Source organism: Athene noctua, chromosome 1, assembly GCF_965140245.1.
Source record: "Athene noctua chromosome 1, bAthNoc1.hap1.1, whole genome shotgun sequence".
Taxonomy (NCBI): domain Eukaryota; kingdom Metazoa; phylum Chordata; class Aves; order Strigiformes; family Strigidae; genus Athene; species Athene noctua.
Window position 1 is genome coordinate 211,907,258 of NC_134037.1, and position 72,089 is coordinate 211,979,346.

Consider the following 72,089-nt stretch of genomic DNA (forward strand, 5'->3'; position numbering starts at 1 on the left):
AAAAATAAGGAATAATTAACACAGATTAAACAGAAGTACTTGATGCGGTTTGTTATGCAAATTTACCTTTCACATTGCAAGCATTTCTCATTAGGGATGTGTTAAACGGTTCAGAGAAGGTGTTGACAATTTGAACTGATTCTTAGCTACCTGAACCAATTCTGAAATTTTTTAGTTCTCTCTTAAATGGAAAAGATTCAAAATTTCTTAATGTTTAATGCAGACTAGAGAAATAGGCTGATGGGAGCCTCATGAAATTTAAGAAGTGTAAAGTCCTGCATCTGGGGAGGAACAACTCCATGCACCAATACATGCCGGGGACCATCCATCTGGAAATCGACTTTGCAGTAAAGGCCCTGGGGGTCCTGGTGGACATTGAGTTGAACCTAAGCCAGCAATGTGCTATTGCTGCTAAAAAGGCTAATGGTATCCTGGGCTGCATTAGGAGAAGTATTGCCAGCAGGTTGAGGGAGGTGATCCTTCCCCTCTACTCAGCACTGGTGAGGCTGAAGTACTGTGTCCATTTCTGTGCTCCCCAGTACAAGAGAGACATGGACATACTTGAGAGAGACCAACAGAAGTCCACAAGGATGCTGAAGGGACTGGAGCATCTTCTATATGAGGAAAGACTGAGAGATCTGGGACTGTTTAGTATGAAGAAGAGAAGGTTCATGGGGATATTTTTGCAGGGTACTGCTCAGTGTACTGAAACATTCAGATTGATCTAGGCACAGCAGGAGCTGCCTGAGGTAATTTACAGGATAGCCCAAAATTCATATCAAAAAAGTTCCTATGCCAATCAGTTAAAACTTTTATTGTGAAAGTCTGGAGTTCAGTCAATAACCTTGTTTCACATCTATTCACTGTATCAAATAAGTCCATTAGCTCATATATGCAGTTTACTAGCTGAGGATATCCTGGACAACTCAGAGAATTAATGACTTAAGAGCACTGCAAGCTCTTAAAGTCAGGCACAGTCCTGATACCCAACCACACCACCATTATAACCACAGGGCAAACTGGAGCTTCGGTCACATAATTTCAGTTTCATAGCTGTTGCTTCACTATTGCCCTTGGAGGAATTAAATAATTTTTTCCTCTTCTTGCACATATTATCAGAATCTGGTGCAGACTAATTTTATTATTTTATTAAAATTTAATATATTATCAGAAATTTAAAACTTCGAGAATTCTAATCTCCTGTAGAGACTGAGTTGCTAAATAGAATAGCCTGAATACTCTTGATGATTTACAGATTTTTTTTTTCTTAAATGAACTTGCAGTTCTTTACAGAAAATGTTGGTTGAACATTGCATTCTGCCCCCAGTGCAACTTCTATTCATAGAAATAATATTACTGAAATTAGTAAAACTCCACACAAGTAAACAGTATTCAGATAAGCAAGGCTATTGTGATCAAAATTATTGTCCACAAGTGTGTATATATACCTCTGTAGATTGATTTTTTAGTTTTATTTTTTCCATTGTATGCTGTGTATTGTGAACAGATCTGTGAGACTCCCAGGGGATTTTAAAGGAGCTAAAACATGTCAGCAAGATCCCTACCTTTTTTAACTTGAAAACTTTAAGGTTTTGGTGATCTTGAAAGACTTTTTCCTTCTTGGAACACTGAATAATGCATTGCTAATATTAACATTCCCCAGCTGTAATTACAGTTTGTTACTTTTTTCTTTTGAAACACTTTATGTGTTATAACATGTTTATGTGTTATAACATGTTTATGTTTTGTTATACCATGCCATATTTAAGAGGAAATGGCAGCATGTTAGCATGAGCTGAAGGCAAAGGCTTGAAACAGATTATGTGTGGAATGACTTAGGTGACAGAAAATCAAATGGAACTGGAGGATACAGATATATTTTAGGAACTTGATGCTACATGCTATGATCCTCCCTTATTTCCATAATAATAATATCATTTAAAGTCATGACAGTCTGTAAAAGTCAGACTTACAAATTTAAGCCCAGCTTGGTTTCTGAAAAATGAAGCAGGTCTTTCTAAGGTTACCCTGCTTTCACTGTTCCGCTTACTCCATAAGAAGACTCCTTGAGCAAGATTACGATGCATACTATATTTTCATGTAGATAAATAAAGGAATAAGGAGCTACAGATCTCCCACCCTGAGGTATCTGGATCACTGAATGACTTTCTTTTTGACTGCTTGCCTTCCAGATCTATACATCTTGTATTCTCAATTGCATACCAGTCCAATTTAATACCAGATAGAGGGTCATCCAAAATATCACATGTAGGAGCAGTGTAGCAGCATCCTGAAAGGCATAAGCTATAGTTGCAAACTCTTTAGGTTTCCTGTTCTGTAAATATATGTTATGACCAGTCAGATGCTTTGTAATACAGGTAGCCTAAGTATGATGCTGCTGCAGAGAGCATGATGGAGTTTGCTGTAGTTTGACCAGAAGAGATTCTTCTGAAAAACTTTATTGAGTGGTTCTTTGTTTAAAAATGGACAATAGCAAAGTTTGGGTTGACATTCCTCTATCTTTCCAGTCTCCTGGATATTTTGGAAACACGGACTGGAGTACCAAGGGAAAAAAACAAACAAACAAAAACCCCTCTGACCTGTCCAACCTACCAAAACAAACAGAAAAAACCCAACAGTCCACTAAGAAAGGTTTAACTGAGCTGAAGCAATATACAGAGTTGGTAAAGGACAAGTCATGTGGGTTTTTGTCTGGGATTTACACAGGAGACAGGAACTTACCTCCCTATTTAGATCTCGAACTTGTCCAGTATGAAAATGCTTAGCATGTTTTTCAGCCTAGTTAAATTTGACCCATTATGGTTTAGATATTGAAAAGCTGTTATTTCAGTGTCCCTTATAATAAGATTTGTCAACCCTTTCCATTTCACAAAATTAATAAACTCAGTTCACCCTAACTTCAGGTGTCTTCAATAAAGATGTCTGCATGTAAGCTAGGTTTAGTTAAATTCCCTTTACACTGAATGGAGATACATGTAACAAATATAGCTAACAGATGCTAGAGAGCTATTCAATTGACCCATGAGGGTGGTAACATTATGATTAAATGGATCACTCTTGAGATTGTTGACAGTACTGACTATATCTCAATAATGATATATTGACCAAATTGATTAGTCAACAGAGAATTGATTAGTGAACAGAGAGGGACTGGTGGATAGTGTGGGGGTTGGAGGCTGACTAGGGCACAGCAATCATGAAATAATAGAGTTCTCTATTCTTAGAAAGGCCAGGAGAGCTGGCAGAGGAACTGACATCCTGGACTTCCAAAGGGCTGACTTTGACTTGTTTAGGCGACTGCTTGGCAGGATCCCTTGGGAAATGATCCAGAAGGGTATAGGGGTCCAGGAAGGTTGGGCGCTCTTTAAGAAGGAAGTGTTAATGGCTCAGGAGTAGGCAGTCCCCAGGTGCTCTAAGAGAAACTGGTGACAGAGAAGACCACCCTGACTGAACAGGGAGCTTTGGCTGCAACTCAGGGAGAAAAGGAGAGTTTACAGCCTTTGGAAGAAGGGGCTAGCCACTCACAGTGATTACAAAGATGCTGTGAGGCTATGCAGGGCACAAATCAGGAGGTCAAAAGCCCAGCTAGAAATTAATCTGGCTTCAGCAGTAAAGGGCAACAAGAAAAGTTACTATGTCTGTAGCAAAAGAAAGACCAGGGAGAGTCTCCATCCCCTGCTTAGATACAGGAGGAAACATGGCAGTGAGTGATGAGGAGAAGGCTGAGGTGCTTAATGCCTTCTTTGCCTCACTTTTTAATAACAAGACTGGTTGTACTGAGGGAATCCAGCCTCCTCAGCCAGAAGACAGAGACTGGGAGAACAACCCCACACAAACAATCCATGAGGAGAAAGTCAGTGACCTGCTGCATCATACAGACACACACAAGTCTATGGGACCAGATGGGATACACCCGAGGGTGCTGAAGGAGCTGGCTGGGGTGCTCGCCAAGCTGCTTTCCATCATTTACCAGCAGTCCTGGCTGACCGGGGAGGTCTTGACAGATTGGAAATCGGCCAAGGTGACACCCATCTATAAGAAGGGTCGTAAGGATGATCCATGAAACTGTAAGCTTGACTTTGGGGCCTGGGAAGCTGATGGAGCAGCTCATCCTGAGTACCATCACACAACACATGTAGGACAACCAGATGCTCAGGCCCAGTCAGCATGGGTTTATGAAAGGCAGGTCCTGCCTGACAAACCTGATCTCCTTCTGCGACAGGGTGACCTGCATAGTGGATGAGGGAAAGGCTGTGGATGTTGTCTACCTTGACATTAGTAAGACCTTTGACACTGTTTCCCACAGCGTTCTCCAGGTGAAACTGGCTGCTCGTGGCTTGGATGGGCACACGCTTCAGCTGGGTAAAAAACTCTGGATGTCCAGGCCCAGAGAGTTGTGGTGGAGTTAAATCCAGTTGGTGGCCGGTCATGAGTGGTGTCCCCCAGGGCTCGGTTTTGGGGCCACTCCTGTTTAACATCTTTATTGATGATCTAGACGAGGGGATCGAGGGCACCCTCAGTCTGTTTGCAGATGACCCCAAGTTGGGTGGGAGTGTTGATGTGCTCGAGGGCAGGGAGGCTCTGCAGAGAGACCTGGACAGGCTGGAGCCATGGGCTGAGGCCAACTGGAGGAGTTTCCATAAGGCCAAATGCCGGGGGCTGCCCTTGGGCCACAACAACCCCCAGCAGCGCTACAGGTTTGGGGAGGAGTGGCTGGAGAGCTGCCAGTCAGAGAGGGACCTGGGGGGGTTGATTGACAGCGGGCTGAACAGGAGCCAGCAGTGTGCCCAGGTGGCCAAGAAGGCCAATGGCATCCTGGCTTGTGTCAGCAATAGCGTGGCCAGCAGGGACAGGGAAGGGATCTGACCCCTGTCCTCGGCACTGGTGAGGCCGCCCCTCAATTCCTGTGTTCAGTTTTGGGCCCCTCAGTACAAAAAGGACATTGAATGACTCGAGCGTGTCCAGAGAAGGGCAACAAAGCTGGTGCAGGGTCTGGAGCACAGGTCGTACGGGGAGCGGCTGAGGGAACTGGGGGTGTTTAGTCTGGAGAAGAGGAGGCTGAAGGGAGACCTCATCGCCCTCTACAGCTACCTGAAAGGAGGTTGCAGAGAGCTGGGGATGAGGTTGCAGCTGCTTGTCCTTGTGATTTGCACAGACACAAGCCAGCTTTGAGACAGTCATATGACATTGCAGTCTCTCACACTCTTAGAGCTCATAGTCGGTATCTTGGTGTCCTGTTGTGGAGGTTTGAACTCAGGAGGGACCAGAGAGCCCGTGGCTGTCCCTTCACCTCCCCCTCCCCGCTCTGGTCAGACAGGGGAAGGACAAAAGAAGAGAATTTGTCGGTTGAATAAAAAGAAAGAATTTGCTAAATATAACAAGAGCAACAATAGTAAGTTCAAAAAGAAAACGGGTAAAATGCAGCAGTGGCTTACCAAATGCAGCGACCACCCCCTACAGCAACACCACCACCCGAGGAGCAGATGGTGTGCGCTGTGCAGGTGAGAGAGAGCCCAGCCCGAGAGTGCCCCCTCCCCTGGGCATGACATCCCATGGTATGAAATACTCCAATGAAAATTACCTCCATCCTGGTCAAAACCAGGTCACCTGTTTACAATCTCCCTTTATGGAGAGACAAAGTTAGCTCTCACAGCAATTTCAGTTTTTAGGTGTGATGATTGTGTTCTTGAGATGCCCATACATTCACACTGACTTCTTGAAGACAGCTAGAGTCCTAACTAGATTTTTCTGTGTTATAGCCTAAATTCAGATAGGTTAAAATCAAGCCACTAAGAGTATATATGCACATTTTTGCCTTCCAATTAACATATATTGTCTCATTTTAGTGTGTTAATGTATGTGCTACTAGGGTTAATAGACTTGCTCCGATATTACTTAGGGAGACAAAACTTTGAATTGAAAGTTTTTTAGCAGTTTACCATTATTTTCTGGGATTAATCTTCTGTTGCAACAAAACCTATTTTTTTATTATACTTTACAAAACAGTGGTAGATAAAGTTTAAACATGTATACACAGATTACATTTTTACTTTAATTCATTGTAGACAATTGGTTTTGTCCTGGGTGCTAATTTAGATAAAAAAGAATCTAAGTTGCAGGTTTGCTTACAAAAGAAACTTGCAAATATTTTCATGAAGAAAATTACTGAAACAAGCACAACAATTAACTACTCTGGTTACTAGCCAGCACTTGGACTGGCACATACTAGAGTAGATGTGAAATTACTTTACACACTGGCAGAGACTCCATGCAAACTACAGTTGTACAGAACATGATGGGCACATCCTTATGCTGAGGAAGACAGGTGATTTCACCATAAAACACAGAAAAGTAATTTCAGGGCAAAGTAAAAGAGATCAGAAGGGCTGACTTTTTTTTCAGAGAATAAATGAAACATTGTCTTCATTAACTCTGTTAATTTAGTAATTAATTTTGATTAGACTAGGATTTATAAATTAACATATGCATATTAAGTTCAGAATGTATGCATAGAGTTTCTCAGTTCCCTTCTTTACTTTTTTAATACAAAAAAATTTCTATTAATAGCAATTTCTGAAAGGCTCGTGTGATAACCAAGATTGCACACACATTATGTCTGTTTGCTTGTTAATACTGTAATTAAAAATTTGTTATGTGGTAAAAGAAAATGGAGAAATCTAGAATGGAAGGAACCTTTTTTTCTACCCAGGACTATCCTTCAGACAGCAGTTATTGTGATTTTTATTAGTAACTATTTTCAATAGCTTCAAGAATAGTATCTTAGAGGATCTTTTTAAATATCCATGTTGTTTATTAATCTAATTTAAAATAAACAGTAAGTACAACTTGCTGTGGTTATAAACACCATTTTATTATGCTTTTGTTAAATATCTAGCTATCCAGATCAGTCGGCATTTCTTTATGTACTGTAGCTTTAAGCACTCAGTCAATTTCAATTTTTTTTCTCTGAAATAATATTCCATGACTAGAAACAAAATGGCATTTTATCCAAGGCATTTCTACAGTCTTGTTTTATGACCTCTGAATCGTTCTGTCCCACTTTTTCCATCTGTACCATAAAGATAATAAATCTAATATTTCCTTGTTTATTGACATAATACATGAAGAATGACATGGGGGAGAAAGAAGGTTGGACAGCTGAACTAATTAAAGTGCTTCAAATGCTGGCTGAGTGAAATACTACAAATACATGCATCACCATCTGCTTGCTTATTGATCTTACCAGTAGCACCATTATTGTGTTTTCAAAATAATTTGTTAACAAAGGTAATATTCATTTCTGTACTTATTTGCACACATATTTGCCCCTACCATGATACCTTTAAAAAAACATGTTTCTTGTTATCTCAGTATTTCAGAAACTCTGATGTATTGTTATCTTGGAAAAAAAAATCTCTCCCCCTCTTCCAAGTGTCATGTTCCACATTACTAAAAGCTATTCTATTTTTGAAGTATCTATAGAGATTCCTATTTTCCTTATCTCCCAGTCTGTTATTTTAGTCTACTGTATCTTTGTGGATGGCCTTTTTTAACTAGTTCTTGTTTGGTTGGCAGCTTTGCCCTTGGGCAAGAGTTTGATGAGCTAATGAATGGGCATGATGCCATCCAAACAGATGTGATAGCAAATAATCAGCCAACAGGCCCTCTGTATGTATCAAATATGTTTGTAAAGGGCAAGATTATAATCTGGAAATGTTCAAATAGCTGCTTGCACTATGTAGTAGTTGCATGAAGGATCTACCATTGCTGATATAGTTCTCAATTCTACTTAGACACCTTGTTTTCAGAGAAGATAATAGCTGTTGAGTCACAGAGCCAAGTATTTTATACTGTTAAAAAATAAAATTACTACTAGAGCAAAGGGATTACCCTTCTTTTTCTCTGGGTAATAAATTTCATGCAGTGTACCAAATCTGATTTCTAAACTTTAGTTTCCAGTAATAGTGAGTTACATAACAGTTTTAAGCATAAATATTGACTTTAATTTCACATAAGTTTAAGCATCAGAAAAATTAATCATTTTTTAGCTAGTTATACAGAATATATACTCAAAGGGAAAAACAGCTTTCTCCAGATGGCCATTCAACCTAACTATCTTAACTGTCTAATAAGGTTAAGAATACCTTTATTTCTGTAGTATTCTGCCTATTCTAGTCATTGTTGATGTAGTCTTGCATTTGGTTTGCATGACAAGGTTTTGGTAGCAGGGTGGGCTACAGAGGTGGTTTCTGTGAGAAGCTTCCCCCATGTCTGATAAAGCCAATGTCAGCCAGCTCTAAGATGGACCCATCACTAGCCAAGGCCAAGCTCATCAACAACAGTGGTAACATCTCTGTAATAACTTATTTAAAGGGGTAAGAACCCAGACATACGCAATTTCATCCAGAAGAGAGTGAGATTATGTGAGAGAAACATCTCTGCAGACACCCAGGTCATTGAAGAAGGAGGAGTAGGTTCTCCAGGCACTGGAGCAGAGATTCCCCTGCAGCCCATGGTGCAGACCGTGGTGAAGCAGGCTGTGCCTCTACAGCCCATGGAGATTAATGGTGGAGCAGATCTACACTTGCAGCACATGGAGGACCCTACACCAGAGCAGATGGATGTAGCCAAAAGATGCTCTGACTCTGCTGGAAGCCCATGCTGGAGCAGGTTCCTGGCAGGACCTGTGGACATGTGGAGAGAGGAGTCCATGCTGGAACATGTTTGCTGGCAGGACTTGTGACCCTGCGGGAGACCCATGCTGGCGCAATCTGCTCCTGAAGGACTGCACCCCATGGAAAAGACCCATGCTGGAGCAGTTCTTGAAGAATTGTAGACCATTGGAGGGACCCCATGCTGGAGCAGGGGAAGAGTGTAATGAGTCCTCCTCCTGATGAGGAACAAGTGGCAGAGACAATGTGTGATGAACTGACCGCAACCTCCATTCCCCATCCCCCTGCATTTCTGGTGGGGAAGAGGTAGAGAACTCAGGAGTAGAGTTAAATCCGGGAAGAAGGGAGGTGTGGGAGAAAGGTGTTTTAAGTTTTAGTTTTTATTTCTCATTATCCCACTCTTATTTGATTGGTAATAAATTGAGCTAATTTCACCAAGTCGAGTCTGTTTGCTTGTGACAGTAATTGGTGAGTGATCTCCCTGTCCTAATCTCAACCCATGAGCATTTTGTTATATTTTCTCTCCCCTGTCCAACTGAGGAGGGGAGTGATACAGAAGCTTTAGTGAGCACCTGGTGTCCAGCCAAGGTCAACCCACCACAAGCCTTTACAAATGAAATGAGGCAAGTTTTGGGCCACTAGCACTATTATTTAATAAATAAATACATAAATAAGATTGGTTGGAATAACCACATGAAATACTACATGATAAAATATGAAATATCAATAGAATGTAAGTAATATCACTAAATATGAGTACTATTTTCAACAAATGTGCAATTAAAATTTACAGAACAAACAAAAAAGTAGTACTTGAACTACTTCAGATATGAAATAGTTGAAATTTGAAATGGTACCAGTCCTCTCAATTTTTATAGGAACTTACTCTTTCTGATGGCAAGTAAACATAGAAAGATAGACAGATATTTATCTGTATTTATTTGTCCATGTCTATATATAGCCTAACAAGAGGAGTCAAAAAAAGAGTCAACAAGACCATGTTGCTCACAGCCACATCCAGTCTATTTTTTAATAACTCCAAGAATGGAGATTCCATAATCAGTCTGAGAAACCTGTTTGTGAGAGACTGAAATGTCAAATGACTGTCTCAAAGCTTGCTTGTGTCTGTGCAGACATCACGGACAAGCTGCTGCGGCCTTTGGATTAGTCTAAGGAATGTCACCTAAGGAAGCAGGAGAGTATGGAAGGATGCATCCCCCACTCCCTTGCCATTGCATTGTCAAACTCCTTAGACAAGCTTCGAAGGGGAAGACACTGACTGAGTGGAAACCAAATGTTCATCACTGGCCCCATCCTGTAGCCATTTGTGGCTCTATTGTGTAGGCCAGATCTCATGCATGCATTGATAATGAACTGACAAGAGGCAAACATTCCTGCCCAGAAGCTGGATGCAGCAAAAAAATGAGGGACCAGAGGAAAAAAAACCCCTAAAGGTGGGCAGATATGCTGTTCAACAGATATGATGAACTTAAAAAGGCAACAGAAAATTTTGCTCTGTGTGCATCCACCATCGAGCCAGATCCGTGTGCACCCACCACAGAAGAACTGAAAACTGAGGACCAACAGGATGCTGATGGATCCATGGTGGTGACTATTCTTGCAACTCTATTCCACTTGCTTCTTTGATTTCTGTCTTTTCCTTCCATTCTGTCCTATCGTTACCCCTCTTCACTTTTAATAATAAAAAATGTGTACAGAATTTGACCTCATTTGTGACTTAATCTAGCTGTTGGGATCATATCGAAACCTCCTCCAACATTGGATCGGGACACTGTTCCAGTGTTTGACCACTCATATATTAAAAATATGGGTTATTTAATGTTTCCTGTATTTCAATTTGTGCCATTGTCTGTTGTCCTTTCACTAGGCACTACTGAGAAAAACCAGGATACTTCCCCACATTATGCCTTTAGAAACATTGATAACATCCCCCTGAGACTTTTCCAGGCCTAAAGAACCACAGCTGTCTCAGTCTCATATAACAGATGCTTCAATTCCTTCATTGTGTCTGTGGCCCTTCTCTAGACTCACACCAGTCTGTAAATGTCTCTTTTCTACTGCGGAGCCCAGAACTGGACACAAGACACCAAATATGGTCTCACCAGTGGTAAACAGAGGGGATCATCTATCTCCCTTGGCCTGTTGGAGATTCTTTTCCTAATGTAATCTAGGTTGCTGTTGGTCTTCTTTGCCACAAAAATTACATTGCTAGCTGATGTTCAACTTTTTGTCCACCAGGGTCCCCAGGTCATCACTGCAAAGTTTCTTTCTAGGCAGCCAGCTCCAAGCTTATCATGGAACGTAGGGTTATTCCTCTGCAAGGACAGGATTTTTCATTTCCCTTTATTGAAGTTCATTAGATTCCTGTCAGCTCATTTCTCCGACCTTTCAAAGTCTCTCTGAATAGCAGTATAAACATTCTGTGTATCAACACTCCTCCAAACTTTGTATTATATGTAGATGATCCTTTCTGAGAATAAATTCTATGCCATAATCCAAACCATTAGTGAAAATGTTGAACACCATTCGCCCTGGTATTGACCCCTGGCATATAACTCCAGTGACTGGCCTTCAGTTAGATTATCATGTTGCTGATCAAGTCTTTGAATCTGGAAGTTTTCAATCAACTTCCCACTCGTTTAACATTGCACTACTTTGTCAGTGAAGATGCTATGGGAGGAACTGCTGAAAGCTCTAAAATTGAGATAACCAATCAGATAAGTAATATTCAATGTACAGGCACTTCAGAGAGGCACGAAGTCATGTTGATTTCCCAGAAAAAGTGTGAGAGCTTCCCTTAAAATGCTGTCCTTGCAACACATTCTTATTTGTGTGCAGACCAAGGTTGCTTCAGTCCTGGCTGTGTTTTTTAAAATTATTTTCAAGATCTCTTTTGCTCACATAATCCTTCATCATTTGCTTGCCAACTTGGTCCACTGCTTTCTCACTTGACTGTGAATCATCATCTCCCTCCCTTCATGTGTCTTGTTCAAAGCTCTCATCACCAAGTTGAAAAGGTTCATAAAAATCCTTTTTCCCCACTTGTAGACACACAAGTGAACGGAAAAAAGATGGACTCATCATCCAGACCATAGACATCTAAATTTATATTCCTGTATGTACGTTTGTTGTCCAGTCTCTTAGTAAGTATTTATTTTAGAGTAGACTGTGTAGTGTTCCAGTTCCAGCTGTAACTGAATTGACTATCACCATTAATTATAATGAGATTTCAGAGGCCTGGATATGATGTAGAATTCTATATTCAGTGTTCTCTTTAGGTGCTCCCTAAGCATGCAGTGCCATATGGAGTATTCTAAATTATCCCTCTGACCTCCAGCTACCAGACCAGAAGTGTGCTGGTATATTCTGCGTGTTCTGTGTCAAATCTGCTCTGATTTCTCAGATTTCCCAGCGACCTTTGTAGATAGTAGGAACCTGTTTTAAGGTAACTGGTTTGAGCCATTACAGGCCTAAATCCCACTATAAATGTTTTCAAGGGCCTAAGAACTAAATTAGAGCATAGAACTATTATCCTTGCACTGAGAAAGGAATTAAGAGAAATAAATCTTCCTTTATTTTGTTTTATACAGATATTTCTCAGGCAGGTAGAAGCACAGTTCCAAAGCAGACACAGATATGTAATTGCTTACTCAACCAGCTGAGGATCTTGAAAATACATGCATTCTGTAGCATGGACTGAAGACATGGAAAAAACCCATTATTTTAGGTATAAGATCTTGTTATAAACATTTGGCTGCAGCAGAGCATGAAGTAAACATAGAATATAAACCCATAAGAAAATAGGCTTTACAAGTTCTATGGCACAAAAAATAACATGTTTGCTTTTTTAATAGGGAATCTTATAATTCTGCAAAATATTACCAAGCAATGCCATAATAGATATATACATAAATTTTATTTTTATTTTCTCAATAAAAAATTATTAATATAATTTATTGATCAATCTATATAGCTTAGAACTTGCCTAACATTTTAAAGCCTTAAGCCTCTTTGCAGACTTATTTCAGTTATTTTACATGGTCATTAGATAGTAAATCAGTAGGAGGACAGCTGTGATTATTCCTATAACTGACGTAATATTAAAACACGCAGATATTTACTACTCCTAGTTTGCATTTTGGATTTTCACTGATTCCCATGTACTTCTGTCTGCTACTAAGGTAAACTAATGAAAAAATAAACTCTAAAGGTACAATCATTTCATTTTGGTGCAACCATTTTATTTTAGGTGGGTGGAAAAATCAGGTAATTGTGGCTAATTGCATTTATGGTGTTCCAAAAAATGCTACACAGCATGATATATTTTCCTAATTGATTTTTCACACTAAGTAAATCTTTTTGTAGTGCTTGCTCACTGTGTGAATAGTAGTGTATGGATTCTGTTAACATTTTATCAGTAAAAGATTTTTTCTGCTGCATAAATAAAATTTAAATGAACAAAGTTTTAGACCAAAGTTTTTAGATCAGATTTTTTTTTTTTTCTTGAAATGTTCTATTTCATTCAGCCACATTGCAGAATATTTTATTTTTCCTCTAAATTACTTATCAAGGGTTGGACACCCAGACTGGACTTCTCTAAAAAGCAGGGAATGTGCAACCTTACCTGAAAATATCCAAAAAGTGATGTTTCAGTGTAATTCTGTCTTAAAAACAAAAACTTCAGTATGAAACGTAAATCAGGTTTGAAATCTTGAATATCGCCATGAAGCTAGGATAATTCTTAAGCCAACTACTATAAGCAGTGATGCCTACATCAAAAGCATTTATTGTAAAATCAATGTCCAGTAACATTATGAAAAGTACTCTGTTAAAAGACAATCGCTGTTCAGTGGTATATAATTTTTTCAGTCCATTTGGCCAATGTTTTAAGAAACCAGTGAAATTTTAGTCAGAAAAATAATTCTAGAATTTCTGACAAATACAAAGGGCTAAAACATATTTTATTTGTTGTTATTATTAGCCCCTCCCAAAGTTTTAAATCCATGCATTTAACTTACTATTCTCTTAACCTTTAACTGCTTAAGTACTGATAGCATTTAGTTTCCCATTTCAAAACTTTCATCTTCTCAACAGACCTTCTCATTGCACAATAAGACCCACCAAGGCCATTCAGTTATTATATTACTGATAATAGATTTAATACCTGACAAAAGCTAATCCTCCTTCAGCAAGCTATTCCATGGCTGCTTAGACAGGTTTAGTATAGACAGATATATCAGCTATTCCTCTTGTGATACAACATGAAATCTATATTGCCCACATCTCACACAGAGATGCTAAAATCACTTCTTGTGCATTTTAAGCCTATAGGGTGATTTATTGCAATAGTAAATCATTCTGGCCAGGTTCACTGCATGGTGCTTCCTGTGTAGCTCTGATATGATTGAAGTGGTCAAACGAAATATAGCCCTGGTCTGAACTGAATACAACTATCAAAAAAGGAAAGGAAGAGAGAAAGATATTTCAAGAAACACCAGCCTCTATTTTCTCTCCTCACCGGCACCTCAGAGTCCTTGGCTCTGAGCTTGAATGAATTCTTATAGTAGGTATGTGAGGAGTGACCCAACACTTTACAAATTTTTCTTTAACCCTCCCCTGCCCCGTGACCCTACCATTGCCTGTAGATAAGGACGATTTTCTGAGCATCCTTAGAAATATGGGTTGGCACACTAGCGGCAGTTCTGTATGAGAACAGCATGTCCCAAGGTGTCCTTTCCAACTGTCTCTCCTTGCCAATAGAGTGACAATGTCTAGGGCCAGGAATCATGGATCATTCTGTATGTTAATCACAGGCTTCACCAGATTAAGCTGTGCGTCAGCAGATGACATGAAGGCAACATGAGGCTGAACAGGAAATAATGAGGTGTAGAGAACCAAAACTTTCACAAGTAGAAAACCTATTTTTATTATCTCTGACCAACCCTACTGACAGTATATCTTTTTATAAACTGCTCCTTCCAGTTTCCATTAATGCTGTAGACTCCCTGCTTGCCCCAGTTTTAGTCTCTGTTTGCTCCATGTCACTCCAGAAACTCTGGTTACATTTTCTGTTTACAAAAGATTTGGTCTGACCTAGAGTGCACCAGATAGCATTTAGGAAGTAGGCAACCTTCTCTCTGCCACCCAGACACATTCTTTTAGCAAGCAGCCAGTAAATAGTAAATAAAGAAAATAATTATAGTTTCTTACTGTATTTGCTTTACATGGCAAGGTTTTAGTAGTGGGTGGGGGCTTCAGGGGTAGCATCTGTGAGAAGACACCAGGAGCTGCCCCTGTGTCCAGCAGAGACAGGTCCAAGATGGACCCTCCACTGTTCAAAGCTGAACAATCAGCAATGCTAGTGGACCCTCTGTGATAACATATTTAAAAAGGGTAAAACTTGCTGTGCAAAAACTGTGTGTGAGAGAAACAGACACCAAAGCGATTCCCCTGCAGCCCATGGTGAAGACTATGATGACACAGGTTTTTCCCCTGCAGCCCATGGAGGACCACAGTGGAACAGATACCCACCTCCAGCCCATGGAGATAGATGCCTGTGCCAGAGCAAGTGGATATGCCCTGAAGAGAGCTGCAGCCTGTGGAGATACCATGCTGGAGCAGGCTCCTGGCAGGAACTGCAGCCTGTAGAGAAGAGCCTGTCCTGGAACAGGTTTTCTAGTAAGAACTGTGGCCTGTGGGGGACGCATGCTGGAGCAGTTCTCGAAGAGTTGCAGCCAATGGGAAGAACTCTGCTGTGGTTTGAACTCAGTGGGTAGCCAATCACCATGTGGCCAGTTGTTTACTCCACCTCCCCCTCCTCAGTGAAATAGGGGAGGGACAAAAGAAGAAATTCATAGGTTGAATAAAAAAAAAAAAAAGTAACAAACCCAACAGTTACAATAATAAGTCCAAACCAGATAAAATGCAACTGTGGCATACTGAGCATGGCAACAGGTACGCAGCCCTCCATCCCCCAGCAGTGATCCAACCACACCAGAAAATCCCACCACGCTGACCTGGAAACCAAACAAGGGGCGTGAGAGAGCACGCGTCTGCCTATATACTGAGCATGACATCACATAATACTGAATACCCCAGTGATCGATCGGGACACGGCCCTCTAGCTGTGCTCCCTCTCAGCCCAAGGAAGTTAACTATCCTGACTGAAACCAGGACAGACTCACATTAAAGAAGATTGTGAAGGACTGTATCTTACGGCATGACTATACCCCACATAGGAGTAGGAGAACAGAGTGAGGAGGAAGGAGTGGCCACAATCCCCATTCCTCATCTCCCTGTATTTCTCAAGGGAGGAGGAAATAGAAAAGTTATGAGTGGAGTTGAGCAAGGAATGCAGGGGGGGTGGGAGGAAGGACATTTGGTTTTGGTTTTGTTTTTTTAAATTTATTATCCTACTCTGTTAATAACTGGCAATAAATTAAATTGATGTCCCCCAAGTCAAGTCTGTCTCGCCCATGATAGTAACTGGTAAGTGATCTTCCTGTCCTTATTTCAATCCATGAGCTTTTTCATCATATTTTCTCCCCTTGTTCTGCTGAGGAGGGAGAGTGACAGAGCATCTTGGTGGGCACCTGATGACCAGCTGAGGCCAAACCATCACAGTAAATGTGGGCATTTCTTAAAAAAAAAATAGTTCTTTTGTCAACAAAGATAAAAGGGGAAGTTGTGTTACAATCATGACAGGATGAAATAGAATGAATGTAGGTGTACAACAAAACTGCGGAGTATGTTCTTAAGGATGCAAATAAAATGAACGCTACAACAGTCAGAGTTAGTAATAGACCAGAGAGGCCCAGACAGAAATCATCTGACTCATCTTTAAGGATTTGGGAAGTTTTTAGTGTTTGCCCTATTTTAAAAGTGCTGACATCTTTAGAGGGAAAAGGTGGGGAAAGGGAAATGTGAGAGATAAGTTTTTCAGTGATGCAAAACATGATTCTGACATGAAATAGCGAGTCTGTTTTTACACACACAGGATTACTGAGGGATCTTTAGGTAGTGTTCAGAGATAAGGGTTATTTCAGAACTGTAGGGGAGTTACAGCCCTCATGTTTCACAATTAACTGCTTTTGTCCAGTGTTGGCAACCAGCATAGAGAGGAGACACCATAAGTCTATGACTAACTTAGTAGGACCCATCTAATTCTGCTAAAATACTGCATCTGTGATGCTAACTGTCCAACAGACAAAAGTAAGAAAGAAGGAAAATAAAAACAACTTATATGGCCTACTTCTGTTGTGAAGTCTGTTCAAGACCACTATCTCTTCAATCCTTTTTTGGATAGTATCCAAAAGAGATAGAGACTTACAAAGGAAGCAACATCAAATATGTAATAGATGTACAGAAGAATTAATCTACTATATAATAACATTTTCATCATAGGAGGTGTAAAACTTCTGTTTCTTTTAGCTCTAGAGGAACTTGAATAGTGTTCTTGAAATCTACTATTTTTACACCTGTTGTTTTCTGCTTCATCTTCGTAACAGGATTCTCTCTGTCAAATTTGGTTGAGTTTATTAATTGCAGAAGTCCTTAAAATATAATTAACATATCTTCAAACAAGCTTGCATTAACCATGTAGGAAGTGAAGATTTTATATGTAAAAAACTTAAAATGTAGGAAGTGAAACAAAATTTTGCTTTTGCAGGCTTGCTGTTGCTATGATTGAATGGGAAGTTCCTTTCTGTAGGAAATACCGAAAGTTTAAAGGAATTTGATTTTTCTCTTTAGGAAACTTGGTCAATTTAGAATTGGGTTGTTCTCACTGATGTTTAATTTTAAAGTAAAAAACCCCCAAACCAAACCAAAGAAATAATATAGGTAAGATATTAGGGAAAAATGGAAGAAAAAATAAAAAGCAAATTGCTTCTAGTGTCAACATAAAGACAAACTGGAGTGTATAAGTCCTTGTCCTAATGGAGATCTAACGGAACATGCGTTAACTTGCACACATTAGGACTAGTGTACATATGAAGGTATTCTCACTACAGACTGTGGACACCATTCATTCATGGATCATGATCTTGAAAGCTGAAGTGTTCCTGAACCTTAAAGTATAAACCTATATAATTTCTTTCTTATTTATATCCTTCCTTTTGGTAACTGGAGGGACATCTTCCTCCTGAGTACATCAGCACACATCTTAATTTTAGGATTGGTTTGGCTCTTTTTAATTCAGTACTTTATCTTGATTTGAAGTAATTTTTTCAAGGCTTTAGTGAGTCTGTCTTGTCATTCTCTATAAAGAGTTGTTGAACAGGACTATGAATATCATTTCCACATCTAAGGTTTCCCCTCTGGTTGTCTCTCTGACTTTGCACATACTATGAGTTTTCCTATTTTGGGTCCCAGTACAGAAGTTTTTTTATACTTTAATCACTAAAATGAACAGATCTCATAACATCTTTGTCTTTCTTCTCTGTTGGCCTGTAAGCATCTGGTCAGCTTCTAATCTGCTCTTACTGTTGCAACTAATATTCTAAAGACATTCTGTGTCAACAAGTTTATCTGCCTGGAAATGTCACTCATTCTTAAGTTGTTGGGCATTTTATATTCTTTTATTTAAAATGTAATCTAATGCCTATATGAGTCTGTGGAGTTACTGTAGTGGGTTATCTAAGAGGTGATATTTTCCAGAATCTGTGTTATCACAAGAATCTTATCTATGTTATGCTTCACTCCTCTGGAAAAGTCACTGACAGGTACTTCTTCACTCACCTCTAGCATCCTCGTAAATGCCTATAGAATTGATAAATTAATATTAAACAGTTCATTCACATGTTCTTCTCTCCCCTCTTTTAGACTGGTTTTCTCATTTGCTCATGTTTGCTGTTTTCTGGAATTGCTGTTAAACTTCTGGATGTTGTATTTCTTGTATTTCTCATGGGTTTTTTGCATGATTGATGAAGTCTCATACATTTTAGTCCCCATTATTTCCCCTTCCTGTATACATATTTATCAGGCTTTGTATTGATATTTTTACATTTTCTTACAAGAATGCTTTCCCTCATTTACTTGAGGGATATCTCTCCTGAGAGAAAGTTCTCTGGGCTTATTTCTGCCACTGTGATTGCACACTGTACAGATTTTTAAAATCTTCTTTCCATCATTTATTCATTTCATATCCCTGGTAATTTGTCAACACTTGTATCTCACTGCCAATGTCTTAAATTCAGATCTTCCAGTCATCTGCCTTACGTCATCACACAAAGCCTGTGTCACATTTTTCCTCCCATATTCTTCTTTTGCCTTATATTCTTTGCTTGTCATTTGTTCCTGTATTCCATTTCTGGTTTGGATCTCTGGTCAATTTACTGTATTCTGCTTTCAGACTTACCTCTTCCATTTTATGTTCAATGTCTTCTAACTGTTCATAATTTTATGCTTCATCTATTCGTCTATTAATCTCTTTACCTTAGAATAATGTTTCTTTGGGTGCTCCTCTAATATATTAGTTGTTCAGCTCTCTTATGTTCTTTTTGCATATGTATTCATTTCTATATGTAGCTTCATATAATAAATCAAGCTACTTTCTTTTTACTCAAATTGGACAACTTGATCTAGGTGAAGTGCCATTTTGGCTCTTCACAAAAATATCGATCCCTTTCTTCACCTGTGAAAAGCCATTTTTCCTTATAATTTTCTGTAAACTATAGTTAACTCCCATTTTATGAATAGACACATCAGTCTTTGTATCTTTCACAAAAACAGTGAAATGGAGATTACCCAGTGATAGTAGAAAGCAGCTTTGTAGAAATGAAGATGGGGAACCTGATGGAGACCAAGTTGCATGTGACTCAGCAGTACACCCTTGTGATGGTGAAGGCCAGCTTTATAGTGGGCTGCATCAGCCCACTAAGAAGTAGTCAGTGGGTCTAAGGAAGTAATTATTCTTCACTATTCACCACTTGTAAGACTGCATCTGCAGTAGTGCCTGGTACTGGTACAGTCTGGAGCACCCAGACACAAGAAAAGCATTAGCAAACTGAAAAACTTTAGCAAGTTGCCACAAAAATGGCTGGGGGCTTGGATGGGAAGATCAAGAACTCTGGGTTTATTCATCCTGAAAAAGAGACCTAATTCCCACCCCCTGCCCACAGAAGGTAATTGTTTATCTTTAGCTACCTAATGAGTAGTTAATAGAGAAAAAATTTTTTTAATTCTTCTCAGAAATGTGCAGTGAAAGGGTGATAAGCAGCAGACACAAAGTTGTGGCAGGAACAATTCCAATTGGATATAAAGAAAAAAAATCCCAGTGACAGTTGTCAGAAAGTGGCACAGGATGCCCAGAGAGGTTATGGAGTATTCATCCCTTGAAAGATGGGCACAGCCCTCAACAATCTGACACTACTTTGGCTGGGCAGTTGTACATTCAGAGGTCCCTCCCAATCTAAATTATTCCATATTTATGCAAAGTACAGTTCTGGAATGCATCTATTACTTAATTTTTTTTTAATGTAGGATCACAGACTCAACTTCCTTTAATATGTTTTTAAAGAGAGAATAGATATTACTAATCAGAATATGATCAATACTAAACACAGACAAGAAAGTTGAGTAACTAGTGCCAATCTCTTCTCCTTCAGATTTTATGAGATTGTCATATACTCCCTGTTTTTTTCACAGCACCACAGTTTTTTTCCTGTTCAGAAACCAAGTCAATAACTGTTCAACTGTAGTCTGTATGTGAAGATGAATAGATGAAAGTAGTTTTCATTATTTTAATTGCAGCCAGCAATTAAACACCACACAGTCGCTTGCTCACTCCCCCCCTCAGTGGGATGGGGGAAAGAAAACTCATGGATTGAGATAAAGACGATTTAATAGGACAGAAAAAGAAGGGGAAAAAATAATAATAATAATAATAATAATAGAATATGTAAAACAAGTGATGCACAGTACAGTTGCTCACTACCTGATGACTGATGCCCAGCCAATCCCCAAGCAGTAGTGTCCTCCAGCCAACTCCCCCCAGTTTATATACTGGGCATGATGTCATATGGTATGGAATATCACTTTGGCTTATTTGGGTCAGTTATCCTTCCTGTATTCCCTCCCAGCTTCTTGCGCACACCCAACCTCTGCTGGCAGGGAAGTATGAGAAGCTGAAGGCCTTGACTGCTTGACAACAACTAAAACATTGGTGTGTTATCAACATTATTCTCATCCTAAATCCAAAACACAGCACTATAGCAGCTGCTAGGAAGAAAATTAACTTTATTTGAGCTGAAATCAGAACAGAGGTTAATGGCATTGTACCAGAATTTATGAATTCTCAGTTTTGGGGTGGTGGGTGAAGGTTGGAGAATGTCAGGATGTGATTTATATGGTTTTGGATATAATTCTTTGACAAATCTACACGCATTAATTAATCTAAATCTCATTAAAGATCACTCCGCAAAATATAGTTTACAAGCACAGCATAAGGTCTTCTGAAGCTAAATTGTTTTCCTAAAAACAAGCACAAAACCCATACAAAGGTATAGTATACTGCAGCCTGGAAAACTACGTATAACCTCCATTCCATATCTCTTTCTGTTCTACATTATACTGAAGAATACTGATAATCTTGAAGTTGTGTAACTAATTATTGACATGTTAATGGACTTCCCTAAGAAGTTATATAATTTCACATTTACATTTTTATAGCTTTCTCTTAGGAAACAAGACAAATTTCAGTTTTCCTTGAAGACAGCAGCAAAACTTGCTATGAATGTCGAAAGAGTTAGGATCTCTCCCACTGATGCTAGTTAACCTTCATAGTCAAAAGCAACATATATTCTCTTGACAAATAATTATTTTTTTTTTCTGTGAGATTAAATGATATGAATGTGGACATGTCAAAGATTGTTTAACTAAAAAAAAGATAAAAAATCCCCAAGAATAACCCCAAATTCAGAGGTATTCTAGATGATGGTTGTTATCCCTTAATGCTTTGTTGTTGCTCTCTCTTCATCATTGTTAGACATCATGACAACAGAGCTGTGTGTATTAAAAGACTTTAATCAGAAAAAGTGTGGTGAAAAATAAGATCGATTATTTTATTTAATTAAAGGTGGACAATGTTTTAAAGCCATTATCTAGAAAGTTTCTTGAAGTTTCCCAGTTATTTAAAATATTTTTTTCAGATCTCATGGTATACCATTTAATAAAAAACCCCTTAGTTATTGAAACACAGAAAAAAGCCTACACAATAGAATGTGCTAAAATGGCAATATTCAATATTTCCAGGAATTTATAAGATATGCTTAATACTTCATTGAAGTGCTAAGTCTGGGACAACTGGCCCAAGCCAGAGTTGACCTATAGATGAATCCTGTATATTTTATAACTGAAAACCATTGTGCTAGTAGATATTGTACGAAGTTATAACAAACCACCTATTCTGATGTGAAAAATGCTAAAGCATTGAAATACTGACACCTGAACAATAGGCCTCAAGCCGAAGCTGCTAACTTAGTCTGTAATCATTAACAAAGTATGTAAACTCCCTAGCGAAAGATGCATCTTAGAACATAATCAGTAGTGAGGATGAAAGCCTGAGAGAATGTATCCAACTTTCCTTTCGCAGCCTTGTTCAAGGCTGAGAACCCAAATATCTGGCCTTGTTAGAAACTCCCTTGGACTCCTGCCTTGAGCCCTGGCCAGGCTTTGGGTGGAATCCAACAGGAGAATGAAACCAGAAATTTTCCACTCAAAACAAAGGTGCCAGCTATTCTGGCTTGTTGATCTCTGGTATATAAAGCTGGACCTGCTCACAGGGACTTTGGAAGCCTCACCTATGGGTGGAGGCACCACGTAGGATTTCCCCCTTGCCGGGACAGGCTCTCCAAACCCTCGCTGTAACCGGGGCTGCCCAGCCACTGCGGGTCTGGGTGATGGCAACTTATGCAAGTGGTGATGGAGCTTTCTTAATCACTGTTCTCTCTCTCATGTAGTAATGATTTGATGCATTACCCTGTATGTTCCTATATGTTGCTTTAGGTGCATTATTCTGACTGTTACTTACTGCATGTTTTTTGTATTATTCTGTTATGTTATTTGGTTATCACTAGTAAAATAGACCTGCTCTTTTCACTCTGGTGTCTGAGTTTAACTGGTATCCTTAATATAGAAAAACACTCATTAAAACATGGGGCTCTATAGGAGTCTCTCTTGAACCTTGTAAGAAATGCTGAATTAATTTTATTTTGTTTCCACTACAATATTCAAGAAAATGCCAGGTTCGTAATAACTATAGGGCATGAGAAAAAGCTTGAAACAGGCAAAACCTTTTTTTGATGCAATCTTTATAATTAAGCCATGAGGTCAGTGCCAGGTCTCTCAGCAGCCATGGATGCAACCCTTTGGGTCCTGTTGCTTTGTACAGGTCAAAGTTGCCCAAATAACAATTTACTTCATCCTCACCCATTGCTGGTCATTTTCCTAAGACCCTTCAGTTAACCATAAAGGTCTGCAAGACCTTGTTGATGACTGAGGCAAAGAAGATGTTGAATATCTCAGCCTTATCTTTGCCTAATGTCACTAAGTCACTCATCCTATTCAGTACTGGGCACATTCTTTGTTCGGCTTTAATCAGATACTCCTCTCTTTTTTTCATATACAAATAATTGTTTCAGGGGTCATTTCTGTGCTTTGCTAGCTCCATCATATCATATTAAAGAACTTCTGTATTTTAACTGAGTATGAAACAATCTGCATGTAAAAATAGTTATGTTAATTTTTGCTAGGTTTTTTGACTTCTGGTCTTCCAATGATCTATTTTCTTTCCAGCTGATGTTTCTTGGTCATAGACATAGTGTCATTTATTTGTTTTGGCTTTTTTTTTGTTTTGTTTTGGTCTGGGTTTTGTTACTATTGTCTTGTTACAGTTGATTATTGTCTTGTTACTGTTGTTATTATTATGATTGCTGTTGTTGCTGATGTTGTTGTTATTTCAGTGATAGAGTTAGTGTTACTAGAGTGAAAGACATCAGAAAAAGCTAACAGACAATACCCCAAAGTTCTCAACATTTTATTAAGAAATCAGCCTGAAACAAATAAACATGTGAAACAGGATTTTCTTAAGCTGTCCATAAAACAATTTCTATTATTGTGGTGAAGGTGTTACTTTTTGGCCCAAAGTAACATTTTCACATTTTACAGTGACCATTTTAGGAAACCATTTAAAAGAAAAAAAAAAAAAATCATTTACTGGAAGACTGAGCTGACTGGGGATTTCTAGGTAGCACAGAAATATGAAGAGAGCACAGCAGCAGAGATGGCACCTAAGAGATAACATATATGAGTGAGCACAGTGGAATTAAGAAAAATAAGAAATGGCAGCAGACATACAAGCAACAAATAGGCTGTACTTTTCAGAATATGCGATATTACTCGTGCAATTCAGTTATTGTTACATATTTTATGTTAAATTTTAATTTATATAAACTATCTGGACTGTTGATAAATAAGAACTGACCAAAATCTTACAGAAGTTTGCATGAAATAGTTATTTGCCCCAAAGAACTCATTTGTTGCTGATCTGGGTAAATACCATCACCCCAGGGCCTTATCCTGTCTTTTAAAGTATTAATTTAGAGGAATGTACCAAAAGGTCATTAAGTTAATCCCCCAGTGAAAGATATTACCAAAATGAGTGCATGTACACCTACTTTTCCTACATGAGTGCTATATTTTTATTGCGTACAGGTTTACTAAGAAAGTATGGCTGTGATCAATGCAATAATAGACTTTTAGCCTCTTGTAAATATTTGCATTACTTTATACATATAATTTTTAATGGATAATTTTATTCTGCTTGCTGTGATTTGAACTCAGCTGGTAGCCAATCGCCACGTGGCCAGTTGTTTACTCTCCCCTCCCCTCCCCAATGAAATAGGAGAGGGAGAATAGAAGAAATTTATAGGTTGAATTTAAAATTAAAAAAAAAAAAAAAAAAGAAAGAAAAAAGTAATAGTAACAAAACCAACAGTAACAATAGTAAGTCCAAAATGAGTAAAAATGCAGCAGTGGCTTACCAAGCACAATGACAGGTATGCAGCCCACCTTGTCCCCTGCACCCCACCCCACCTTCGCCCAGTAGTGATCCAACTGCACCAGAAAACCCCACCAAGCTGACCCGGAAACCAAAAAAAGGGACATGAGAGAGCACATGACTACCTATATATTGAGCATGACATCACATGATATGGAATACTCCAATGATCGATCCGGACCTGGTTGTTTAGCTGTGCTCCCTCTCAGCCCAAGGAAAGTTAACTCTGTCCTGGCTGAAACCAGGACACTACTTTACATACTTTAGAAACAGCAGCCAAGTCATACTATCTCAAGATTACAAAAAGAGTTTTATTGCCATAATGTGGGACAATATTTTTTGTAAAGCTTTGTCTTTTTCACTGACTTTGAAAAATCTGTATGTCATTAAATTTAGGATATGGTGAATTTATATGCAGATGAAATTTTTTTTTTTTCCTGAGCTACAGATAAACAGAATTTTATAGCATTGTCTGCTAAAATCTTATCACTAGGATTAAAAATATTAGCAATCATTTTAAAAACTGAAATCTTCTGTACATTAATTACAAAAGGAATAATTGTAGAGGTAAGATGTAATTTAAAATATTTAAGCATAGAGAAAAAAGAACAGCCTTTTTGCATTGTACAGCAATTGTACATTGTTATCTTGATATTACTACCCTCTGCTAGTCTGTTAGACACTGTGATGAGTTAACCTACAAAAAAAAAAAAAAAAAAAAAAAAAAAAAAAAGGTCAAGTTCCTATTGGCCTCTCCTATAGTGTCAGATCGCAGATTTTGTAATGTTTTGTACTTCCTAAAGCAGAAAGGTTGATTGTACCAATGTGAATTTTCCTGTGTAAATATGGACATTAACTTCTAAAACAGACTGAATGACCTATTACAGGAACCTCTGTGTGTTAGATTACAGGCATTTCCATGTGTGAATAGGGAGCTAACAATAACTCTTGCAGTAAGACTGTCATGTCCCAATTTCTTGGATGACGACTCAGATTCACCAATTCCGAGGTCAGGATTAAGGTGAAATGACACTAAGGATTCTTCAATTCACAAAATTTATTTGTTCACAACAGATAGCTGCTTGAAATTTTGTCAGTAAACTTTGCAACCTTTGGAACAAGCATTAAACCATATAACATACACCAAAAAACTGCAAACCTTACGACATACACCAACAAGCAGCAGCTCATATAACATGCCCCGAGAAGCTGCAAACATGTTCCAACCAGTCTTACCTTATACACATGGATACAAGAATATAAAATGAGAGAAAAAAGGGGAGAAAGAGAGAAAAAGAGAGCAAGAAAGAGACAGGGAGGGAGAAAAAAAAAAAAAAAGACAAAAGAGAAAGGTTTCACCAGTCCTGGTTCCACTGTTGGTCCAGCCAGCCTAGGGGTCCAGTTCCAGAGTGGCATCACCACCTGGGGCTTTGACTACTTTCCTTTTGTAATTCCTTTTCCCTCTTCTGGGTGGGCACTTGGACTCATTAGGCTAATTAGACATCATGCACAGTCCATAGTTCTGGAATTCTCTTTGCTTTTGGTTCATGTGTAATTTGTACCTTCAGATTCTTCTAGAAATGTGTTGGTGGTCTTGAGGGTCATTGAGGAGTTACCCTACCCTTCTTGCAGATATGACCATTTTCTGACCTTTCTTCTTGGTGCTGTGTCATTAAATAGCTTCTCTTTTGACTCTTTACAGAGTTGCTCAAGATATTGAAGTTCAGCCCCAGAAAAGTGCGATCGCAACTCCATGGGACCCCCTCCTCTCGCCATGTCTTTTTACTGTTGCCTGCACAACCCCAGCATGTCCACGGAGACTGTCTCCTTTACCAACATTCTTTATGATATGTTTGAGACATTACTTATGGTTTCATTGGACTGTCGCAAAGACAACTAAAGATTTTATTCCCTTTCTCCCTTCTTGTCTCTCTTATGTGCAATCCCATTATTTTTCTTATTTAAACCTTAACAGCTAGGTGATCATTGATTTTGTCAAATGTTAAGTCACCTTATTTGAAGTATGTCACACATGCCTTGCGTTAAGTAGTTTTCAGGCTTCTGACAAATTTCAATTGTATGCATCCAAAAATAAGTGCCAGATAGGCATTGTAATCCACCTTGTCATACATGGAATTTTACTAGACAATTTTTATGACTGAAGCTGAAAAGAATGAAGGATTGCCCTGTATATAGGATAGAAGATCACAGAATCACACAGAATCACAGAATCATCTAGATTGGAAAAGACATTGTAGATCATCCAGTCCAACCATTAACGTAACACTGACAGTTCCCAATTACACTGTATCCCTAAACACTATGTCAACATGAATCTTAAACATCTCTACCACCTCCCTGGGCAGCCCATTCTACTGCTTAACAACCTGTTCTATAAAGAAATGCTTCCTAATACCCAGGCTAAACTTGAGGCCATTACTTCTTGTCCTATCACTTGTTACTTTGTGTCCAGATCCGATATCGGGGAGGGTTCTTAAATGATCCTAAGAGCGAGATTAAGACACAAACGAGGTCAGATGCTGTATAACCTTATAAACTTTGTTTTCTATAACAACTGATAAGAGCGATAGGACAGAGAGGAAAAGAAAAGAAAAAGTCGGAATCCCTAAGCAAGAACACAGTAGACGTGCAACTAATTACCACCACTTCAGCCAGGGATCCAGCAATGTTCTGTTGGCTCGATGATGCTCCACATTCCTGGCTCTTAGTCTCCAACAAACAGCATCCCCCAACAAGCTTCTCCCAACAAGCTTTCCCCAGAGGAGTACGCAGTCTGTCCTTTAATAGTCCCCATCCCGACCATTTGTCTGCCCATTTCCACGGGGCTCATTGTCGTATGTGCCGCCCTGTGGTCCTCCGTGCACACATGCCCAGGTGTCCATGGTGGTCGTGCTGGCAAGGGACCATCTGCGATGCTGTCTTCCTCGCCATTGTTTCCCCTCCACCTGGCTCACACTCAGGTGCAGCTTGATGGGCACTGACAAGGCTGCTGTTATTTTCTCCTCAGGCAGAAGTTGTGGTTTTGTCGGGGACTATTGATCTCCTTCAAGATGTACTCCTCCACAACAACAAGATGCTGACGCGAGGAAGTGGTGGTCGTGAAGCAACAATGTTGAGACAGACAAAAAGTCCAAAAAGTCCCCTAGACTTGGTTAAAGAGATTCATCCCCAGGTCTCTGCAACCTCCTTTCAGGTAGCTGTAGAGGGCGATGAGGTCTCCCCTCAGCCTCCTCTTCTCCAGACTAAACACCCCCAGTTCCCTCAGCGGCTCCTCGTACGACCTGTGCTCCAGACCCTGCACCAGCTTCGTTGCCCTTCTCTGGACACGCTCGAGTCATTCAATGTCCTTTTTGTAGTGAGGGACCCAAAACTGAACACAGGAATCAAGGTGCGGCCTCACCAGTGCCGAGGACAGGGGTCAGATCCCTTCCCTGTCCCTGCTGGCCACGCTATTGCTGACACAAGCCAGGATGCCATTGGCCTTCTTGGCCACCTGGGCACACTGCTGGCTCCTGTTCAGCCCGCTGTCAATCAACCCCCCCAGGCCCCTCTCTGACTGGCAGCTCTCCAGCCACTCCTCCCCAAGCCTGTAGCGCTGCTGGGGGTTGTTGTGGCCCAAGGGCAGCCCCCGGCATTTGGCCTTATGGAAACTCCTCCAGTTGGCCTCAGCCCATGGCTCCAGCCTGTCCAGGTCTCTCTGCAGAGCCTCCCTACCCTCGAACACATCAACACTCCCACCCAACTTCGGGTCATCTGCAAACTGACTGAGGGTGCACTCGATCCCCTCGTCTAGATCATCAATAAAGATGTTAAACAGGAGTGGCCCCAAAACCGAGCCCTGGGGGACACCACTCGTGACCGGCTGCCAACTGGGTTTAACTCTGTTCACCACAACTCTTTGGGCCCGGCCATCCAGACAGTTTTTTTACCCAGCAAAGTGTGTGCCCATCCAAGCCACGAGTAGCCAGTTTCACCAGGAGAATGCTGTGGGAAACGGTACCAAAGGTCTTGGTAAAGTCAAGGTAGAAAACATCTAGAGCCTTTTCCTCATCCAATAAGTAGATCACCGTTTCATAGAATGAGATCAAGTTTGTCAAGCAGGACCTGCCTTTCATAAACCCATGCTGACTGGGCCTGAGCATCTGGTTGTCCCTCATGTGTTGTGTGATGGTACTCAGGATGAGCTGATCCATCAGCTTTCCAGGCACCGAAGTCAAGATGACAGGCCTGAAATTTCCCAGATAATCCTTATGACCCTTCTTATATATGGGCATCACATTGGCAAAGGGACAAATATGCTCGACCTACATGCATTTTTTCAAACATTCTGAAAAGAATTCCTAGCTTATTCATTTTGTCAAATAATTTTCTTTATTATACGTGTTTTTCCTTCTCCTATAAATGTATATTTCTGCTCTGATCATTTTTTTGAGACCAGAAATACATGGTCTACATATGAAAGTGCTACAGTTAAGTTATGGCTGACTAATAAACTCCACCACAAATATTCATTACTATAGGTATAAATCTATTACATTAGACATAGACAACACAGTCTGGATTTTACAGTGCTCCCAAAGAGTACAGAATTGTACACAGAATGTTACAGATGCTGGAACTCAGTAGTTGCATATTATTTATTTTTTGTATTTGGTTAAGGGCAGGGTGGGATTGTGTTTTTGTAATACATTCTTTGAAACCTCTGATGATTTACTAAATGTTTCCTTAGAGAATGACATTTTTCTTTTTCTTTTTTTTTTTTTTTTTAATTGACCCAAACGCTGTCATAGATTTAGAGATTTTACTGACTTTATGAAATGTAGTAATTACAAAAGTTTAAAATGGTCTTAGGTGTGTATAAAAAAAAACGCCTCAGTCGTTGTGGAATGACAGAGGAGGAGGAAAGAGGAAAAGGAAGAGGGAAGGAGAAAGAAAATAAGTGCCTGCAGGATGAAGTTACCTTCAGCATGTAATCATGAAGAAGTAGTTTTTCTCAGTGCATCATCACCTATAACAGGAAGGGCTAATGAAAAACAAATCCCAAGAACACTTAATTGTCAGGCAAAGCAAATTTGCAGTGTTGCATATATGTGATAGGGGAAAGGAAAGGTGAAGGAGAAAGGGGGGGAAAGTAAAGACAGGAGAAGAAAATTGGAAGGAGAAAGAAGAAGGGAAGGGAAGGGAAGGGAAGGGAAGGGAAGGGAAGGGAAGGGAAGGGAAGGGAAGGGAAGGGAAGGGAAGGGAAGGGAAGGGAAGGGAAGGGAAGGGAAGGGAAGGGAAGGGAAGGGAAAGGGTGGAAGAAGCTTCAAATGTTTGTAGATCATAGTGTTTCTGCAAGAGAAGTTCTAGATGGACAAGAAAATAAATTAAAAGTAGAGTGCAGTGGAACTACATGAAAAGTTATAAGGCTAATGAGGAGGGACATCAAAAGAACATGATGTAGTTAGAATTAGAAAGTGAAAAACAAGTATGCCTGGGGAAAAGAGAATAGGTTACAAAGACCAGGAGTAAACTGTATTTTATATTTTCCCTATTTAAGAATTGCAAGCTAAGGATAGGGAAAAATAACCAGAGATGAGCTGGTGACTTCGTCAAGAGAAAAAATAAACCAGATTAGAACAATCATTCTGCCTTTTTCTTGGAAGGATGACTGTAGTCCACGAACTTTTGATGAGTGGAGGAAGCAAGTAGCCGATTCAATGTGAATGATAGAGCAAGCTTCAGCTTCATTCTGTTTGCTTATATCCTTATATCCACTAAGTATTGCATATACATAGAATGCCTATACATATTTATGTTCTGTCTCCACCTGTCTTCGCTTCTTATTGTAATTAGGTCTCCTCCCTTTTGCACCTGCGCAATGAGCTCTCAATGTCCTGGGCAGGGGGCGTAAAGGGCTGGTTGGTGGTCGTGTAGAGGAAGTTTTTCCTCTTCCTTATTGCTGACCTTTTCACCCCGAAGTCTTGCGCAGCCTCCGTTGCGCCCTGGGTCCGGGCCAAACCGCTGAGCCAGTTTGGGTAGGTTCTTGGAGTAATCTTTTGCTGACATACGCATTCTCGCAGGTAGGGGGGCAGCTTCAGTTGCAGGCAGGAGATAGTAGCTAAGCAACTCAAGCAACAGCTATCTTGTGCAGACGTAACAAATCACCCTGCTTTTCATCTCTAAACAGTTTTTCCATACTGCCATGTCCTTGTTCTTGAAGCCATTCTCCAACAGATGACCAGGAAAATATGGGAGATAAAAAGATCTCGTTCCAATTGGTGGCTAGCTCATTATCCTAGGATATATACCATATCAGGACTGCAAATTAAAACATATAATAAACACCTTACTTTCTTCACAGTAATAACCAAGATGTCTCTTTCTGCTTCTGTTGCTTGTATAGGAAAAGTGAGTATAAAGAGTGCAAGAATATTTGTGGATCATATTGGGAATGACTTTTGGTAGATTTTCAAATATTTCTGTGATAGAAAATGGCAGCTTTTCTCTTCAAATAGCTGTTTAGTTTTCTGAGTGGAGTAAAGGCTTATGTCTGTAACCACTTATGTAAATGACACTTTAAATTGGACTTGTTCCTATGCAAGTGTGATTACAATTGTTTGTGAGCTATTTCAGATTTCTAAGTCTCATAGTCCTTGACATAGGACACCAATCTGGAAACTTCTAATTCTTGTCTGTAAAGGAGCTCCTTGAAGCCCCAGGTAGTCAAGCCTGATTTATTCTAGATTTCAACCAAAATCAGTACAGATATCTGATTTTCAAAACCAGAAATTTATCAAGACTGAATGAAACTTCAAAACTAAGCACATTTCAGCCAAGCATGTTTACTTGTTTTGTTGTTGTTTTGATTTTTTAGTGATAAGTTTCTTGGATGTGATTGGAGTAATCCTTTTGATATCAATTTGATTACTCTGATTTACAGCAGATAAATACATATTTATTGAGCCTTTTCTTGTAATAATTTACAAAAAAGTATGTGGGTTTTTTTTATAGTAGTACACACTAATGCGAAAGAATTAACAACAACAACAAAAGATTTTCCAGATTTTACATCTCAAAAATTATGGTTCAATCTGTTGATTAACCTCTGGCTTTGCAGGGTGAGAAAATTCTGTGTTTCTTCACACCTTTTCACATCTGTGTATAAACCTGGTTCCATATTTCATCTACTTATGCATCTATTTCTATATGACAAAGATTCCAACACTTTTTTGAAAGAAACTGTCTTTCCTACATTTCATGTTTATGTACTTTCTTTCTTTTACAATAATGGAGACCATCTCTTTGTCATCACCTTATTGTTTATATAACTGTAGGATTAGTGAAATTGTAACCACCTTTGTACGTGGCTGAGAAATTGAAATCAATAGAGAAATCAAGTCAGATGATCAGTCTGAGCTTTATGGATGGTAAGTGCAGAGAGTATCTAGGAATCAATGAAATTAATTCTGATAACTTATCCAATGCCGTTGAATTAAAAAAAAAAAAAAAATCCAAAACAACCAAACTAAACCAAGCCAAACCAAACCAAACCAAAACCAAAACCAAACCTCAAAACCAAACCAAACCCCAAACAGTTCTGTCCTAAAATATATGAAAAAAACCCCAACATATATATATTGTATTCTAACATAGTTGGTAGTGCTGTTTCTGAGTGGGCAGGCAGATATTAGAGCTAAACATTTCTTAACTCTTGTGAATAATACTTCATCAGTACTGTATGAAAGGATGCATCAGGATCACTGCTTCTCTTATGAACCTGGAATTACTGTACATATTTTGGGTATAGGACCATTCTGCTTAAGCTAAGTATGCTGCCACATCCTGTTACAAGAGAAGAATCAGCACTCTCCATACTTGCATAACTTGTCTAGATTCTGCCACTGTTGTGTGGAATTGTATTGTTTGATCTAATTAATGTCAGCCCTTATGTGATTTTTCCCTTTTTCTCATTTCCTTTTTCCCCTGAGTTTATTGTACTCCTTCAGACTAATACCTAAGTCATCCTTAAATTCTTGTTCTTGGATTTATTTTTTTCTATTATGAATAGTTGTGAAAAGCAATGATATGCATTTGATTTTTCATGTTAGTATTTAGCCTGTATCTGCATATCATTCTCCAATGCTATGCCAAAGCTCATCTTCAGTGCACAGAACTGACTATAAAAAAGATGTAAGAAGTGAACTTCTGCAATGAGGAAGGGGGGAAATGACTGCTTAAAATTTATGATTTACATGACTAACATTGAAGACAAATTTTCAGTCTATGTTGGCTGAAAGCCTTAAAGATTATTGCTGCAGTACTCCAAGACAGGAAATTCAAAAAAGGTAAAGGAAGTTCATGTGCATTACAGTGACAGAAAATATTATAAATTCTGACATTCTCCATAATAATTTTCTTTTTAAAAGTGTCAGCAAAAAAAGGAAAGAAAGGAAAGTAGGAGATCTTGCCAGGAAATATGAGAAGAAAATTCTAAGCTGTGTATGTTGAAGTCTGTGTTTAGTCACTTAAAATTATTTATTTGTGTTGATGTAATTATGCATGGGAATCTTTTACAAATTTTACCCTTAAAAAAGTTCACATTTGATTAAAGCAGGACCATATCACCTAGTTAAGACACTTAACATGTGCACTTACTTAAACAGCCTAGTAAACCAGTGCTCTTAACTATGGCAGATTTCAACTGTCAGCTAAATTTAGCTATCAATAAAAATTAAGAACATCTCCTTATGAATTGTCTCTCTCTCCACCTTACTATATATTGAAATTAACTTCAAAGACAAACCCTTTAACCTAGGAAATCTCTGTATTGCCTGCAGTTTTGGGGGATTTTTCTAGTGAAATATCTTTATGGGAATTTTCTCACATTTTTCCCTAGATTTTCCCCATCAACTACCTCTAGAGACTGAGCCAGATAAACCTTTGCACTTAATATGGCTGTTTGCATCTGCTTTAGGAAGTCTATATAATCAAACATAATATTTTACTGCATTAAATTAATTTAGTTTAGGTATGCACAGTAGTACTCCCAGTAACTACAATATCCAGAAACAGCTGGAATGACATTAATTGCTTATCTAAAAATGCAAATAAGTAGAAAGTGAAGCATGAAATTACTTTCTGTACATGATATACTATATTTGTCATTGATATGTTGCTTTAAGTATGACAATGCTGTTTGCTTAGATATGTGATCATTAGCCTTGACTCTTGTTTAACGTATTTTAGCAAGTTACTTGGAGGCAACTTCATGCATATATTGCACATGTATTAATTAGAATGTTTCATTTATTGTAGCTGAGAAAAACCTTCTTCTTCTGCCCAGCTCATTTTAGATGACACAAAGCCAACATAAAATAAAACAGAGTAAACTTCTTTCTTGTCTTATTTCCTTTCCAATCTATTTCAGCAAGCCCGAGTTCCCACAGCTCTTATATATTTTAGATTTTGGACAAATGCATACATATCTCACTGAAATCAATGGGGCACAGCATAAATGTTTTTTTCCTACTCTTCTTTTTTTTTTTTTTTGGCCAGGTACTTTTTCAGACACAGTAATCATGAATACATTCTTACTTTCAGAACAAGTTGAGTGTTTTATATCTGTTCACCTCCATATATGTCAGAATCTCAAGACCTGTAATTTTGATGTATAAAAATCCTAAAATATTCCATCATGGTAACATGGTCTTAAGCAAATATGTGACAAATCATAAATCCAGTAAAAACCGCTTATTTTCCTTAAATATTCCCTTAAAAGTGTGATTTTTATATTTTAAAGTAAATGTATCCATCTTTACTCTATCCAGCTTTTTGAGATAATAACTGCATGCTTTGCAATGTACCTGTGAAAATCTCACCGCATGAAATAAAACCCCAAAACAAGTAAGAAAAAACCCAAACCTTATTCCCTTATACTATACATTTTGAACTAAAATGAAGTTTGATACAAAAATAAGGTTAGTTATACCATTCCATCATCTCAGCAGCTGGAAAATTAACCCTTGGAGTGTGAGGAAGATGCTTAAAAACGGAAATCCAGAGCCATTTTAGATGCCCTGGCTCTCATTCTTGAACTCTTGCTTCTTCTGTGGGGCTCCTCTAAGTCCTATCCTCCTGTAATGGCTCTGGATACCCCTATTTAAGCAACAGAATTGTTGTCTTCATAGAATCTCGAACAGTCCTTCTAGTGAATTCCCGTGTGTCTGCAGAATAAACAGTCTTTATTTTTCTTTTGAACTCTCATCAAAAGAAGAACAAGAAAGAATAACAAGAGATAAAATTTTCAAGTTCATTTGATAGCAAGTTTTTTTATGTATGCCTACCTTAGTCATAAATAATAATATGTGTTTTCATATAAATACACTAAAATGTCATAAGCTTAATTGAATCCACTGATACATATTGGTTTTCTTCCCAGTGGAATCATTGGGAACCTACTTCTTGTTTCTTCTCAGTCTGGTTTATTTTTTTATGTCTTTCTATAGTATATATTCACAGAATTGATAAAATGTCAAAGAACTTTAAGATTAATCAGTCTATTGTTTTCATTGAAAATAAGGTTGGTCTTGCACCTGAAATGAATTGTGTGTTCTTATAGTATTATGTCTTTGTCACTAAAGTTCTTTGGGTTTTTTTAGTGTTCTGACAAAGATGATTTAATTTCTAAGGAAAAAAAAAAAAAAAAAGTGTTTCTGAAAATTCTGGATAGATGGAAAAAAACCACCACCTCACAACAGAAGCCATATTCAAGCCTCTTTCTATTTTGCCTAATCTCATAAATTCTCAAGCAAAATACTCTTGAAATGAAACAGAGAAGGAATCAGTGAAATTACTAATAGTAGAAGATATAAGAAAAGTCTTTGCATGGGGCTTAAACAAGTTCCAGAAGTTACGGTTGATTCATCACCTTGATCATAAACCAAAATTAGTAGCTAGAAATCAAAAAAGCTTTGATTAATTTAACAGTTTTAAGAGAAATTGTGTAAAGTGTCTGTAGTCAATCAATAGCAAAATGATACATGAGGCATCATCAGAGCTACTTTCGCATCAGCACAACTTTCATTGTGTGATGAGCAGCCAGCAGTGCTTAGAGGGCTGAATAATCCTTATTGAGGACAAGCAGTTCTGAACAGTACAGTTCATGTCTGCCTCAGCTCTCTCTTACAATACATTTAAATCAGTTCTGATGTGATCGTAATTGGAAAGAATCATGTGAGTTATTTTAAAAATGATGATTCTTGATTTACTTCAAACTTTATGAAAAATGCCCTGTGGAAAGTGGAGTTTTGTTTAGGGTTTCTCTCTTCTTAAGAAACCTTGCAAAATAGTCTTTTCAGCAAACTGAGGGAGAATCTGTCTTCATTCAAGAGCTAGGTTTGCTTCAGTGCTCTGTTTTTCTACTTTACTAAAATCCATGTGTGAATGGCTTGAGACTTCTAATGTCACATTGACACATATTAGCCTATGGTTGCAGATGAAATATTTGACATGGTTATGATTCAGCAGCAATTCAAGATTTATTAATGGTGTGAGGTGGATTGAAAAGTTACATTTTAGCAGCAATTAATGGTTGACCAGTTTAAAGATTAAAAAGCTGAATTAAAGCTAATTATGTTATAATTAAAACAGTGACTTAATTACAGATTCAAGAATAGCAAGATTCACAGTAGCTTACTACAAGGTATTGTAAATACATTTTTAAAAAGTATGTATGTATAAACACAAAACATACACACAGAGAGACGGAAGTATTTGGATCCAGTGAAATACATAGAAACCTACATTCATGAAGGCAAATGTGCATATTCAAACACATAGATAGGTAGAGAGGTGGATGGAAGAGGCTAGCCTATAGTTAAAATTTCCCTCTTCTTGTGTTTGGAGCAAATACTCACAATGCATCGACATTCCTCAAGGGGTGATCATGGATCCTCAAGAAGTCTGACTTCATCCTGACCTTTTGATGGCTCTGTTGGCAGACAGTCTTCAAACCTCAAGAAGTCTGTGCCTGAGAGGCATTCCAACTCAGGGGAGATGTTGTTCACAGCCCAATCCAATCCAGGAGACCTCAAAGGGTCTCACTTAGAGTTGCTATTTATAGGGTCTGAGATAATTGATTTTAATCAAATACCTTTCCATTTCAGCCCAGCTTAGAAGATTAAATACTGTGGTACTTTCCACCAGTTGCGCAGGCCGAGAACTTGATAGATTTTGAAGTTCTGCTATCACTCCCTTTGCACCACAACCCAAGTACAGATGTACTAAGCTGTCAAGAGGTATTGGTTGTCATCGTTCCCAGGTGACAGGGGAAACAGAAGCCAGGTACATTAAGGGGATGCCTTACTTCTCTGGTCTGCTGCCTTTCACAATCCATCTTGGGTTGACATATGGTCCAGTGAGGGGGAATCACATCAAGCACCAAGCGGCCCAGGAGAGCGGGGAATTGCTCCACCACAACTCACTTCATGACTAAAGTCAATTTATCTTGTTTATAGATGTGGTAAATCTATTCATTAATGAGTTTTGAATTGCTGCTAAATCATAACCATGTCAAATATTTTCATAAACAACAGTAAAGTGGCATTGTGGTTGTTTTTTGCCTCTATGCTTATAAACAGATAATATTGTAATCTAAATATAAATTGAGGAAAATTTTGTGTTTGGTTAGTCTTTATTAACTAATTAAAGTTTCATTAAATGTGGTTTAAAAATATTATGTATGTGAGGAAATACATATAAGAGGAAATGTTTGCATTAGTGTAACTTGTCTAGCCATCCTCCAAGCTCTAACATATAAAACAGTGTTTAACAACAAGCATAGTATAACAGCAGTAAATAAAATTACAATAGGGTGTATCATTAGGTTCACTGTTCCAGTTGCTGTTGGAGACCATCCCAATAGGACTTCCCACCATCAGTGTTCTCCATCACTTTTGACTTTTTTTAACACTTGATGCATTTCTTCACATCATGATGGACTCTGAAAAGAGTCTTTTGTCCAGTTTATTGTGCTTGTTGTGGCAGGTTGATTAAATCAGGAGAGTGGAGAAGTTGTTCAATTATAGATTTGTTCAGATAGGTATAGGTTGTAACTCAGGATATAGCATGTAATCAAAAGACAAGTGAGTAGTTATTGGTAAAGAGATATTAAAATAACCAGTAATCATAAAGAAATTAAATACACACAGATTGAACCGATCAATTATGGTCTAAACGAAGTCATTTATTAATAAGGATTTACAGAGTGTTCACATGTGGATGCATCTTTTTCCAACATATATGACTACAGTTTCAGGAACCTTGTTTGGGTGGATTTCAAAGTGGGAAATGTTTTGTTCTGTGTCCAAACAGATGTCTTGAACTTCAAGAATATTACTTTGGCAAAAGAAACCTTGTTATTCTCACACAGTGTATGCATTCACCTCGGTTGTTTGCCACTTTCCCTACTTCTGATGGGCCCACACTCTCTGCTGTAAGGGATTTAGTACAGTTTCATCACGATTCAGACTTAACACAACAGTATATACTATATACTGAAGCTTTGCATATAGTGAGGACAAAGTCACCAAGCACTGAACGGTCCAGGAGCTGAGGAGAGTTGCACCACCACACTGCAGCTATGACATTTTTATGAACTTTTGGTGAGGTGGTTCATATCTTGTAAGGGACTGTGTCAGACTGTGTCAATAGTTCGTCTTGGCATTGCTGCTGTACCAATACCACTTCCTGAACTTGGCCTCAGCATCCTGTTGCCATGAAGAAGTACATTCTGAGGAAGGATTATAAGTCAATGAAATGTCTCCAAAGAAATCACATATCCGCCCAAAACTGGAAGAAGAACATCCTTCGTACCACTTACCAAGCTGCGATTGCATGCAAGGCCAGGTGAAGGGGAGGTTAGGGTGAGGAAGATGTGAAGAGGCTTGAAGGCATTGTAGGTCAATCCCCCTGGTATGACCACCTTAAACACCTGGGCATTCATGCATGGAGGAAAACAGGAAGGGGTGTATCTCAATGAGCTTCATGGAAATGAGTGGACTCTTCAAAGAAAACCTGGGAACTGGGAAAATAAAACGAGTGTGTACTCCTCGCTTGATGAATTCCCCATCCTCTGCACTGAGACCCAACCAATGGGATGCCACTGGATTCGTGGTGGTGGTAACTGATCTCACTGCATCTATTCTGGTTGCTTGCATAGTTGTTATCACCTCTTCAGCTTCTCTCTGTCCTGTCACTATTACCTCATGTTATAGGAATAAAATCTAAAAGGTTGTAGGATCTCTGACCTCATTTGTGTCTTAATTTCACTCCTGGGATCATATAAGAACCCACCCTGATATTAGATTGGGACATATCGTAATAGATTTGAAGACATTGTAATAATGCTTCTTTTTCACTCGTCTTAACAACCTTTTAACTACTAGCTGTCAGGCACTTTCCTTGAATTATGGCAGAGAAAAGTAGTCAGATTTTTGATCCTGGACTAGACAGTAATTCAAAAAAGTTGAAAGACCTCTTCTGCAGTCACATAAAGTATTTTAAAAAAAGGATGCAGTCATGCCTGTCTTTTCCAGAACCAAGCAGTAAGATTCAATAGAGCACTATGGGCTTTGAGGGAAATAAGCAAGCCTGATGTTTTATTATCTTGCTTGGTTTTAATACATATCTATACAAAGTCTGAATCAAACATATATTCTTCGTTGGTTTTAAAATTCTCACTTTGTATAGGAATAGCAGAGAGCACACAATACAGTTCAAGACTTGCTTTCAAAAAAGTTTGATGTCTGAATACTTCATCTAGCCTTCAGGACATGGATAATGTTTTAATACAAAAGTAATTTCAAGAATACAAAAGGAAAAAGAAAAAAAAAACCAAACCAAACCACACCAAACAACCAAAACAAAAAAGCATGTGAATGTATAGAAGAATGCTGATAATTTTTGTATATTTTCAAAATACCCGAATAAAAGATGTCTCTTTTTTTGTCTCCTTTTTTTTTTTTTTTTTTTTTTTTTTTTTTTTTGAGTAAGGATGTAATTACTTTACACTCCAGTTTCCTTTCATTTAGTTTCACATAATGGAATTTCTGTAAGTCAAAGCTGAATTATGACCCATATTTTTGAATGTTGTTACTATTCTTACAGTTTTCCCTCTGAAGTATGAGAGATTTTTGCATTCTCAGACTTCTTCAAGAACAAATTGAGACATTTAATTTTTAAAATAACAATTTATCATGTATCATTTATCATTTTTATAGTATTTGTGTGTGTTTAAAGTTAATTTTATTTCATTTTGAATGCCATCTCTTATCTGGGCTGCATAAAAAGAAGCATGGCCAGCAGGTCAAAGGTGATTCTCCCACTCTATTCTGTTTTGTTGAGACTTCACCTGGAGTAGTGCATCCAGCTCTGGAGTCCTCAGTACAGGAAAGAACTGTTGGAGAAGGTTCAGAGGAAGGCCACAAAAGTGATCAGAGAGATGAAACACCTGTCCTATAAAAAAAAGGCTGGGAGAATTTCAGTTGTTCAGCCTGGAAAAGAAAGGCTTCAGGGAGACCTTACTAATAATGCTTTTCAGTATCTAAAGGGGCTTATAAGAATGATGGGGACAGATGTTTTCACGGGTCCTGTAGCAATAGAAGACATTGATTTTAAACTGAAAGAGGGTAGATTTAGATTAGATATAAGGAAGAGATTCTTCACTGTGAGGGTGGTGAGACACTGGAACAGGTTGTCCAAGAAGTTGTACATCTTTGGAAGTGTTCAAGGCCAGGTTGGATGGGCCTTTGAGCAACCCTATCTAGTGAAATATGTCCCTGCTCATGACAAGGAACATGGAATAGATGATCTCTAAAAGTCCCTTCCAACTCAAACCTTTCTATGATTCTATGATATTATTTGCTGATATAATATTATGACCATATTATACATAGATTAGTAAGGTGAAATCCATTCACCTTAAATTTGCACATCTGTATGTGAATTTCTCACTTCAGGTCACTTTAGAATTAAGGAAGGAAATAGATGCCTTCCTGGCTATGATTCATTGAGTCTATTTTGATATATGTATGAGCCAGTCAAATACCACTTATGACTTTTTTTAAAAGTATCAATACAAAAAAGGAAAAAATATGAGAACTATTACTAAGAAATAACTAATAAAATCTTATCAGCAAAATCAGTTGGTACAAAACATCAGAAATATGGTTGACCTGGTTAAGTGATAAAGTACCGTTCAATAAACACAGTTGCTTTTAAATCTGCATGGAGTATCACAGAACCCCAGAATCACACAGTGGATGAGGTTGGAGGAGAACTCGGCAGACCATCTTCTCCAATCCCCTGCTCAAGAAGAGTCACCAAGGTCCAGTTGAGCAGCACCATGTCCAGACAGCTTTAAAGTACCTCTAGGGGTGGTGTTTCCAGAAACTCTCTGGACAACCTGTAGCAGTTTTCAGTCACAGCCACAATACAGAATTTTTTTCCTTATGTTCAAATGGAACCAGTGAGAGGTTACAGATTATTAGCTTGTAATAACAGTCACTTTAAGTAGATGCTGAATTGTGATTGCCGATTAAAAACTTTAAAGTCTTTTAAAGTGCTTCAATATTACTGCAAATATATTGTTAATAATTTGTAAAAGATTAAATCCAATGTATACATAAAAGCTGAATCAGTCAGAATCATAGACTGGTTTGGTTGGAAGGGACCTTAAAGATCATCTAGTTCCAGCCCCCTGCCATGGGCAGGGACACCTTCCACTAGCCCAGGTTGCTCAAAGCCCCGTCCAACCTGGCCTTGAACACTGCCAGGGAGGGGGCAGCCACAGCTTCTATGGGAAACCTGTTCCAGTGTCTCATACCTTCACATTAAAGAGTTTCTTCCTTATATCTAATCTGAATCTCCTGCTCCAGCCCCGTGATCATCTTCATGGCCTTCCTCTGGACCCACTCAAGCAGGTCCATGTCCTTCTTTTGTTAGGGGCCCCACAACTTGACACAGTACTCCAGGTGGGGTCTCAAGAGAAAGGAGTAGAGGGGGAGAATCACCTCCTAGTCGCACATGTCTTGAAGCGGCCTTGGATATGGTTGGCTTTCTGAGCTGCAAGTGCATGTTGCTGGCTCCTAGTCAATTTTCCATCCACAAATACCTCCAAGTCCTTCTCTGCAGGGCTGCTCTCAATCCACTCATTGCCCAGACTGTATTTGTGCTTGGGATTGCCCTGACCCAGGTGCAGGACCTTGCACTTGGCCTTGTTGAATTTCATGAGTTTTACATGGGGGCCCAAGTCTCAAGCCTGTCAAGGTCCCTCTGGATGGCATCCTTTTGTCCAGTGTGTTGACTGCAACACACAGCTTGATGTAGTCTGCCAACTTGCTGAGGGTGCACTCAATCCCACTGTCCATGTTGCTGACATATTAAAGAGCTCCGGTCCCAACACCAACCCCTGAGGAACACCTGTCGTCACTGCTCTCCACTTGATCATTGATCCATTGGCTGCAACCTTTCAAGTGTGACCATCCAGTCAATCCACTGAGTGGTCCATCTCTCAAATCCATGTCTCTCCAATTTAGAGACAAAGATGTCATGTGGGACAGTGTCAAAACTTTGCACAAGTCCAGGTAGATTATTTCAGTTGCTCTGCCCTTACCCACCAGTGCTGTAACCTTGTAATACAAGGCCACCGAATTTGTTAGGCAGAATTTGCCCGTAGTGAAACCATGTTGACTCTCAGCAATCACCTTCTTATTTTTCATGTGCTCTAGCATATTTTCCAGGAGGTTCCACTCCATTTATCTGGTTCAGAATAATATTCAGCTGGTTCTGTACAATAATATTTCAAATCAGAAAGATGGAGGAATCAAGGTATGTTTATTTTCTATTTCTTTTATCTTGCTTGTTAACAGTTCACTTGCAAGGGCACAAATATTCTTGCTTACAAAAACATTCTCTGTTACCTACAAAAAATGGCAACTGATTAATTTTAGGAAAAAAAAAAAAACCAACAACGAAACACAACTTAATGATTTATATCTAATTTCATAACAACAAAATCACCAATCATAAATCCAAAATCTAACTTATTAGCTACAGGAGGCTCCCTGAAGTTCCTTTCTTGGCAAGAAAGCAGTCAGGTACCAGAAATTCCAGTTAAATAGAATTTATGCATGTTAATTTAAGAGAATTAAGTGACAAGAACTAACTAACTGACATTTCTGTTTCTAAGGCTGTTTTGTGCAGGAAACAGTCGGCAAAATGGGCTACAATAGTGCCAGTCTCTTGAAGCTGTATCTTTTGCAGAACAATATAAATCTCTCCTAAGAAGCTACTGATAATAGGTGAGGTAAGAATAAGCCAACCACACAAAGGTGACATTGGAATATCCTAAAAATAGGAAATCCTGTGGGCCTCATCCCCCTTTTTTGTATCACCTATTTAAAGATGTCTCCCAAGTTATGGGATACCACAGTATTGCTGTCTTTCAGTAGAAACAGATGTAAAAAGATTATTTGCAACTGTTTAAATGTAAAAAGAAATAATATTATTCTTCTGTTCCCTCAAGAAGGTGAAGGTTTTTGTTTGTGTATATATCTATTTATACTCCACTTGTCCATTCTTTGACAATTTGAAAAACAATTTTTATATGTGAAAGTATTATTCTATATTTTAATACACTGTGTTTCTGTGTTTAAAATGCAAAGAGCATTACAATGTTTTTTCAATTAACTTTTAATTTAATTAAAAAATAATCTCCTTGCAACTAATGTGGCTAGGATTCCCGTCACAGAGGACTAATATCAACAATCTGTTTCTAATTTTAGAATTGTATCAGAAATCTTTTGGAAGTGAAGCAGAGATTTTGCATGCAGACAAGACAAGACACCTAATGTGACATTGAGAATGTTATACTCTTTTATCTCAAAGACACTATACAAAATTACTGGGTGGGTTGTTGGGGTTTTTTTTGTCTTCTTTTTTTTCTTAAAAGGCTTATAACTCACCCCAAATTCTTCTTATGTCATTGCATGCTATGAATTTCTAATCACTACTAATTACATATATATTCATTTATGTCTCGAGTTGTTTTTAAAAAAATTCCTGTTGCTCCTTGATGCCTGTTCTTTTTGAGATGAGCTTACTTTATCTTCATATCTGTTTGTTCTCAAAATTGTTTTCTTGCTCTCCTCAGGAACAGAAACACTTTTTGTTTTGTTAGAACACCTTTGGAAAGTGATCAGTTGTCTTTTTGTTTCCCTTTAAGTTTTACACTTCCAATTTTGATTAAAATGTTTGGGAAGATTAAAAAAAAAAAAAAAAAAAGTGATAAAATAAATTATCAGACTTTTTAAAGGTGTTTTGGGTTTTGGGGAGGAGGGTTTTTTTGTTGTTGTTGGGGTTGTTGTTTTTTTGTTGTTTGGGGTTTTTTTCCCGAGCTGAAGGAAAATATTCCAACTTTATTTTTGGATGTGTTAAATCCAAGGGATTCTGAGCACTCTATATTTACCATGTGTGAAGAGACTGTACATGTGAAAAAAGCCAGTGACCTGCAATGCACCCGAGACTTTTGCTGCAGTGTAGGCATGGATGAAATGGCATATTCATGCATTATGGACATGTGGATGCATCCAAAGACATTATTGGGATTTCTGAACATTTTTAAGCCTGGAGAGAACCAGCAACATTTAAACAAGCAAAGAAACAACAAAACAACAACAAAAAAGTGAACCTGTTTGTTGAAACTGAGGTGCATTCTGCAAGCATAGTAATTTTAATAAAGTAAAAAATACTCGTTATGAAATAGTTTCATTCTGATGCAATTGCTGATATGTATAGACTGTGCAGTGATAGGTTTGAAAATCGTAAGTGTAACATGGAACTGGGTACAAACCAGACCAAACTACAAGAAATAAATTTGCTTTAAATAAAAAGTACTATACTCATATTCTGAACTCCTCTAGACATGCTTAGTATAGTCTTTATGATATCACATATACAACTATCTGTGATCAATATTTTGTTCTCAATAGCATTTACACAGTCTAGTAATTTTTAAAATAGTTGATCATGGAGAGTGAGGAAGAAAGGCACTGAAAATTAAGAAAATATATCCATCACTGTTCCTCAAAACATTTTTAAGAGGAAAAAATGCAGGGATTCCTCGGTAAACAAACTGTGGCATGTCAAAAGTTCAGGAACACCATGTGAGTAACAGATAAAAACTGAAAATAGTATGAGCATTCTTTAAACTCACAGTCAATATGTGTAACTTTATGCAAGATGGAAATCACAGGAGAATCACACATTATCAGTTAAGTGCGTCATGGCTGATAGACAATGAATGAAGCCAAACTGAACTAAATGAAAGGGCAAAAAAAGTTATTTGACTGCATACCTTTAATCAGAAGTGAAAGCTTTACCTATCCGAATATAAATGCACTGGATGACAAAGCCATAAATTCTAAACAGTCTTCAGAGACCCTACTAGAGATCTACTTAGAAGGGATTTAAATGTTTCTCGAGAGAAACTAATCAGCTAACTACTTCCCTACATTTTGTTTCAAATAATGCAATAATTCTATTAAATTTTATTTCTCTATTGAAAATTAGTAAATAAGTTAGTATTATTAATAGAGTACAGATACAAAGTATCTGATTTACTCACAACTAATTACTCTTTTCATCTTTGGTCAGTCATACTGCATCCCTCATATCTACCCTCTTAGTTTCTTCACACATGTCCATTATACATATTAGTGTCAGATTGTTGCTGCAGAAGAGTGGGAAAGAGGATAAAGTAACACCTTATAAGATTTCTGTGTGTTCTAAAGGCAAGTTTGTGTTTAAAAACTGTTATTGGTGTTAATTCATAGACTTCTTAATTAGTATGAAGGCATATGTAAACAGAACACATGTCATATCATAAGGTTATTCTGTGCATCACAAACTGTGGTACCTCAGGTTCAGATATGCTTTCCACAAAATAGCCATGTCCCATAGAGATTTTTCTGTTTTGAAGGTAAGTCAAATTTTTCTCCACTTATTCCTCTGATATTAAGTCTCAGATTAATCCAAATACCTCCCCTGATGGTAAATTATGTGAGGGAGAAATATGACTTCTTATACATCAGATTACCCGGAATCAATTTCATCATTTGCTAAATTTCAGGGCAACAGATTACCAATCTGCAGTAATGGAAGAAAATATCCAAAAGTAAGAAAATATGAAAAGCATGACTGAAAATATGTTTTTAAAAGTTCATTTTTTACTTCACCAGTGTCTCTACATCTCTCTTATATTAAGCCAGAATTTCCTTCTGGGGTGCAGCTCAAGCTTTTAGACACCTCAGTTTATTTATCTGACTATAGATGATTACATGTGAAACAGGCTATCTAAACTCACACTGAGTTTAATGGAAATCTGACCTAAATCTACTTGTTTCCACTCACAGGTGTCTAATAACATTTGATAAGACTTAGAGCTTAAAAATATATCAACACAATAGAAGCAGATATAACAAAACTTATGGGGAGAACCATGTGGTTCTGGAGTGACAGGTTGATGCCAGTCCTGATTTGCTGGAATATCTCAAGCACAGTTCTGCAGGACTGACTGTGTACAAATATAATAAAGTGTCTCTGTTAAAGAGGGTTTTTGGCTACTCTGATCATCACTAAGAAAATGTTACTAATATAAAGCAAAAGGATACCCTTTTCAAACCCAAACTTAGATTCTTGATTTGTTTCTTTAACTGTTTTCATGCTTAAGAGATTCTTGATTTTTTTCTTTAACTTTTTTCATGCTTAAGGGAATCTTTCCCTATTTCCAATAATATGGTGTTGATGCAACATGATAAAGCAGAAGGTGTTATTTTCTATCCTTATTCTTGGCTTCATATTACTTATTTCTATTAGAGTCTGAAGGCATGATGCTAAAATTTTATGAAGCCTGAGATTAAAAACAGGGAAACTGAAAATTTATTAGTAGATCTGTAATTAGAACTATTCTTTAAGACCCTTACAAAAACTAAGCCTGGTAACCAAACTGCTGAAATTTGGAATAGGATACATTTATGGTAGGAATTCTATAATTTCCCACTTTTACAGATCCTTGTTTTTGTAGGATCTCTGGTTGAAAACAATAAACAAATAGTGTAATACTGTCTAATGTCTGCACATCACTAATTTAGCAGTCACAATATGAGGGACTCACACAATCTAGGTTATGCTTCCTGTTGCAAGATCAACATTTACATATGTTGTCTTTATTTAAATTTTAGAAGCTTGAAACTAAGAAATTAGTTTTGTGTCTTATTAGGACTTTCTAATCATGCCATCAGTGGCTTCTCCTTCAGATAAGGAAGGAAGACATTCTTTAAAAAAGATTGCTAATTTGTTGTGGTTTAACACCAGTATGCAGCTAAGCCTCACTCATTCCCCCACACTGGGATGGGGAAAATAATCAGAAGGGTAAAAGTGAGAAACATTGTGGGTTGAAATAAAGACAGTTTAATAGATAAAGCAAAGCTATGGACACAAACAAAGCAAAATGAGGAATTCATTCCCTACTGCCCATCAGCAAACAGGTGCTTAGCCATTTCCAGGAAAGCAGGGCTCCATTATGCAGAATGGTTTCTTAGGTAACCGATGTAACTTGGTGTGGAATATCCCTTTGGTCACTTGGGGTGAAATACTCATTGGCAGAACAGCATGAGAAACAGAAAACAGCTCGACTCTGTGTAAGCACTGCTCAGCAATAGCTAATACATCAATGTGTTATCAACACTGCTTTGGTCACAATTTCAAAACACAGAGTCATATGAGGTGCTGTGAAGAAAATTAACTGTATCCCAGCCAAAACCAGTAGACATCTAGATTTTTTGAAAATTGCCAAGGTTTATAGGAGATAAATGAACTTTCTGACTAAAATTGAATTAATAAATAAAAGAACCACTTGTTCCTGGGTTTTTTTTTCAGTAACTGAGACATCATTTCTATTACCTTATGAAAAGGAAAAAAAAAAAAAAAAAAAAAAAAAGGAGCTATAGACTTCTGAATACTTATGTTGTATAGGAGCTTATGAGAGGAAGAGTTAAAAGCCGGTTTTCAATGTGGAAGTAGTTATTTGTTTTACCTAAATTGGTATGTCCACTGTTATTTCAAACTAGATTTCCTGGTTTCCACTGTAGACAGATTTCTTTTGTCTGAAGACTTTTTAAAATGCATTTATATTGAATTACTGTAACGAGACAGCTTCAAAATCTTGACTTAAGATTCTCAGCTTTATTGAAACATTTACATTGACTCATAAACTAGAACATCAGAGAAAAAATAGACATTGTTATTTCAGAATCACAGAATCAACTAGGTTGGAAGGGACCTTGAAGATCATCTAGTCCAACCATTAGCCTAACACTGACCATTCCCAACTACACCATATCCCTCAGTGCTATGTCGACCCGACTCTTAAACACCTGGAGGGACGGGGACTCCACCACCTCCCTGGGCAGCCCATTCCAACACCTAACAACCCCTTCTGGAAAGAAATGCTTCCTAATATCTAATCTGAACTTTCCCTGGTGCAACTTGAGGCCATTCCCTCTTGTCCTATCACTTCTACTTGGTTAAAGAGACTCATTCCCAGCTCTCTGAAACCTCCTTTCAGGTAGCTGTAGAGGGCGATGAGGTCTCCCCTCAGCCTCCTCTTCTCCAGACTAAACACCCCCAGTTCCCTCAGCCGCTCCTCATACGACCTGTGCTCCAGACCCTGCACCAGCTTCGTTGCCCTTCTCTGGACACGCTCGAGTCATTCAATGTCCTTTTTGTAGTGAGGGGCCCAAAACTGAACACAGGAATCGAGGGGCGGCCTCACCAGTGCCGAGGACAGGGGTCAGATCCCTTCCCTGTCCCTGCTGGCCACACTAATCCTGATAAAAGCAGGATGCTGCAGGAGATATGGACATGCACATGACCAGTATGATCAAGCAATGCCCCTTTATTGAAGGTAAGCAAGCCCTTTTATAGGTTTCTCCTGTGCACGCGAACGGTACATGGTACAATCCTTCTGATTGGACAGTTAGCTTTGTCCACACGCTTCAAGCCTTCTCACGATTGGATAATAAGCGCCACACTCAAATGTCTTTCTCTGCCCAACCCATCTCCTGGAGTTGGTTGCTGAGTTCTTTGTTCTATGTCCTTGCTGAGGCGTGCACATGTGTAGGATTGCTCACATGTCCATTATCTCCCAACAGGATGCCATTGGCCTTCTTGGCCACCTGGGCACACTGCTGGCTCCTGCTCAGGCGGTTGTCAATCAACCCCCCCAGGTCCCTCTCTGACTGGCAGCTCTCCAGCCACTCCTCCCCAAACCTGTAGCGCTGCTGGGGGTTGTTGTGGCCCAAGGGCAGCCCCCGGCATTTGGCCTTATTGAAACTCCTCCAGTTGGCCTCAGCCCATGGCTCCAGCCTGTCCAGGTCTCTCTGCAGAGCCTCCCTACCCTCGAGCACATCAACACTCCCACCCAACTTGGGGTCATCTGCAAACTGACTGAGGGTGCCCTCGATCCCCTCGTCTAGATCATCAATAAAGATGTTAAACAGGAGTGGCTCCAAAACCGAGCCCTGGGGGACACCACTCGTGACCAGCCACCAACTGGATTTAACTCTGTTCACCACAACTCTTTGGGCCCGGCCATCCAGACAGTTTTTTACCCAACTGAAGCGTGTGCCCATCCAAGCCTCGAGCAGCCAGTTTTGCCAGGAGAATGCTGTTGGAAATGGTGTCAAAGACCTTACTGAAGTCAAGGTAAACAACATCTACAGCCTTTCCCACATCCAATAAGCAGGTCGCCCTGTCATAGAAGATCAAGTTTGTCAAGCAAGACTTGCCTTTCATAAACCCATGCTGACTGGTATTCACCATCATCTGGTTGTCCCACATGTGTTGTGTGATGGTACTCAGGATGAGCTGCTCCATCAGCTTCCCAGACACTGAAGTCAAACTGACAGGCCTGAAATTTCCTGGATCATCCTTCTGACCCTTCTTATAGATGGATGTCACATTGGCCAGTTTCCAAAGTGTCGGGACCTCCCCGGTCGGCCAGAACTGCTGGTAAATGATGGAAAGTGGCTTGGCGAGCACCCCAGCCAGCTCCTTCAGCACCCTCGGGTGTATCCCATCCGGTCCCATAGACTTGTGTGTGTCTGTGTGATGCAGCAGGTCACTGACTGTCTCCTCCTGGATTGCGGGGGGGGGAGTTGTTCTCCCAGTCTCTGTCTTCTGGCTGAGGAGGCTGGATTCCCTCAGTACAACTAGTCTTGTTATTAAAGACTGAGGCAAAGAAGGCATTAAGCACCTCAGCCTTCTCATCGCTCGTTGCCATGTTTCCTCCTGCATCTAAGCAGGGGATGGAGACTCTCCCTGGTCTTTCTTTTGCTGCTGACATAGAAACATTTCTTGTTATCTTTGACTGCTGAAGCAAGATTAATTTCCAGCTGTGTTTTAGACCTCCTGATTTCCACCCTGCATAGCCTCACAGCCTCTCTGTAATCTCTGTGTGTGCCTAGCCCCTTCTTCCAAAGGCTGTAAACTCTCCTTTTCTCCCTGAGTTGCAGCCAAAGCTCCCTGTTCAGCCAGGGTTGTCTTCTCTGTCACCAGCTTCTCTTACAGCACCTGGGGAACGCCTGCTCCTGTGCCTTTAAGACTTCCTTCCTGAAGAGCACCCAGACTTCCTGGACCTCTATACCCTTCAGGATTATCTCTCAAGGATCCTGTTAAGCAGATAACCTAAACAAGTCAAAGTCAGCCCTTTGGAAGTCCAGGATACCAGTTCTGCTTAGGCGTCTCCTGGCCTCTCTAAGAACAGAGAACACTATTATTTCATTTATTAGACTTGCTGTAATTTGAAAACTTCTCCCGCACCCTCTCCAAAAAAACCTCAAAATATATTAATTCATATTAGCATGTGATGTTTATATTTCAGTGGCAACACTGAAATTCATTGTTTATATTGTAGCCTGTTGTATTAGTTTCTGTACAAATATGTAGGAGGCAAATCAATCTAGCAGTGACATTTGCTATTTGAATTGTCAATGCAGCGATTCAGTTGTAGGCATGTAACTTCAAGAATGCTTATTTTAAGTGTTAGTTCATTATGTAATCTGATGCAAGCCATTACTTTCCACAGCTTCAACCCACAAACAAGTTTATTAGCTGCCCAAATCTTTCTGGTCAATAAAGAAGTTAATTCTGACAAAGTGAGCCAGTAGTTTTACTGTAATGTCCACTAGGACTTTAAGTTCATTTCACAGAAGATTGGAAAAGATATTAGAAAACAATAAATTTTGCAAGCAACAGACATAGATTTTATTCAAATGAATGACATAATGTCTTTTTTTTTTTTTTTTTAACCCCCCTAACAGTTTAAGTAATAGTATTAATTTTTACAGTGATAACTCTGAAATAAGAACTTGTCTGTAAGACAAAAATATCACAGGAAAAATATTAAATTTCTACTATTTATTTTCCTTTAATACACAGTAATGATGAACAAAAATATTTCATCAAATATTTAAGACAGAATTCTGTTGGATCATATGAACAATAAAAAAATTCAGCGTACTATAATACATTGAGTTTAATGTGAAGCTGTCACATAACTCAGATGTGTTTTACATTTTCCAATATTTACTTGGAGTATTGTGGATGTATGATATACAAACTACAGAAACCATTAATCAGGCTATTTGGTTCTGAACACTGATATTAGCTCATTAATTTTCCTGCAATTTAAATGTGTTTCCATTAAGCCAAAAATTTTCCATTAGCATTAAGTGTGAGTCAAAAGGTTGATATTCCAACTTCACTTATATTGTGTTCTGTGAATGTTCAATCTGCAAGCTATTAAGCTGAGATGTACCAGTCATCAGAGTTAGAAATCATGTACACTCCAAGTCCTGGCTGGGTGCATATGATTGCAATCAAGAATCATCTTATCATCCAACCAAGAGTTCTGGAAATAAAATATACTTTGAGTTTTGTGATATCTCTCTTAAAATATGTATATTTCTGTTCTCCTTTATTCTATGGATTTTGGTTTTCAGTCTGGTTATTTTTCTAGTTGTGCAATAATCCCTGAAGAAAAAATAATGTCCATAAATACATCTGTGTATCATACATAAATGTCACAATACACAGAAGCACACCATACTATAAATACCACACCTTAATTTACGTAGTATTACACCCCAAACAAACACGTTTAGAAATCATTTTAACAAAAATGGAATTGAAAAATTTGTTAATCTATAAAAAATATACAGTTTGTTTTTTCAGACATTCTATGGCTAACCAGAACTTTAATCGATGGTGCTTACATACTCTGTCAATTCTTCTTGTTTCTTAAATTCTGATTTAGAAACTTTTAATAAAGAATAGAATATATTTCAGACATGTTTAAGCATTAGTTTATACAAATTCTGATATTTTTTATGCCTTTTTAAGGCATAGAAATAGCAATACAAAAATATTTAAATAAAATATATTTTTAGTATACAGACATCATTTGATGTTAATTTTGCTCCCTATATTTTCTTCCTGACTTTGATGTGCAGATTTCTGTTATTTTAAACACTTGTTATATAAAAAGGATATTTTTATATCACAGCTGTCCTTTTCATCTGTAATGATGCTGTCCTAATATGAATAAGATTTCTATATGGTTATCATTAGGAAAATGAATTGTTATAATAAAATATTGTATTAATATCTGCCTTCCTTTAAAGAAAAGTAACAAAACTACTGTTTCATGGATATTTTTATTCATGTATTATCAAGCAGTAACAGGAGCTGCTCAGAGATGACACCACTTTTTCTTTCTGTGACAAATGCATTTCAGAAAGCAAAGTGAATTCATAAAAGGGAAACTGTTTAGTCCAGGAGGAATGAAGGCCTAACTGTGAAAACTCTGCAAATATTCTCAGGGAAAAAAAAGACAGCACTTCTTTCTCAGATCAATTCATTTTGTACATTGGTTAAGATAAAACTGTGTTTTCTTTTAGCCATCAGACATACCGCACAGAGTGCTATTAAAAAGGTATGTTGCTCAAAAAAAAAAAAAAAGTGCCATATAAACCAAATTTTAGATTATTATCTATTTTGTGTATATGGTTTTTTATTCAAGCAAACTGCATTCTATTTCTGTTTACAAGAAATTCTCTCAATTTCTTTCAAAAGATGAACTTTGACTATAGAAATAATATATTGTACAATTGATCCTTCTTTCTGAGGGGAGTAAGAAAGCATGGAACTGTTCTTCCACCTCCAAAGCTTGAACTGTGCTGTTAGTTGTATAGACACCTGCAGAGTAAAGAACAAAAGGGGTGCTTTTGGATAGCAAATCTATGCCCCTTGTAGCATTCTTATATTACTATGGATTAATCTCAAAAGTATTTACCTTTATTAACAGCAGCAGGATATTGGGTGACTAGCAAGGTAGTAGATGACAAGATACATGAAGAAAGGAAAGAAACCCCTTTCTAAAAAGAAGACAGAATTTCAGAGACATTAACTGTAATATGTGAGATGGATTTTGAGGGTTTGTGTATTAGATTTAAAATAAATATATTCAACCTTCATTTTAAACCCAATAATTTCCAGGAAAGAAATCGTTGTTGCCAATAACACGTCCTTTATCTTCCAGGTCAGAACACTAACATGTTTAACATCCCTCTGCCAAAATCATTAAATGTACTGAGGGTTAAAAATGGTTATAGAAGGAAGGCAAAGTGGATATATGATGATAAGGGGGTTAAAAAGATTACTTTTTTTCACGTCTGGTATATATGTTTCCTATTTTAAGCAAATGTATAATCAAGAATAGTTTGATGTTCAAAATGTCACACATGGGTTTGGTTCACTGTGACATATCACCTTTCCATCACATCAATTACTACATTTCAAAGTGAACAAAACCACACTTTTCCAAGAAGCATTGCGATCCCTACTTTTGAAAAATTAAAAATAAACTTTAATGCTTTTGCATATATTATTTTAATGTTTCTGTTTCTAAATAAAATACTAGATAAATCGGTTTTACCTAGCTAATATGATTAAGGATTCTTGATAGACACTGTAGAAAATTCAGGTAGAAAAGCAGTAGAGGCAGAGGGAATTAACTTATTAAATCTTTCATTAGTTTTCTTATGCAGGCTTCTATAATCATATCCATGCTCTCCATGACTTTTATCAGCTATGCATATCACCCAGTAAAATTCCCTGAAATACATCCTCAACAAGTGGCATAGCAGAGAAAGAAATGGATCACTGTAAATGTGAAAGATCATGATGGAAAATAGACAATTTGAAAAATCATTTGCTGCAACTTCATATCTTCATGGACATTTTAAGTAAACCTGTAGTTGAATTACTGCCAAAATAAGCGGATTTTTTTTCCTTATCCCAGAGTGTTAGGCTGTTGCTTTGTTTTGCTTTGTTTTTTTTTCATTTCCTTATAAACAACATCAACAACAAAAACGTTTGTGCTCTGATCACAGGACCAACACACGTTGGAGTTTTCTTCTATAGATGTGTGTGTTTTCTTGGATTAGTTTTGTTCCATAGAAATGCCTGCTTTTCTTCACTGTCTGCAAAGGACATCTAGGATGACTAATTTAGAGGTAGAAGTCTAAATTACAGACTTCTCATTTGGTCAGATGACGCTCATTGACAATGTCTGGAGATAGCCTTAGGCTATTTGCACCTTAGCTTTCATGAAAGGATGTCATTGGGTTCTTGACAGTTGACTGTAGCCAATCATCAAGTAGGTTGGCAGCAGCCCTCTATCAAGTGTAAACCATTACAGACTTCCATTACAATTTCTGAATTGAAGTTAATAAGTAATTGCAGTACCCAGATAAGACATAAACCAGTTTTGGCCTAAGCAAATTACATTTCTTTATTTTCTTCCCTATTTTTGAGACAGCAGTGATGCAGTATAATACTTCATCCTGTCTACCTAATACTGTTTTGCTGCTTGTCCCTCAAAATTTACCTTGTTCAGAAATCATTAAGCTGGTACAGAAGAGGACTTGAGTCCAAAAGTTAAAGAAAATTGTTTTCTTTTACTCCTCTCTTCCCTGCCCCCAACAAGAAAATATAAAGTCCTGAATTGTATGTTGATGTTTCCACCTGACAGTAATGTAATGCAAATATGATATGGTATTTTTCTTTTAGTTCGTCATTAATTTAAACCAATCATGTTCTGTTTGCTTTACTTGGGAGTCAGAGAATACAATTAGCATATAAAAACATATGAAAGTAAAAAATATCACCAATGTTTTTAATACCAAGTCAAGAAGATACAGCGGGAATGTGCTTCTGAGATCCAATGTTTCTTAATATCTTCCAAATAAACTCATCTCTTCAAAGGTGCTAAAATATTACCAAATCATAAAAATAATTCTGAAGTCTTTCACAACTTTCCTCCCCATGTTTTTGCTTTCTTTCTATATTTTATATTGTACATGGACATTTAAAAATTTAGTAGGCCTAAAAGACATTATTTCTCATGTGACATTAGGACACTTTTCCAGCTTATTACAGATCTGTACATATCTTTATGTAAAAATATTTGTCTGCTGTTCTGTTTTGGAAAAATTCTGAAACAAAGGGCTTTGAATTTTAATATCACAAACACATGGTATTTAGCAAAGGAAATAGTGAAAATAGTATGAAAAGAGATGTACAACATCTCAACAGATTGCTCAACAGTAATTTAAAACAAAAAACCACTTAAATACCTGGTTTTTAACTATTCTTTTTCACAAATCTATTACAGATTAAGGTGAAAGTCCAGCAAATCCCTGAAGTATGTCTTTAACTCCAGCCACACACCATGCTTTAACTACTTCTTAAGAATTTTAACTCAGGATAAATAACAGGGGAAAAAAAAAAAAAAAAAGAAAAGAAAAAAGAAAAATACTAATAGAGTTCAAAATGTTAAAATTATTTTCAGTGAATGTATGAGTTTTTCAAAAATTTCAACAAGTCAATGAATTTTCAGTGCACAAAATCTTTAAAAAGTACACATTTATGATCATTATATGTAAATTTTAATCAATTTCTTCACCAAAATCCATGCAATTTCAAAGAAGTAACAACCTGCAGATAATATTTGAAATTCCTAAGGTGATACTTTGACACTATCCCACATGACATCCTTCTCTCTAAATTGGAGACACATGGCTTTGACAGATGGACCACTCAGTAGATAAGGAACTGGTTGTATGGTCACATTTAAAATATTCAGTCAACGTTTTGATGTCCAGGTGGAGAGCAGTGATGAGTGACATTCTTCAGGGGTTGGTGTTGGGACCGGAGCTCTTTAATATCTTTGTCAGCAACATGGACAGTGGGATTGAGTGCACCCTCAGCAAGCTGGCAGACTACATCAAGCTGTGTGTTGCAGTCAACACACTGGACAAAAGGATGCCATCCAGAGGGACCTTGACAGGCTTGAGACTTGGGCCCCCATGTAAAACTCATGAAATTCAACAAGGCCAAGTGCAAGGTCCTGCACCTGGGTCAGGGCAATCCCAAGCACAAATACAGTCTGGGCAATGAGTGGATTGAGAGCAGCCCTGCAGAGAAGGACTTGGAGGTATTTGTGGATGGAAAATTGACTAGGAGCCAGCAACATGCACTTGCAGCTCAGAAAGCCAACCATATCCAAGGCCGCTTCAAGACATGTGCGACTAGGAGGTGATTCTCCCCCTCTGCTCCTTTCTCTTGAGACCCCACCTGGAGTACTGTGTCAGGTTGTGGGGCCCCTAACAAAAGAAGGACATGGACCTGCTTGAGTGGGTCCAGAGGAGGGCCATGAAGATGATCAGGGGGCTGGAGCACCTCCCTTATGAGGACAGGCTGAGAGAGTTGGTGTTCTTTAGCCTAGAGAAGAGAAGGCATCAGGGAGACCTTAGAGAGGCCTTCTAGTACCTAAAGGGGGGCCCATAGGAAAGATGGGAAGGGACTTTTCATCACAGTTTGTAGAGATATATAAAGGGGTAATGGCTTTTAACTGAAAGACTGTATATTTGGCTTGGATGTAAGGAAGAAAGTATTTTTTGTGAGAGTGGTGAGACACTGGAAGTTGTGGATGCCTCCTCCCTCAAGGCCAGCTTGATGGGTCTCTGAGCAACCTGATCTAGTGAAAGATGTCCCTGACCATGGCAGGGATGGTTGGAATGAGATGAGCTTAAAGGTCCCTTCCAACACAAACCATTCTATGATTCTGATTCTATGAATAGTTAAAATTCAAGAAAACAGACAATGGCTCTTCAAAATCCTTACAAATGGAAATGCTTTTAATGCATTAAATTAAAGCCACTAATGCATTTAAGTCTTTTTATCCCATCTCCACTCAGTCTGAACTGAATGTGTTACTAGATTACAAAAAAGGTCTCTATGACCAAAATTTCTTACAAAAAAATAATTATTGTACTCTTCCATGAACTAGTGTATCTGAGTCATGTAATTTTCACAACCACATTAATAAGTTGAAATTAAATCTTACATTCAGATATTCAGTATAGCAATAAGAATATACAATAAATTTATTGGTTTTTAATTCAATAGAGATAGAAGGAAGTTAGTGTCTCACATTCTAATAACATACAATTTTTTTAGAAATATACATGGCTATTTATCTTCTTTAGTCTTTCCAGAAGATGAACTAATATTCAGTACCATTATACTGATACATTCTTGGGAAAATATTGTCATCTATTTCATCAATAAATAAGAAAGTTTTGAAAAACATAAAACAAAACAAAGAACTCCTAAGCATCTAAATGCAAAACTCAGGGACAGAAACACAGAAGCACAGAGTCAGTGAATCATACAGTGACTTGGTTTGGAAGGGATGAGGTCATCTAGTCCAATCCCCTTGTAAAGAACAGGGACTTTTTCAACTAGAATAGGTTGCTCAGAAACCAGTTCAAACTGACCTGGAATATTTCCAGGGATGTGGCATCTACCACATCTGTGGGCAACTTGTTCCAGTGTTCCACCACCCTCATTGTAAGAAAATTCTTCCTTATATCTAGTCTGAATCAATCCTCTTTTAGTTTAAAACCGTTAATCCTTGTCCTATCGTTTCAGGGCCTACTAAAAAGTTTGTCCCCATCTTTCTTATAAGCCACCTTTCAGTATTGAAAGGCTTCAAGAAAGTCTCTTTGGAGCTTTCTCCACACTAAAAAAGCCCAACTCTCTCAGGCTTTCCTCATAGGAGAGGTGTTCTATCCATCTGATCCTTTTTGCCATCCTCCTCTGGACCCACACTAACAAGTCCATATCTTCTGTGCTGAGGGCTCCAGAGTTGGATGCAGTACTCCAGGTGGGGTCTCACCAGCAAGGAGTAGAGAGGCAGAATTACATTCCCAGCCTGCAGACACACTTCTTTTGATGCAGTCCAGGATACAGTTGTCTTTCTGAGTTGCAAGTGCATGTTGATGGTTCATGCCAAGCTTTTCAACCACCAGTACCCCTAAATTCATCTCCACACAGCTCTCTCAATCCCTTCATCCCCCAGCCAGTACTGATACTGGGGCTTGCCCCAATGCAGGTGCAGAACCTTGCACTTGGCCTTGTTGAACCTCATGAGGTTCACATGGGCCCATTTCTCATGCCTGTTCAAGTCCCTCTGGATGGCATCCCATCCCTCAGGTGTGTCAACTACATTGCTCAGCTTAGTGTTGTCTACAAACTTGCTAAGGGTGCACTCAATCCCACTGTCTATGATGGTGATGAAAATATTAAATAATCCTGGTCCCAGTACAGACACCTGAGGGACACGACTCATCACTGATCTCCATTCGGACATTGAATCGTTGACCACTACTCTCTGAATACCACCATCCAACTTATTCCTCATTCACTGAAGAGTTATCTGTCAAATCCTTCCTTTTCCCATTTAGAGAGAAAGATATTGTGGAGGACCATGTCAAAGGCCTTACAGAAGTCCAGGTAGATGGTCTATATAGCTCTTCCCTTGTCAACTGATGTAGTCACTCTATCATAGAAGTCCACTAGTTAGGGAAGGCTTGCCCTTGGCGAAGCCATGCTGACTGTCTTGCATCACCTCCCTGTCCTCCATGTGCCTTAGCATAGCTTCCAGGAGGATCTGCTGCATGATCTTCCCAAGCACAAAAGTGGGGATGACAGGCTGATTGTTCCCAGGGTCCTCCTTTCTACCCTTTTTAAAAATGAGTGCAATGTTTCCCTTTTGCAAGTCACCAGGGACTTCGCCTGACTGCCATGACTTTTCAAATATCATGGAGAGTGGCTTGGCAACTACATCAGCCAAATCCCTCAACATTCTGGGATGCATCTCATCAGGTCCCACAGACTTACATATGTTCAGGTTCCTCAGGTGGGCACAAACCTCATCTTCTCTTACAGTGGGAGGGACTTTGCTTCCCCAGTCCCTGTCTTGTGGTCCATTCACTCAAGAGGTATGGGAAGAGAGGTTGCTAGTGAAGACTGAGGGAAAAATTTGTTGCTGCCTTCTTGTCCATTGTTACAAGTTTGCCAGTCATGTTCATCCAGGGGGTACATTTTCTCTGACCTTCCTTTTCTGGCTGACATGCCTGTAGAAGCCTTTAGTTTTCTTTGCATCCCCTGCCAAGTTCAGCTCCCTTGGCCTTCCTGACCCCATCCTTACACAACCAGGCAGTGTCCCTAAACTCTTTACAGAATTCCTGTAGGGGAACAACAATAACAGAATAAAAAAAAAAAAAAAAAAAAAAAAGATAGCTAAGATAGCTGAAGAAAACAACTTATTTGCCTCTATAACAATCCATTCATAGATACACTTGTCTAAATTGATAAAGGAAACATTGATGCAAAGGGAAAGATAACTGAGAAAACATAAACTTAAGTGCCAGATATTGAGAACTGTTGCCAGTAATCTGCATTTTGTGTAACTGTTAATCTTTATTTATTTTCCTGGCAACTTACCAGAAAGATCATAATTTATCTTTTTGGACAATATTTCTGTAGTGACATTGCCAAATGACTGTTGAGTGACAACAGTGCTAGCAGATTAAAAGATTGAATATGTTTATTTGATTCATTTTAGTTGCATTCAGCTTACCTTCCACTAAGCATGGAATTTGAACTTCTAATAAAGATTTTGCTGAAGTGTCTATTGTTAATACCGTATAGAGAAATATTAATCATTTGCCTGGTATTAAAATTAAAATTCAGTAATTTGTACAGAGAAATCTGTAATTTATGTACATATACTCTGAACTAATAATCATACATGAAGTAAAGTTTAAATATATATCAGTCATGACAAGGGTTTTATGGTTTTCCTTATGTGCCTTGAGTAAGGTAAACAAAATGCTTTGTTGGGTCAAGGGCTTCAGTGAACATTCTTTCAATATGATACCAACTGAACAAAGTAAATTAATTGAATGCATGGAATATGAGTGGAACCGGAGCAGATTTTTTTGTCCACCTAATATAAGTCATTTATACAGTGCATTATTCATTCATATTCAAATGCATGGAATTAAAAAAATATTCCTATAGGTCTTATCAAGACTTTTGACAGTATGCAGAGGTCATTGAATCTCTCATTGAGAAACTCTCCACTGTATTTAATGTTTTTTGGATATTTGTATGCTAGCAGCGGGTCATTCTGCTTCCCTGATAATGCACGGATGTCAAATTCTTATATGAGAATCAGGACAGGAGGGGCAGGGGGAGGAGAGGTTTGTGTTGGTGGGGGTAAATCAAGTAAAACTTGATGCTATGACCAATATTCAAACAAGGAAAAAAAAAAAATAAAAGCATAAGAAGCATAGATATCAAGTGAAGACCAAGTGAAAAAAGATTGTATATCTGAATATTTTGATCCTGCTCTTATCAGAAAATGGTACATTTTCCAGTCTGCAAGTAATGTTGGTGCTGTAATATGTCAGTATGTGTAACCTGACAATAAGGTGCTTACTCTTCTGAGAGCTAATGGCAAATCCATAACAAGAGACGATGGCTGTGTTTGTTGGTTACTAGATGTGGCTGGAAGAAACTCCCAGATAAAGCTTGCAGAAGTATTTTTATTTGCTTTCTTGCTTGCTTATCTGTGTGATCATTTTAATGGTAATGCACTTTTCTCTTTCATAAGTTGAACCCAGCCGTGGTTAGCAATTTAACTTCCTAAGTAATGGAAAAGAAACAAAAGAAGTCAGTAGATTCTGCACCAGGTGATGAAAATTTGGTCTTAGCACCAGTTGACATTAGCATCAAAAATAATAGCAGAAGAATTATAATCATCTCAGTGGAAAGAACACCTGGAAAAATGTAATGAAGGGAAAAATTCACCCTGCTATTTTGTTTTGTGGCAGAAAACCTCTGCCTGCCCACCCCAGTGAAGCAAGCTGGCATGTGGAATATTCTGCAGATGGATCAACAGCAGGGACTCTATTGGTTTCCTGTGGTAGCCCAGCAATTCTGGCAAATAACAACAACAGCAAATAATGTTCTCAATCCTCCACGGGCCTTACTGACCCTCTAGGGTTTAAATGTTGTTCCCAAATATTTTCTATCTTCTTTCTTCTTTAATCTGCTCCTGCTTTCTCTGCGTAGCTGATCTTGCTGCCATGTACACCCAACTCCATTTTCTCTTTTTGTACTTTCTGGCATAAACATAATGCCATGCTAAACTATGATATATTTTGAATTCTCCTTATCACATCTTTATATCAGGAAAACCACTATGTATTGAAGACAGTTGAATATACAGAATTTATTAAAAAAAAAAATCTAAAATACACGTATTTCCTATAAATACCATAGATTATGAGATCATACAATAAGATGTGGCCCAATAACAGATTTGAAGATATAAATTTTAATCTGGAAATTAGTAGATTTTTCTTCAGAGGTGTTTCAGAGAAAAAATAAAAAAGTAAATTATTTTGCAAGGCCTGTTAATGCTTAATGAATAATCAATTTCCTGGTCAAATGTAAAAAGACTTGATTTCTTAAATCCAAGCCTATTCAGTGATATTGTATTTTTCGTACGTGTTAGACCTGTCTGGACCTAAATGCAGAAAAACCTGCCATGTTATGTCATACAGTGTCAGAACTGCTGATCCCAGTCATGCTAGGATTACAGTGTTTGGAGTTACACTCTTCATGGGATACTGAAACAGACAATTAGTAATCTGGTTTCTCTTATGTTTCTTCACTGGATATCATATATACTAAACACCTTACAAAATATATTTTAGTGTCAGTTCTCAGACTGTGATTTTTTTTTTCACCTAGCTCATGTAGATATAAACATGTACATGTAGACACCCATGACTTTAATCCGGAGGCTGAGCCCCGCCCACCATGTCTTTATTTCCTTTAGATTAAGATAATAAAAATTCAAGTGTGACAGGTGGTTCATTATTATGCATTACAATTGCATGTATCATTGCAAAAATGCATGGAGGTTTTACTTAGACATCCTACTATACTGTTATGGAAGCCTCAGATAACAGATGAGAAGTCAAACAAGATCTCATGCACTTAGTACAAGAAACGTATATAAGCAGGGATCTACGTGATAAGATACAGCATGACTATTTTTTAGATAATTTCTGTCCATATGGACAAAATCACTGGTTGCAATATGACAATTCTGATATCTGAGGCACTTGAAATTTTACTTCATTTAGGTACTCTCCTGTGTAGCTTGTGTATAGCTGTAATAGGGTGAATAGTTTCAAGAAAGGTGCAGCTATATGTATATATATATATATATATATACATATAAAAACTAAAAGTCCTTCTCATAATTAGCTACCTGTGTTCCTCTGAGACCTGTGGCACAATGTAGGCAATAGGAAAGATTTGGGGATTATGCAAAATTCTGAAGACCTCCCCAGATTCTCCCTCCAATTAATCCTTGCCCTGTATGAGAGGTTGCCTAAGAATCTTGATTTTCCTTGATTAAGTACTTTTTTTGTGTGTTCCTGATATTTCATGATATTCTACCAATAATCCTAGCTACAGCTACTATCAGAATGTAGAAACTGCTGTGTTTGATTTATATACAGGAGTCTTCCTAATAATTATGTGTAACATTATTTCCCCAATTGAGACCACGTAGTGTGCTGCTTCCTCATAAGTATTGACTGTAACTGCTTATAGTGTGTCTCAAGAATGCAATTTTCTTACGATGTGACCTTTGGAGAAAAAGGATGAAAGAGGACAAAGTTAGAGAAGTTTTCCATTCTGGGAGCACAGATAAATTAATTTTGAGAAAGAGGCTATGAGCTCTGATAAGCAATTAGTGATTAAAGTGGTACTAACACACACACACACACACACACAAAAGGATAAAGTATTTAGTCTTTCGCACCTATTTTGCCAAAACTCTAGAAAGACAAATCCTTTGAATCAAAACCAGACACATTCTTAATGTCAAAATTAAACACAAGAAACCATGTTTAGTAAGCTTTATTCTGAGTAGGACATAAAGCATCAAAAAAACATGACAGTGTACCCCAGATTCATCTTTATTAGCAACTAATGAACGGCAAAGAGGAAAGGAACAGGGGTTGATCCACTGTGATGCCACACATTCACAACCAGCTGATAACTTTACCAGCAATGACACTGTTCCTCTGAGGCATGTACCCTACATACACAGACAGCAAAGTGCTAAAAGACTGGACATCTCCATTGTAAGACAGACATTTCCAAAGGTCCCCCAGCACATAGTTTCAGCCCTGGTACTACATGTCAAGAAACCATTAAGTACACCAGTGACATACTCAAGTGCGCAATAGTCAACATACTCAAGTGGGGGAAATCAACACCACAAAGATTTTGTATGGTGTAGATGTACTCTGTAAAGAACTGGGGAGTGTCAGTCATGTAGGACAAGCTGTGGTTCACATGTCAGCAAATACCATGGACTGCATGTGGAAAAGAATACTACCATTTAAAGGGTTAGTAGAGAAGCAGGAAATGACCATTAGCCAAAACCACTCCCTGTTGGCAATTACTCTATAACTCTGTCCACCTTGATTTGAAATATGAGCTTAAATTACTTCTTCTAACATTTTGCTACTCAGCCTCCTTGTCTTCCTTTGGTTTGCTTTGTTTAGTTGTGTGGGATTTTTCATAAAACTGACTCCTTTCCCCAGCCTTAAAACTACTTTTCATTTCCACAATTTTATGTCTGTTCTATGGAGATCTATTCATCAGTTCAGCTGGAGAAATGTTAAAACTATTATCAGAATCTATTTTCTTAAGGATCCTCCTGGGAACACTAAGACTGACAATAGGCCTCAGAAAAACAGTAATATATTCTAGAGCTATTTATTCCTTCTGCTTCTTTCTTGCTAGGAATTGTTCATCTGAGCTCTCCCTTGGGCAGAGCATCTTGAAGGACCTCTTATATCAACTAGAAAGCAAAAGAATGTCAAAATAAGACACTTGTACAACTTTGTTAATGGTATAATTCCAACATTTTTTTGCTATGTTTTATCCATTATAATTTTGTATGCCTTTGTTTCCCAAACTCTCTAATCAAATAGGTCTAAATACATCAGTACCTATCATCAGCTTGGTTTGTACTGGGATTTAGTTAAAGATTCTATTTGAATTGATTGAATGTCAAACTAAGACAAAACCTCCGATTTTTACTGAGACACGTTATGCCCTCTGCTGTATGCATTACTGACCTCATGCCATCCATTTATCAAATCAGCAACACACACTTTGATGGAAACTGATATCAAATGCGCAATGATGAAGCAAAAGCAGTTCAAGATAGAAAACACCACACTGTAACTTGTTTTCAGCACTAAAAATAATAAATGCTAGTCTTTTCACTTATAATGGTTCCTCATTATAAGAATATATTATTGTTCTTAAGCAGTTAACATTCATCCCAGCTTTTGATCATAGAAATTCATTTACTCTGTTAGTGAAGCCCTTAAATTTTCTGTCTGTTTCTAAAATGAAACACATATTTTATGGTTTCTAGAACAAACAGGGATATATATGTAGTGCTGCTTTTCTTCCTTTTGCCTGTAGTGTTTGTAAAATGGTCCCTTTTGATTGTCCAAAAATGTTTTCCAGTCTTCTAGATAACACCGGACACCAGTTTTCTCAGAAAGCTTTTAAAGTCGTTTATATTCAACACAAGAGTTACTAACTACAATGCTGTCTCTCCACAAGCCTCACAAATGCAGGGCTTTCAGTATTTATTTACTGCTTGAGATTATTTTCCCTAGGACTTTTCAGTGTAAACCACCTACATTTAATGAATTTCAGGGGGGTTTTGAGTTTAAATCATTCAGCATTGAAGACTTCAGAGTAATATTTTTGCATTATTGGTAACATGCCATTTGTATGAGACAGTGTCTCTCATATATAATATTTAACTTATTAAAGGTTATTAAGCAGCTAATAACTTTGAAAAAAGTAGCCAAGTCCTCCTTAATTGTTTTTTTTTTTAAGATTTTGACTAAATCATTGGTTGTTGTTTCCATTATAACATCTTAAGAAATATCTGCCTTCTTTTCAAAGGATTTGGAGACAACTCTAACTGTACAGTATTTCACATATTATTTCACGTCAATTAATAAACGTATCATTCCTATAACCACGAGACATGTAAAACTCTTGGAATAACCATGATTAATTTGCAAACTGTTTTGGTAAAATGATCTCAAACAGAATAAACTGGCTTCAGATTTAAAACTGCCAGCAACTTAAAAATATTTATCATGGACCTTTGTTTCACGATATTTACACAACCCAATAGTTCTAGGGGTTTTGGCTCTATGAACACAGTTCAAGCTTAACTTTATTAAAAATGAACATACTTGAAGTCTTCAGTTAATGCCTTCCGAGATCACACAATTTCATTTCACTTCTTTCAAAGTATTATAAATGTACGCAAAGCTTTTAGATTACAAGCTAGTGTAATTGGCTTTCCTTCATGAGATGTTCAATATTTCAAAATTAATTAGTGCTACCATCATACATGCTATTTCACTTGTTTTATTTTCTAATTTGCATGGGAGGGTGCATTGTACTTTGATTTAACTAGTATGAAGAGCTTCCAGAGAGGCCCCTTCCTCTATATTGTACTTATGATAGCCTTGCAAATGCTAATAGACGCATCTCATTCATCCCCATTGGGATGGGGGAGGGGTAGAGGTCAATCAGAAAATGTTGTTTGGATTAAACTGATGTGCCCTATGGGAATCTATTAAATGTGCAAAAAATATAGCAGAAAAATCAAAACAGTTTATTTTGATCAGGTCACAGTCTTTGACCATAGCAAGATGTTTAGCCATTTAGTAATGACTGTGAGTTTGGTCTTTTCATGCAACATTCAAAGTTGAGATGGGGGAGCTGAATCAATTATTTTATGTCTATTGAAAAGAAGTGACCTTGTACCCTACCTTTTGCAAATTAAATGGTAATTATTATTTTTTTTTTTCTGAAATGAAGTTTAAGAATCTCTCTGTAATTATTTGAAGAAACATATTTTTAATTAACAGTATAAGGATTTTTTAGGATTAAAATTATATATATATGTGTATGTGTATGTATATTTGTAATTCATATGTATATAAAAAACCCTTCAATAGAAATTCTTTGCAGTCTATTTATTTCTTTTGGGTTACAACTCTGAACTCCATTTAATTTAAGAGAGATTCTTTAAGCATGTCTTTAAATATTAGAAAAACCTGTACAGACCCTTGATTACATTTATCTTTTTTTTTTCCACAATTTTCCTTTATGCACTGAAAAATTCACTCTGTTTAGTGCATATTTTTAGAAGAAATATAAGTACAAACTTCTTCAAAAGTCTTGATCATGACTTGGATCTTGAACTGAATTTTTCTCTTTCTCCCACTCAAGATTTATTTCTTTTAAGTTACAATTTGGGAGATTTTCTAAGGGCTTAAAAATTCTCTCTGGTGCATTCTATTTGAATAAACAGGATGGATTTTTTCAGGTGTTTAAACCGTAAACTTCATGTCTTGAGAAGTTGTATTGATATGGATCGTTGTAGAAATTTCCATTAGAAAATGCATTGTACTAGTCAACTACTATGTAAAATGAAAAAAATAATTAGAAATTTGTTAAGAATAAATGTTGTAGAATGTTTAAGACTACTCTTGTAAAAACTTACAGAACATGCTTAGAAATATAGAAAGTAGACAGGCTTGGCCTCATTTCACCTAGATTCATCATCTGTTTTATTCTTGCTTGGAAAACTGTGCATTGCAAGGTACATTAGTTTTATACCCTAAAATATATAATATAAAATACAGTTTTAATTAGTGGAACCTGAACTTTTTTAATCAAATGGTTTGCATTTACTTTCCAGTTTCTTTCAATGAATTGATTGATACATGAATCTTCATTAATTTCTTCCTTCTCCTAGATCCCCTAAACAAATAAATTGATCCTACTTTCCAGACAAACTTATTAAATGCCTCTGGCTTTCTGGAACTGTAGACATTTGATCACAAAATGAAAACACTTGCATGTAGCTGGCATTGTTCTTTCTGGTTTAGCTGGCTTTTGTACAACATTCACATTAGGTCTGTGCCCACAACCTCAAAATGAGTAATATTAGAAATGCATGATGTATGGAGAAAGTCTGAGGGAAAATTGCCAAATGAATATTGGTCTTTCATGTCCTTCTCTGGTCAGCACATGCAAGAGTTGGATTCAGGATAGAGAACAGATAGACAAATACTAAATATTCTCAATGTACAATGAACTATAGTGTCTTTTAAATTACTTTATTTAGGGCAAATCCAACATGTTGGATCCAGCTCAATCATTTTTTTTAACATCTTGGTCTGGATAAGGTATCAATTACTGTAATAGGCAGTCATTTCCAACAGGAACAAGAAATGTAAAGAATACATTTGGGGCATAAACACAAAACCAGTGTTTAACCAAATTAAATCTCCAGAATGAAGATGTGATTTATATACAATTTCATTTCCCACATCTCAAACATGGACTGTTACACATTATTTTATTTAGAGTTATTAATATACAAAGGCTTTTTATTTGTTTAACATGGTCACAATTGTAGTAAGAACCAATCTTTGGCTTAATTTCTGATGTAAAATTTAGATGATGTGCAAGAGTTTTTGTGCAGTTAGCACAGATTTGTTTCTTTAAAGACAATTGACTCCTATTTTTTCTAAATTAATGCTTATAGCTTTATACTTCGGCTGATTCAGTCTCTGAAAAGGATGAATATATTGGTGAAAAGCAATATATGTCAATAAATTGCTTGAAATGTGTTTTCCTTCTGCTGGTGACACAGGTTGTCCCCCTGCAGACTACGAGGACCCCTGTGAAACAGGTACTCACTGCAGCCTTTGGAGAGGACTACATTGGGGCAGATATCCACACTACAGCCCATGAAGGACCCCACACCAGAGCAGGTGGATATGCCACCCCACTATGGCCCATGGAGGACCCACACTGGAGCAGTCTTTCCCTGAAGGACTGTATCCCATGACAGGGACCTTATGTTGGAGCAAAGGAATAGTGTGAGGAGTAAGGAGAGACAGCTTTGAAGAGTTATGAACTGATCACAAACTCATTTTCCCTTATTCCCCTTCACTGCTTGGGGATGGAGATCTAGACGACCTGGCAATGAAGGAGCCTGGGAAGAAGGCAGGGGTGGAAAGGTTTTTTAGCTTTTGTCTTTGTTTCTCACCACCCTATTCTTTTTAACTGGTAATAAATTAAATTCATGTTTCTCAAGTCTAGTTTTGCCATGATGGCAGTTATTGAGTACTGCCCCTGTCTCTATCTTGACTGATGAACTTTCTTCTTATTACTTTCTCCTTCTGTCCTGTTGAGCAGGAGGAGTGAGAGAGTATCTGGGTGGATGTCTGGCAGCCAGCCATTGTAAATTCACCACAGCTATATTCTTAACACTCAGTAAATTATGGGCCCAATGCCAAATGGAACTTCTACACAGTAGTACTAATACTGAAAAATTGGGAGTAATATCAATGGAACATGTATCAGGGATAACACCCTACAATTGTATTAACATGAGGTCTAGGTGTCTTGTTGCTTAGCAGATAGATAATAACTTTATGTGTGCAAGACAAATAACGAGGTCCTGAATTTCAGTTAAAATACATAGAGAAAGATAGGAGAAATACAATTGATCAAATTCTCAATGACTATATGTATAAAATTTTTGACTGTGATTGTTCATGTCCTAAAGAATATTAACAGTAGTGAATGCATTTCAACAAGTGCTTTAAAACATCTCAGAAAGAGTAAATTAACATAAATTAAACTTATAAGAGGTTGAAGAAACAGATTTTGAATGGATGCAGAACATAGGATAATTTTAATTTTTACCTTGATGTATTTTTTGAGCTTCTTGGCAGCTAAGATTAACAAACTTAAAGGAATTGTAAGCAGCTATAAAGAGCTACTTCCCTCCTCCCCCCCCCCCCCCCCCCCACTTCCTCTGCCTCTCCCCCCTCTTCTCTTTCTCCCTTAGGTCACCATCTAAGTTTCACTTCTCATATTTTTTGAATTTGTGCTGATATATAGATATCTATTTTCAGTCTAACACCACCAACATTTTCCTGAATTTTTACAGTGACATATATTTAAATGGGTTTTTAACCACATGATTCTCCATCTGTTTCAAAACTCATCTAAAAATACTTTTCTCTTGTCTGCTTCTCAATGTTTGCCGCCTTTTACGCTATTTCATTATATTTCATTATAGCTATAAAGGAGATATATGTTATAACTTATTTGGGGTATGGAAAACAAATTTTCTTTTGGATTTATCTTATCTAATATTATTATTAGATTTTGAATTTCTGGTTTTATTTTATTCTTCCTCCTCAGCTACTATTGTATAAATTACAGGCACTTTTTCAGCTCCCTTTGTTTTCAACTGCTATAATTTGGGGTCTTGTTAGTTCTTTAAATTATTTTCAGTTCCGTTCTAGTTATTCCTAATATACAGATGGGACAGAATTCTTCATATTCAAGAGTTTACACAGAACCAAAACTTACCTATAATGCATACCCTTTTCCTGTTTTATTTAATTTCAAAATGTTTTAGTAACAGGTTCTAGTATTGCTTTTTTTGCCTTAATGAGTCAAATGTCCTATTGACTGTAGTAAGCAGTTTGCCAGAGTGCTTAGAGTTAGCTGTAGCTTTTAACAGATTAGCAATGTAAATTCTGAGTCAAGGACATTCTGCATTACATATTTCTGTACTTTTAATGTGTATCTAAAGTAGTATTTGATGCAAGGGTATTCATCCTCAGGTAAGCAGTCAGAAAAAATCTGCCGATGTCTTTATGACTGTGGAGATGTATTTCCTAGATTTCCCCACTGAAGGTTCAACTTTGACAAGCTCTGCAGGATTTATGAGGTCTGCAGATGCTCCTGGATAGGACAGCTATAGTGTTGTCTGGAGGTAGTCATGTGCAGGTACAATTCATACAAGAGTCCAATTTGCACAGGGATTAGATTCTAAATGAGAGTAGGCACCAATGCCCAAAGGCCAGGCAAGCAATTGCATGAACAAAACCAGGTCTCCATTTGTGCAGAAAATCTATGTGAGCAATTACTGTTACTGTGAGTCAAACCTGTAAGCCATAATTCATACATCTATTTTTGTCACAATTGTGAACCAAACTCTAGCACTGAATTGTGCATGCATTTTCATATTCTTCATTGACTGCCTGCTATTTTAAAAATCACTCCCCCAGATTTTTTCATCTGGTAGAACAGTGATTGTAACTAATCCGATGATTTATGCTGTCATACTATTATTCCAGCAATATGGTTTACATAATCTTACTTTAATAATGAAAGAAAAACTCTAAAGACTGTGATGTTTATTGAGCATTCACAAATAATATTTTTTTTCAACTATTTGGTTACTACAGTGCTATGTGTTTCTTTACCTGTCAAAAATATAGCTGTCTCAAGAACTTTGTAAAGCTGATTTTTATTCAAACTCACATTTATATGCAAGAGTATTACACACTGAAATAACCCCCAGATAGAAGAACTGTCACTCTTTCACATGCTTTTCTTGCTGGAAGCAAAAATACACCTTTTTGGGTACTTGGAGGAAAGTTGTGGCAAGGGGATTATAGTATCAAGTGAAGGATAAAGACATAAATAGAGGTAACCATCAAGAAGGACACATAACTTCTTTCAGTTCCAGACACCAAAGCACACAGATATGTATCTGAAATATTGTCATGAAAAATATGAGCCTGGTTTAGATGTCTTGACTGCCTGAGAGTAATGTTTGCCATCCATCACATACTTTATTTTATTTGCAATGCCAATTTATGTGCTCTGTGTAGGTGTTATGCTGCAGCTGTTTACATGCAAACTGGCTAATTAAGAAATTGTTTTGTTTTGCATTGCTCCAGAAGCCTGCCACATTTTTTCATGAAACTCTGGTGTTTGTGAATATTTTCATTGTTTATTCAGACCATTTTCTAAAAACTGAATTTTCACCTCTCCACAATGATTCTTTATAATGGGTTTTAATGCAGACAAAAGCCGGGGAGGAAAGAGGAGACGGGGGAAAGGGGGAGAGAGGAAAGGAGAGAGGGAAGGAAGGAAGGAAGGAAGGAAGGAAGGAAGGAAGGAAGGAAGGAAGGAAGGAAGGAAGGAAGGAAGGAAGGAAGGGTGGATTCTGGAAAACATCTGTATGAAAAACTGTGCACTTGAAAATGTTAAGGTATAGAAATAACTGTATGAGCATCTGCCTTTTATGACTAGTGAGTGGAGATGATAAAATGTACAATGCAAGTACATGTAAAGAATTGTGGAAGACAGCAATGAAAAAAAGAAAAGGAAAAATATAAGGTGTGAATAGAAGAATGGCAAAGCACAAAAATAAAAAATTTAGTTCAGCTCCCAGACTAACAGTAAATACTATAATTATTATACAAGGGTGACATAATACTTTCATAGTATTTTAGATCATACATTCATCCCCGATTCAAAATATGGAGCTTTTTCCCTAAACAGTAATGATGATTTGGTAAGTTTGATTTGATATATTTGAAAAAGCCAGGAGGGTTCTGTTAAGGAGCTGGATAAGATATTGTTCCAGAGAACATTGCAGCATGTAGCAGGTAACTGTAAAAATACTGTAGTGAGTATGAGAAAATCTTGTTGCCTTAGATATACAAACATATTATTTGTGAAAACTAACTTTTTTCTCC